This window comes from Oncorhynchus mykiss, chromosome 9, assembly GCF_057628025.1.
Source record: "Oncorhynchus mykiss isolate SJ-2025 chromosome 9, ASM5762802v1, whole genome shotgun sequence".
NCBI lineage: Eukaryota > Metazoa > Chordata > Actinopteri > Salmoniformes > Salmonidae > Oncorhynchus > Oncorhynchus mykiss.
Genome location: NC_143030.1, coordinates 55450896 through 55522652, shown reverse-complemented (window position 1 = coordinate 55522652; position 71757 = coordinate 55450896). Strand labels below are relative to the sequence as shown.

Sequence of the window (71757 nt, the reverse complement as noted above, 5' to 3'; positions counted from 1 at the left end):
TCCCTCAGTGCTCACAACAAGCAAACCCTGACAAAAGGTCCACTACTTATATTCGAGGTGAAAATGATGAATCAGACACCTTATCGATAGCAACAGCTCATGGTCCTACTGGAATCAGAAGTTTTTTTTGACTCAATTGAGGAACGTAGTATGCAACTCAATGGAGGAACGTAGGATGCAACTGGATCACCCCTGATGCTCACAGGCAATGTGTAATGAAAGAGATTTCTGAATGTTCTTCGTCCAGCATACACCCCTCAGACATGCTTTATCTACTAACTTGCTGGATGCAGAGCTCAACAGAGTTCAAGTGAAGGTCAGGAAAATCATAGAGAAAGCTGACTGTACAATCATCTCTGATGGGTGGTCAAATGTTTGTGGGCAAGGAATAATTAACTACATCATCTCCACCCCTCAACCAGTATTCTACAAGAGCACAGACACAAGGGACAACAGACACCCCGGTCTCTACATTGCACATCAGCTGAAGGCAGTCACCAATGACCTTGGACCACAAACAATTCTGCCAACATGAAGGCTGCTTGGTCTAACATGGAGGAGTCCTACCCTCACATCACATCCATTGGCTGTACTGCTCATGCATTATATCTGCTCCTCAGGGACATCATAGCACTGAAAACAATGGATACACTCTACAAGAGAGCCAAGGAAATGGTTAGGTATGTGAAGGGTCATCAAGTTATAGCAGAAATCTACCTCACCAAGCAAAGTGAGAAGAATAAGAGCACCACATTGAAGCTGCCCAGCAATACCCGTTGGGGTGGTGTTGTCATGTTTGGCAGTCTCCTGGAGGGGAAGGAGTCTCCAAGAAATGGCCATATCACACTGCCGATATGGACAGCCCCATCAAGAGGATCCTACTGGATGATGTATGTTGGACCCCAAGTATGCTGGCAAGATCATCCTGTCTGGTGCAGAGATCAACAAGGCCTATGGTGTCATCACCTCCCGGTCACGGCCGGTTACAACAGAGCCTGGGTGCAAACCCAGAGTCTCTGGTGGCGCAGCTGGCGCTGCAATACAGCACCCTTAACCACTGCGCCACCCGGGAGGCTGTTCAGCAATATTCTTGTGATGTCTGGTGTGAACCGTTCTCTTGAGGTCATGCTACTGCATCTCAATCGTGTTGAGGTCAGGACACTCCAGGTGAATTTTCTTCTGTTGAAGCCATTCTGTTGTTGATTTACTTCTGTGTTTTGGCTCAATGTCCTGTTGCATCACCCAACCTTCAATTGGCAGACAGATAGTCTTACATTCTTCTGCAAAAATTATTGATGAACTTGATAATTCATTTTTCTGTCAATGATAGCAAGCTGTCCAGGTCCTGAGGCAGCAAAGCAGACCCAAACCATGATGCTCCCTCCACCATACTTTACAGTTGGGATGAGGTTTTGATGTTGGTGTTCTGTGCCTTTTTTTCTCCACACAGAGTGTTGTCTGTTCCTTCCAAACAACTCAACTTTAATTTAATCTGTCCACAGAATATTTTGCCAGTAGCGCTGTGGAAAATTCAGGTGCTCTTTTGCAAATTTCAGATGTGCAGCAATGTTCTTTTTGGACAGCAGAGGTTTCTTCCGTGGTGTCCTCCCATGCACACCATTCTTGTTTAGTGTTTCACGTATCGTAGACACATCAACAGAGATGTTAGCATGTTCCAAAGATTTCTGTAAGTCTTTAGCTGACACTGTAGGATTCTTATTACCCTCATTGAGCATAATGTGCCATGCTCTTGCAGTCACAGGACAGCCAGTCCTAGGGAGAGTAGCAACAGTGCTGAACTTTCTCCATTTATAGACAATTTGTCTTACCATGGACTGATGAACATCAAGGCCTTTAGAGAGATACTTTTGTAACCCTTTCCAGCTTTATGCAAGTCAACAATTCTTAATCTTAGGTCTTCTGTAATCTCTTTTGTCCGAGGCATGGTTCACATCGTGCAATGCTTCTTGTGAATAGCAAACTCAAATTTTGTGAATGTTTTGTATAGGGCAGGTCAACTCTAACCAAAATCTCCAATCTCATCTCATTGATTGGAGTCCAGGTTAGCTGACTCCTGACTCCAATTAGCTTTTGGAGCAGTCATTAGCCTAGGGGTTTACATACTTTTTCCAACCTTCACTGTGAAATGTTACATTATATATTCAATATAGACGAGAAAAATACAATAATTTGTGTGTTATTCGTTTAAGCACACCGTGTTTGTCTATTGTTGTGACTTAGAGGTCAGATCAAAATGTATGACCAATTTATGCAGAAATCCAGGTCATTCCAAAGGGTTCACATACTTTTTCTTGCCACTGTAAATCTAGAGAATGCCAGACTTTTATGACAAAGTTTGATGACAATATTTGTCCACAAAGGACACGCCACCTTCACAAGGTGAGTGCAAAAATGTATTGTATGCTGCTGCATAAAATATGAATATGCAAGGGAGATATTTATACTGTAGCTAAGAGAGTGATACTAAGTGTATATGTTGTGTAGTAAGCTGTTAGAAGCCCATGTGCCTCACCCTAATAATTTGGTCTATTTTCAACAACGCGGTATTGTAAACACATCGTTCATGGCCGGTGTGTGCTTGTTTGCAGACCTTTTTGTACAGCTTTGACAGTGCTACTGATATTTGCTCCTCTTAATTGTGCCTACTGTTCTAACTTGGTGGTGCATATGTAGCCTATAACCTGTTTTAGAGAAATGTAATCATCAAATATTGTAAGAGCTTTCATTGTCTGTTTATATGACCCCTATTTTTTAACCTACAGTTCTGACTAGTTGTACAGGGAGTACACTGTAAAAACGGCCCATGTTCTGAATTCTGTCGCTGTACATTTCAAAAGTGCTGAACAAATAGTTATATTAACTACGTCCGTTGTCTTAACCTCTTGAGTGTAGGGGGCAGTATTTTGATATTTGGATGAAAAACGTACCTAAATGAAACTGCCTATTTCTCAGGCCCAGAATCTAGAATATGCATGTAATTGTCAGATTAGGATAGAAAACACTCTAAAGTTTTGAAAACTGTCAAAATATTGTCTGTGAGTATAACAGAACTGATATTGCAGGCGAAAAACTGAGGAAAATCCAACCAGAAAGTGCTGTTTTTCCTGAAACCTATTTGTTCCATTGCATGCCTTCCCTCCATTTAAAGGGATATCAACCAGATTCCTTTTCCTATGGCTTCCACATGGTGTGAACAGTCTTTAGACTTAGATTCGGGCTTTTATTCTGAAAAATGAGCGAGAACGATCACATCACATCAGTGGATGGCTGGGTGCCAGCAGTGTTTTGCATGCGCAAGCAGCTTGGAGCAGACATTTTATCTCTCACTCCTATTGAAAAAGGTTTAAATATTATCGATTATTTATTGTAAAAACAACCTGAGGATTGATTATAAAAAACGTTTGACATGTTTCTACGAACTTTACGGATACTATTTGGAATTTTTGTCTGTCCCGTCGTCACCTCTCGAGCCTGTGGATTTCTGAACATAACGCAAGGTATTTTGGATATACAGTGCCTTGCGAAAGTATTCGGCCCCCTTGAACTTTGCGACCTTTTGACACATTTTAGGCTTCAAACATAAAGATATAAAACTGTATTTTTTTGTGAAGAATCAACAACAAGTGGGACACAATCATGAAGTGGAACGACATTTATTGGATATTTCAAACTTTTCTAACAAATCAAAAACTGAAAAATTGGGCGTGCAAAATTATTCAGCCCCTTTACTTTCAGTGCAGCAAACTCTCTCCAGAAGTTCAGTGAGGATCTCTGAATGATCCAATGTTGACCTAAATGACTAATGATGATAAATACAATCCACCTGTGTGTAATCAAGTCTCCGTATAAATGCACCTGCACTGTGATAGTCTCAGAGGTCCGTTAAAAGCGCAGAGAGCATCATGAAGAACAAGGAACACACCAGGCAGGTCCGAAATACTGTTGTGAAGAAGTTTAAAGCCGGATTTGGATACAAAAAGATTTCCCAAGCTTTAAACATCCCAAGGAGCACTGTGTAAGCGATAATATTGAAATGGAAGGAGTATCAGACCACTGCAAATCTACCAAGACCTGGTCGTCCCTCTAAACTTTCAGCTCATACAAGGAGAAGACTGATCAGAGATGCAGCCAAGAGGCCCATGATCACTCTGGATGAACTGCAGAGATCTACAGCTGAGGTGGGAGACTCTGTCCATAGGACAACAATCAGTCGTATATTGCACAAATCTGGCCTTTATGGAAGAGTGGCAAGAAGAAAGCCATTTCTTAAAGATATCCATAAAAAGTGTTGTTTAAAGTTTGTCACAAGCCACCTGGGAGACACACCAAACATGTGGAAGAAGGTGCTCTGGTCACCAAAATTGAACTTTTTGGCAACAATGCAAAACGTTATGTTTGGCGTAAAAGCAACACAGCTGAACACACCACCCCCACTGTCAAACATGGTGGTGGCAGCATCATGGTTTGGGCCTGTTTTTCTTCAGCAGGGACAGGGAAGATGGTTAAAATTGATGGGAAGATGGATGGAGCCAAATACAGGACCATTCTGGAAGAAAACCTGATGGAGTCTGCAAAAGACCTGAGACTGGGATGGAGATTTGTCTTCCAACAAGACAATGATCAAAAACATAAAGCAAAATCTACAATGGACTGGTTCAAAAATAAACATATCCAGGTGTTAGAATGGCCAAGTCAAAGTCCAGACCTGAATCCAATCAAGAATCTGTGGAAAGAACTGAAAACTGCTGTTCACAAATGCTCTCCATCCAACCTCACTGAGCTCGAGCTGTTTTGCAAGGAGGAATGGGAAAAAATGTCAGTCTCTCGATGTGCAAAACTGATAGAGACATACCCCAAGCGACTTACAGCTGTAATCGCAGCAAAAGGTGGCGCTACAAAATATTAACTTAAGGGGGCTGAATAATTTTGCACGCCCAATTTTTCAGTTTTTGTTTTGTTAAAAAAGTTTGAAATATCCAATAAATGTCGTTCCACTTCATGATTGTGTCCCACTTGTTGTTGCTTCTTCACAAAAAAATACAGTTTTATATCTTTATGTTTGAAGCCTGAAATGTGGCAAAAGGTCGCAAAGTTCAAGGGGGCCGAATACTTTCGCAAGGCACTGTAAAAATAATCTTTATGGAACAAAAGGAACATTTTTTGTGTAACTGGGAGTCTCGTGAGTGCAAACATCTGAAGATCATCAAAGGTAAGCGATTCATTTTATTGCTTTTCTGACTTTCGTGACCAATCTACTTTGCTGCAAGCTCTTTGTAATGTTTTGTCTGCTGAGATAGATGTCCTTACATAAACACTTGGATAGCTTTCGCCAAAAAGCCTTTTTGAAATCTGACACGCCAGGTGGATTAACAACACGCTATGCTGTGTTTTGCTATATTGCACTTGTGATTTCATGAAAATTAAATATCTGAAGTATCCATTCTAACCACAAAATACTTCATGGGAGAGAGAGAGACGGGCGGGTGAACTTTCCAACAGAAAGACAGACGATTCCAACAGAGATCACGACGACATACTGAGCGTAAATATATATTGATTGCAATGCATTTCAATCAATATAATTATCAACTGTGTATGGACTTTTGTATTTCGCTCCCTTCTCAGTCCACACCCATTTCCCTTTGTCTACCAAGCCATCATATCGGCTTAGCCTACTAGGGAACCTCCCCTATCATTTCCTTGTAACCATATCTACTGTTTGTTTGTTATGCATTTATGTGATTATTTATTTAGTTAGTAAATAAATGATTAAGACAATTGATGTATTGATGATTCGTAGTGAAGGCTGAGTTCGTGCAGATAACCAACAATTTACGTTCGGAATGAGACTAACATGAGGTAAAGAATAATTAATTAGAAGACTAATTGATCAGATAATAAAATATCTGAAGAGTTATATTAGGAAAATTATAACTTTGTAATCTGAAGAATTTCCTTTGTGCCCCGACTTCCTAGTTAATTACATTTACATGATTAGTTTAATCACGTAATAATAATTACAGAGAATTGATTTGATAAAATAACAGTCTTCAATTTAATGATGCCAAAGACACAACAAGCGTAAAAGGGAACATTTGAAACAGGTCCTATAGGTTGCGCTATATTTAGAGTTATTTGGGAACTTTAGTTGTTAATGATACAAACCTTAGAATGTCATAGAAATCCAAACATATATGGGCTGCATGATGCAACTATAGGCTATTGAGAAAGTCACAAAAAAGCTTGCTGGCGTTCCTTGCCTCAGGCTGTTTATGTGTAACAGTATAACTTTAGACCGTCCCCTCGCCCATACCCGGGCGCAAACCAGGGACCCTCTGCACACATCAACAACAGTCACCCACGAAGCATCGTTACCCATCGCTCCACAAAAGCCGCGGCCCTTGCAGAGCAAGGGGAACCACTACTTCAAGGTCTCAGAGCAAGTGACGTTACCGATTGAAACGCTATTTAGCGCTCACCGCTAACTAAGCTAGCCGTTTCACATCGGTTACATATGGTTGTTTTTAATTAATCATTACCTTAGAAAGCACTGTCCATTTCATTGTTAGGTTTTGAAATAACATCCACCATGACCATGTTTTCCACTCAGTTTCAACCTGTTGTTGAACTTCTTTCTTCTTGATCAATCACAGTGAGGTACGTTTTAAAAGCACAATATTGTTTTGATGATACGTTTTTGATGTGTTTTTTGATTGCATTGATGTCAGAGTGGTTAGAAGGACAATAGAGCCCTGAGACAAGGCCATTAGCGAGTAGAATACTACCAACGAATGTCCTGAGTGCATAATAGGAGATTGCCATGACTCAACGGTCACATGGGATTTTACTACGGTCATGACTCTTGACTGCCGTTGTGGGGGTAATATGGTCACTGCAACAGCCCTAGAGGAGACAATGGCTTGTGCTTAAAACCTCTTTGGGCTAGGTGTCCCACTACGACAACATCCGGTGAAATTGCAGAGCGCGAAATTCAAAATACAAAAATCGTAATATTAAACATTCATGAAAATACAAGTGCCTTGCATTGTTTAAAAGCTTAACTTCTTGTCAGATTTCAAAAAGGCTTCACGGTGAAAGCATACCATGCAATTATTTGAGGACAGCGCCCCGCATACACCAGCATTAAAAACGTTTTTCAAACCAGCAGATGTCGTCACAAAAATCAGAAATAGCGATAAATAGCGATACCTTTGAAGATCTTCCTCTGTTTGCAATCCCAAGGTTCCTAGCTACACAACAAATGATTGTTTTGTTCGATAAAGTCCTTCTTTATATCCCCAAAAAATCTATATAGTTGGCGCGTTTGACTCAGTAATCCACCGTTCCACTCGTTCAACATGCAGACAAAGGAATCCCAAAAGTTACTGGTAAACTTCATCCAAACAAGTCAAACAACGTTTCTAATCAATCCTCAGGTAGCCTAATATGTAAATAAATGATACAAATTTAAGACGGAATGTAGTATGTTCAATACCGGAGATAAAAAAACGATGTGCGCAAACTCATTCACACAAGACTAGAGTCCTAATGAGGGACACCTTGAAAAACTACAACTACTTGCTCATTTTTCCAAAAACAACTGCAATCTGGGAGGAATTATTTTGAATATCCTTTAGACTAGCATTGAAATGGCCTGTGACCTCAAAAAAAATAAATCAGCATAGATTCTCCCTGGTTTTTGCCAGCCATATCAGTTCTGTTATACTTATAACGGATGTGAAACGGCTAGCTTAGTTAGCGGTGCGCGCTAAATAGCGTTTCAATCGGTGACGTCACTTGCTCTGAGACCTTGAAGTAGTGGTGGTTGCTCTGCAAGGGCCGCGGCTTTTGTGGAGCGATGGGTAACGATGCTTCGTGGGTGACTGTTGTTGATGTGTGCAGAGGGTCCCTGGTTCGCGCGAGGGGACGGTCTAAAGTTATACTGTTACATACTCACAGACATTATTTTAACAGTTTTAGAAACTCCTATCCAATGCTACCAATTATATGTATATCCTAGCTTCTGGGCCTGAGTAACAGGCAGTTTACTTTGGGCACATCAGTCATCCGAACTTCCGAATACTGCCCCCTAGCCCTAAACATTTATTTTATTTTATTCCAGGTTATCAGTTAACATTGTGTTACTTTCATCCCACCTGTATCTCCTGTAACCTTTCCTAGGCTAACAGACTAGCTAGCATAATCCTTGAAACCTATGCTCTCATTTAGTCACTAGATGCGTTAAGAAAATGACAGTGTGTTTGGAACCTTAAAAACGAAACACAACTAACTCTACAACCGAAAAACATTTTGGTCAATTGTTTTACCTACAGTTGAAGTCAGAAGTTTACATACCCTTAGGTTGGAGTCATTAAAACTCGTTTTTCAACCACTCCACAAGTTTCTTGTAAACAAACTATAGTTTTGGTATGTCGGTTAGGACATCTACTTTGTGCATGACACAAGTAATTTTTCCAACAATTGTTTTAAGAAATATTACTTCACTTACAACTCACTGTATCACAATTCCAGTGGGTCAGAAGTTTACATACACTAAGTTGATTGTGCCTTTAAACAGCTTGGAACATTCCAGAAAATGATGTCATGACTTTAGAAGCTTCTGATAGGCTAATTGACATCATTTGAGTCAATTGGAGGTGTACCTGTGGATGCATGTCAAGGCCTACCTTCAAACTCAGTGCATCTTTGCTTGACATCATGGGAAAATCAAATGAAATTAGCCAAGACCTCAGAAGAAAAATCGTAGACCTCCACAAGTCGGGTTCATCCTTGGGAGCAATTTCAAACTGTCTGAAGGTACCACATACATCTGTACAAACAATAGTACACAAGTATAAACACCATGGGACCACGCAGCCATCATTTCGCTCAGTACTTTGGTGCGAAAAGTGCAAATATATCCCAGAACAACAGCAAAAGGACCTTTTGAAGATGCTGGAGGAAACAGATACAAAAGTATATATATCCACAGTAAAACAGGTCTTATGTTGACATAATGGGTCGGCAGGGTAGCCTAGTGGTTAGTGTGTTGGACTAGTAACCGGAAGGTTGCAAGTTCAAATCCCCGAGCTGACAAGGTACAAATCTGGTGTTCTACCCCTGAACAGGCAGTTAACCCACTGTTCCTAGGCCGTCATTGAAAATAAGAATTTGTTCTTAACGGACTTGCCTAGTTAAATAAATAACCTGCTCAGCAGTGCTCCAAAACCACCATAAAAAAAGCCAGACTACAGTTTGCAACTGCACATGGGGACAAAGATTGTACTTTTTGGAGAAATGTCCTCTGGTCTGTTGAAACAAAAATTTGGCCATAATGACCAATGTTATGTTTGGAGGAAAAAGGGGGACACTTGCAAGCAGAAGAGCCCAACTGTGAAGCACGAGGTGGTAGCATCATGTTGTGGGGGTGCTTTGCTGCAGGAGGGACTGGTGCACTTCACAAAATAGATGGCATCATGAGTCATGAGGAAGGAAAATTATGTGGATATATTGAAGCGACATCAGTCAGGAAGTTAAAGCTTGGTCACAAATGGGTCTTCCAAATGGACAATAACCCCGAGCATACTTCCAAAATTGTGGCAAAATGGCTTAAGGACAACAAAGTCATGGTATTGGAGTGGCCATCACAAAGCCCTGACCTCAATCCCATAGGACATTTGTGGGCGGAACTGAAAAAGCATGTGTGATCAAGGAGGCCTACAAACCTGACTCAGTTACACAATCTCTGTCAGGAGGAATGGGCCAAAATTCACCAAACTTATTGTGGGAAGCTTGTGGAAGGCTACCCGAAAGGTTTGACCCAAGTTAAACAATGCAAAGGCAATGCTACCAAATACTAATTGAGTGTATGTAAACTTCTGACCCACTGGGAATGTGATGAAAGAAATACAAGCTGAAATAAATCATTCTCTTTACTATTATTCTGACATTTCACATTCTTAAAATAAAGTGGTTGTCAGTGATTAGGTGAACGGATAAGGCGGAGTCAGGCGCAGGACACATGTATGAGTAACAATCAGAGAATATACTCAAAAATTAAGCAATGTTCCAAACAAGGAAAAACACAAATATCCAGAGCACAAAATTACAAAACCACATGACAATCACGCACAAAACAGAAAGGGAAGCCAGAGGGTTAAATAAGGAACATTGATTATGGAATGGAAACCAGGTGTGTATAATGAAGACAAAACAAAACGAAAAGGAAACATGGATCAGTGGTGACTAGAAAGCCTGTGACATCGACCACCGAACGCAGACCGAACAAGGAGAGGGACCAACTTCGGCGGAAGTCGTGACAGTGGTGATCCTAACTGACCTAAAACAGGGAATTATTACTAGGATTAAATGTCATGAATTGTGAAAAACTGAGTTTAAATGTATTTGGCTAAGGTGTATGTAAACGACCCTGGGTTTATAAGCGCGGAAATCGACTCTGCCGCACGAGCATGCTTTTGCGGCACAGTCGATAGCGCGCTGGACTTTGGGCGAGAAGGTCGAGGGTTCGAGACCTGCTTGTTTCATTACAATATAAATAAATGTCAATTGAAAAAGGTAAAACGAAACGAAGTGCAGCTAGTTTGCAGTCTTTCCAGCTTCAGTTTAAAGTGATTGTGTTAGCTGTGTTGTTGGCTAGCACCTCTGAACAACAGTATCCTGACGAGTGTTGCACATTTTCTATGCCAGGCAAAATCGCGCCTCATTAGCTCATTGTTATGGATCCAAATACATGTCTCTAGAAAACAGCTTAAACAAATGCAAATGCAGCTATTTTGCTGCTATTCTGGCTGCAAAGTAGTGACTGTAAATTAGCCGTAGCTGGCTAGCTAGAAAGCAAGGCATAAGAACATTGCCAGCCAGTATGGCAATAGAACATTTAGAATGAATGACTGGGTCATGTCCATAGATACAGAACAAAAAGACTGAACGACTGGGTCGGATCTCTGGCAACCGAACCGATAGAACGAACGACCAGCCGGCTTGGGTAGCAACCCTAGATTTGTTTCAGGACTATATCTTGTGGAAGGATGAAATAGTGTGAATAAATTAATGAAAATAGTGTTTTTAATAAAAATATTTAAATCATTATTTGAATATGTTGGTAACCCGTTGTATAAAAGTGTTAATGCCCTCGAAGCCAGTGTTTGGAGGATATATTGGCATGGTTTTCCGACCCTAGACGACCCATGCCAATATATCCTCCAAACACCAGCTTCGAGGGCATTATCACTTAATTAACTCACTTAATTTACAGCATGGTAATGTCACCATGGAAGGCCAAATCTCCATCCCACCAAAACAGGCTGAAATGTCAGGTGGTCTTTTCAAACAGCTCTTACACAGAATAGCATTATCATCATGTTCACAATTTCACAGTATTATTCCAAACTCATAGTGTGGAAATATATATTAAACATAGAAAAATCACGTTTTTGACTACACTGGACCTTTAAAACTGCCGGCCCTGCTTGGACACAACTTGAGGAATTGTAGTCAAGCCTACAGGCTATCATATTTAGTCAAATCTCCCAAAATGTAGGCTATTATGCTACAACTGAATAAAGGTGAAGTTGTGTAACAATCCTGCTGACTTGCGATTTGTGATAGAATAAAGGTTTTGAGAGAAAAAAAACTGACCATGGGGGCCTATTAAAATCGTATTAACTAATAAAGCGAATACATCTTCCCTATAAAGCTAATACGTATTTTTCTTTATCCTCCTATAGGCTTTCGTATGAACACTAAAAACAAATCCAGTCTGCTACATCAACAGTCACTCCTCCCCTCTAACAAATGACCCAGGATATTCTCCAATGTGCTGAGCTATGGGGTCTGGGGGTCTACTCCTGGTAATTTACTCCAACTAGCTCAGATGTGTGAGCAAGGCAATAAATAACAATACTGTGGTCTGTGCTTGCCAATGTTCCTGCAGACGTCATCTGTAGCTGTCAGTTACTGAAAATCCACATGCATTTTTGATATATGGACACTACACTCTCAGACAAAAGGGTTCCAAAAGGATTCTTTGGCTGTCCTCATAGGAGAACCATTTTTTGGTTCCAGGTAGAACACTTTTGGGTTCAGTGTAGAACCCTCTGTCGAAAGGGTTCTACTTTCTGGTTGCAAAGTGCTTTTCAAAGGGTTCTCCTATGGGGACAACCAAAGAACCCTTTTAGGTTCTAGATAGCACTTTTTTTTCTAAGAGTGTCACTCATGACAAATCACTGCTCCTCACTCTGCACAAAACTAATGGCTAATCCTATTACCATTCAGTGGGATATATGGCTAGATTTACCATTACAGGCTTGTAAGCGTTCTTTCTCTTGCAAAGTTATTGTGAGAAAATAACTAATGGGCACAGTCAGAGCTGAGGTCGATTCTAGTAAGCTCCATTCAGTTGAATTGTTATGTTTTCTGTTCATAGTCTGTGGTTCATTTCACTTGTGTTCTGAGGTTAACCTCACCTCTGCACCATGTATTCCTTTAAAATGACCTTGGTTTTCAAGCATTTAGCATTAATATGATTTGTACAGTATTTCTCCACACATTAGTTCACATAAACAGCAATTGGCATATGCTGCATAGTCAAATGCATCCAGTTATTGAAAGCTAAGTAGGTGATGTATTGCACTGGATGTGAGCATAGTAAGCTTGTGTAATGGGTGCCCTCCTTGGATTTTGTGCGGAGTGTTTATGTACAAATATATGTAATATGCATAGACCTATGGAAAATCAATGCCAATCAGGCTCAATGGTTCTCCTTCGGAACATTAACACAACTTGGCTGTGCCTTGGTTTGACGTAGGCGTGATATTTTGTTGACAATTATGTTGAGTGGGAGCTAGGAAGTAGCCTAATCAGTTTGACCTCACACATTGTCAGAGGCAGCCGTCAACAGTTGCCGCTTGGAAAAAAAAGTCATACTTGTAAATTCCCCCTTTTCTTGGCTTCCTCTATGTCCAGTGATCTGAAAAGACTGGTTGGAGGAGAGCAATATAGTGGAGGGCATATCAAAGAGAAGAAAACATGGAGATAAAAGCATTTACAAACATTGTGACACACGTTCTCTCTTATAGATAATAGATAATGAAATAAAGTTATGTTTGAGCCTGGATCCACATGGGGGCAGTATCTACCACAGTGTTATTTTCACGTTCATGCATTCCTATTCACACTGGTCCAATCACAATTTAAAGTTTGAAGGTTTCAAACGTTTTCCTTGTTTATACAGTCACAGAGATTTATAATCTTGATAAACCATATTGGTTATATCAAGATTATATGAGGACCTCAATGGAAATTATTCAGTTTTTTAACCTTGATCATTTTTTATGTATTTAATGTCGTCTCTGGCTCAAGCAGCCTACTACTTTTCATTAACAGATGAATTCAAATCAATCAATCAACTAAGATTATCCCCCATACAAGGTGAAGCTCAAATGTTTTGCTGTGAGAATTAGCTGGATCTAATGTATAAAGGTGATCGGGTCCTCTCCTTGTTCGGGCGTCGCTCGGCGGTCGGCGTCGCCGGTCTTCTAGCCATCATCGATCCACTTTTCATTTTCCATGTGTTTTGTCTTGTTTTTCCTCACACCTGGTTTCAATTTCCTCAGTTACTTGTTATATATTTAATCCTCTGTTCCCCCCCATGTCTTTGTGTGGGATTGTTTATTGTAGTACTTGTGTACGTTCCCCGTGAACGCACAACGGGTTATTTTTGTGCCTATTTATCTTGTTGTTCTGGATGCTGTTGGTTTTGCATAATAAATCTCCAGTTATCAACCAGTTCTGCTCTCTTGCGCCTGACTTCTCTGCCGCACCCGCTACATTGGTGCTATTACGCACCCGCTACATTGGTGTTGATCAGTAATTGTTTTTGCCGTTGTCAAAATGTTATTTGTTTAGGCATGGATACAGTGCATTCGGAAAGTATTCAGACCCCTTGACTTTTTCCACATTTTGTTACGTTACAGTCTTATTCATCAATCTACACACAATACCCCATAATGACAAAGCAAAAACTGTTCTTTAGAAATTTTTGCAAATGTATTCAAATAAAAACTGAAAAATACATTTACATAAGTATTCAGACCCTGTATTCGGTACTTTGTTGAAGCACCTTTGGCAGAAATTCCAGCTTCGAGTCTTCTTGGGTATGACATTACAAGCTTGGCACACCCTTTATTTGGGGAGTTTCTCCCATTATTCTCTGCAGATCCTCTCAAGCTCTGTCAGGTTGGATGGGGAGCGTTGCTGCACAGCTATTTTCAAGTCTCTCCAGAGATGTTCCATCGATCTCAAGTCCAGGCTCTTGCTGGGCCACTCAAGGACATCCAGAGACTTGTCTCGAAGCCACTCCTGAGTTGTCTTGGCTGTGTGCTTAGGGTCATTGTCCTGTTGGAAGAACCTTCGCCCCAGTCTGAGGTCCTGATCTCTCTGGAGCAGGTTTTCATCAAGGATCTCTCTGTACTTTGCTCCGCTCATCTTCCCCTCGATCCTGACTAGTTTCCCAGTCCCTGCTGCTGAAAAACACAGCATGATGCCGCCACCACCATCCTTCACCGTAGGGATGGTGCCTGATTTCTTCCAGATGTGACGCTTGGCATTCAGTTCAAAGAGTTAAATCTTAGTTTCATCAGACCAGAAAATCTTGTTTCTCATGCTCTGAGAGACTCTTAGGTACCTTTTGGTAAACTCCAAGCTGGTGTCATGTGCCTTTTACTGAGAAGTGGATTTTATCTGGCCACTCTACCATAAAGGCCTGATTGGTGGAGTGCTGAAGAGATGGTTGTCCTTCTGAAAGGTACTCCCATCTACACAGAGGAACTTTGGAGCTCAGTCAGAGTGACCATTGAGTTCTTGGTCACCTCCCTGAACAAGGCCCTTCTCCCCTGATTGTTCAGTTTGGCCGGGCGGCCAGCTCTAGGAAGGGTCTTGGTGGTTCCAAACTTCTTCCATTTAAGAATGACAGGTGTGTCTTTCCAAATCATGTCCAACCAATTGAATTTACCACAGGTTGTAGAAACATCTCAAGGATGATCAATAGAAACAGGATGCACCTGAGCTCAATTTCGAGTCTCATAGCAAAGGGTCTGAATACGTATGTAAATAAGGTATTTCTATTTTTTATTTGTAGTACATTTGCAAACATTTCTAAAAACCTGTTTTCGCTTTGGCATCTAAACAATTTTAGAATAGGGCTGTAATGTAACAAAATGTTTAATACTGAATACGTTCCGAATGCACTGTATCTGCAAAGTATTTCTGTGGACTCACACATATGGGTAAACTGCCAAACTAATGGAAACACTTGAGTAAATGAAGTATATTAAAAGCAGGTGCTTCCACACAGGTGTGGTTCCTGAGCTAATTAAGAAATTAACATCCCATTATGCTTACGGTCATGTATAAAAATGCTGGGCAGGCCATTATTTTCGTTATTATTTTGGCTACCATGGCCCCTATATGATGACAATTCCCCCATCCATAGGGCACGAGTAGTCACTGAATGGTTTGATGAGCATGAAAACAATGTAAACAATATGCCATGGCCGTCTCAGTCACCAGATTTCAACCCAAATCAACACTTATGGGAGACTCTGGAGCGGTGCCTGAGACAGTGTTTTCCACCACCATCAATAACATGGAAGATTGGTGTCGTATCCCTCCGATAGAGTTCCAGATACTTGTAGAATCTATGCCAAGTTGGTTCTAGCTCTTGGTGGCCCAACACCCCATTAAGATGATTTATGTTTCTTTATTTTGGCAGTTACCTGTACATTGCATTTATTAAGGCTTACTTCTCATGTTAAACATAGTTTGAGAGCTCTTGCCAAGAAAGATGTCTGGTGCCTTGTAGTGCAGCTTGTTGCAATAGAGTATTGCCTGTTGGGTAAACTTGTGCAGAGGTCTTATTGTCATGCAGGAGCACTTTGAAGGTCTTGACTGTGGCTTCATCCCATTTGCTCTCCACAGATGGGAGTGAGTTGTAGGGGGTTCCAATGATGTGGCAGCCCTAAGGTCTCACTACCAGGTCAGGCTGCAGGGTCAAACCAAAGACTATCATTGACCTGTGAATTGTAAAGGGTGTAGGCAGATTGCTAGCCTATGATATGCTAGATCAAGTGCATAAGGTCACGTAAGGTCACGTACAGTACAGTGGTTGGATCAAGACAGCGAAATAAGGAAGTCACCTTCATATTTGTTGTTGATACATTTCCTTAAATTATATACTAAGAGTCACAGTTAAAGGGATTTTCCTGTACTTTTGTATACTTTTTCACCAGTAATGCTGAAAGTAGCGCCCACGAGCCAAAAATGGTCCTCGAAAATTGCGTACTACGCTACGTATGTGCAGACGTGCAACACATCTTTGCTCTCTATCACTCTGCTGTGGGTGCATCATGTGCAACTTGCTAGCTGTCACTCATATGGCGAGGGACAGAAGCTCATAGGTTAAACTCAAATTGCTAGGAGGCTGGCCCACATTGGGGAAAATGTAGGGAAAATGCCTCAGCACAGCTTCCAGAAAAACTGTTGCTTTCAAACTAGGGATTTCTTGTCTATTTGAGGTAAGACAGTAATTCTGCTCATAGACGGTTTAGTTATTAGGCAACAATGCATGCGCAACTATTGGGAAAAACAGACAGGGTTGGCTTAGATTGTTGATAACATGCAAGCTATATTTCGTCTCCAAAGTTTATTGAAAACATTAATACTTTGCACTGTTATGATCGTCGTAATGAGCGGACCAAGGCGCAGCGTGAGTATAGTTCCACATATTTTTTATCTCCGTGAAACAAACAAAACAATAAAGAAACATGAAGTCATGACATGCACACAGGCATCTAAACACAAACAATATCCCACAAAACACAGCTGGGGAAATGGCTACCTAAATATGATCCCAGTCAGAGGCAACGATAAACAGCTGCCTCTAATTGGGAACCACATTAGCACCAACATAGAAATAGACATACTAGAACATCCCCTAGTCACATCCTGACCTACTGCACCATAGAGAACCAAGGGCTCTCTATGGGCAGGGCGTGACATGCCCAATGAGCACTTGTCTCTCAAATACATGTTAAATGTTACAGTTGTTGTCAAATACATGTTACAATGTGTAGTCACAAGCTTGATGTAGACATTGTGTGCTATAAATATGGGACCTGTTGATGATTAACTTACAGGAGAGTGAGACCAAATCATGGACGCTGGACAGAGTGGAATCAAGTATAGCAAAAAGGCAGTTTATTAAGGTCAAAGATATCTTGTCCTAGCAGTTTAACGTGCACGGACCTGATTCATATAGCTCAAAGGGAGTTGGCTGAAAAAGGGACCTAAACAAAGGTTGTAGCAGATTATATACATAGGATAATGTAGGTGGAGTCTTGTCGTGGTGGTCTTCTGACTGGTCCCGAAGAGTTGGAGGCGGGCCTGCTCCAGCCAGAGCAGGAGCCCCAATGGTGCACAGCAGAGTCCTCTGCTCTTGGCACCCGACCAGTAGAGGGGGTGTGTGTGTGTCCAGGAGTCGTGAGATAAGGGGAACTGAAACTGGCAGTTTATGGCTGGGGGTAGGGTGCTTCCTGTTTGGACAGGGGTGCGTGCAATGACTTGAGTCAGGCGGCTTAATATGTGTGCTTGATATATGAGCTATGTATATGAATATGTGTATATATGACAGACCAAATACTTCACTTTTGACTGCACTTATAAGTGAATTTGTCCCAATACTTTTGGTACCCTAAAATGGGAGAACTATGTACAAAAGCTGTTATTTCTAAACGGTTCACCCAATACGGATGAAAAAAAAAAACTGAAATGAAAGCTGACAGTCCGCATTTTAATCTCATAGTCATTATATAAGTTCATATCCAAAGTGCAGAACCAAAACAACAAAAAATGTGTCACTGTCCCAATAATTTTGCATCTCACTGTAAATACCTGCTATGCTGATAAGGTAGCACTATTGACACTACAATAGATACCTGTTATGCTGATGCGGTAACATTATAAACGCTACCATATAAATATATTTAATGCTAATGAGGTAACATTATAAACGCTACCATATAAATAGATTTAATGCTAATTAGGTAACATTATAAACACTAAACTATAAATATTGGCTATACTGATGAGGTGATGTTATAGACACTACCTTATAAATAACTGCTATGCTGATGAGGTGACATTATAGACACTACCTTATAAATAACTGCTCTGCTGATGAGGTGACGTTATAGGCACTACCTTATAAATAACTGCTATGCTGATAAGGTATTATAACCACTACCTGATATGCTGATAAGTTATATGAGTTTACTAGATGAATGAAAAGAGATGATCATTCAGACCAGCCTTACTGATTGAACTTTCATAAACTACATTATACACTGTAAGCTTTTTCTCTCTGTTGTGTCAAATTTCCTCTGAGATGTATGTTTTAATTGTGACGAAGTCCCTGACAGACAAAAAAACTGGACAATAATACATTTGAAGTGGCTTGAAGACAGTCATAAGGCCTTTTTTCACTCTTTCGACCATATTATTCTCGTCTGATCTCGGAAGCTAATGCTGCGTTCGCAAGAGGAAGGTGGAAATTTACGATTTCTGAAGTTGTAAATACCAATTGGATGCATTCACGTGTTTTGAACTTGTTGAGAAACACTGATTGGGTAATGGCCAACAAGCTGTGTAAACCATGAACTAACTTAATGTAGCAGGGGAAATGGATGTTAGGTTAAAAATATTGTATCCCTGAAACCGGCAACACCCGCTTTCATCCACCGCCGCGAAGGGTGATCGTCTCCTGGCAACCAATTCCATGTGCAGCAAGACTTAAGAAGGGTTCCTCCTTAAATTGCCTCCTTAAATTTTTTGTTAAATTATTTTATTATATGTGAACAGCTTAGTTAATTTAGTGCATTGCAGACAGGAAAAGGTGGCCACATCACTTGGGAGGATGGTGGAGAGGGCCTCTACCACCTCCCCAGATGCCAGGATTGTATTGTACACCCTGCTCCGGAGGAGAGAGTTTCACCTGCCACTATCGAGGGAATAAATGCCAGCCTCCCTTGGGACTGTGCTAACTGGCCAAATGTGAAATTGACCCACCATCCCACCCTTAGTCTGGACTGTCTGTGTGATAATGTACACTTGTTCAAAGAGGGTGTACCCACCTTCGTCAGGATGTTTCTCTGGGTGGCCAGTCCACCTCACCCTACAGGAGCAGCAGACCAGCCACCAACTCCCTGAGACAAATCAGAGGCTCATTTAGACCTGCATCTGATGGCGCCTCACAGAGACTGGAGAACAGCCAGCAACACTGCCCCCCACATCACCAGTCATCACTTCTCTCCCAGGAACTGCATGCAGATACACTGAGCTATGCTCCAGCCAGTCACAGTGGCCCCACGCAGTTTGGAACATCGCCAGTGACACTGCCTTCCACACAACCCTCTTCAATTCATCCAACAACCTGCCTCCCATGTTACCAAACCAGGCAGGCATCAACTCAGTCCAGCTCTACACAAGACCGACCAATACCCTAGGGTTTGGCAAAACACTGTCGAGGGTAGTGCACCACATGATTCAGTCCACACCATGTATCATTCACATCATCAGTCCTCATATGCTGAGAATTAGGAGCTTTGCCAGCTACACTGCCCTCCGCACCACCCTCCTCAATTCCCCCACAACCTCCTTTCCAGGCTAGTTTTGGTTACCCTCCCTACTTCCATCCCCAGGACAGGTCTGGGACACTACTGCCCCCCATGGCGGCCCCAACCCTGCAACAAGAGCCACACCAAGGGCCTCATGTGCACACTCAGAATGGAGCATTGGCAGCCACTCCGGTCTCCTGCAACAGCTTCACTCCTGTGGTGGGAGCTTCATCCGGCCGGACTGATCTCTGCCAACACTGCTCACCCAGTTCCCGCACCAGCCCCTGCATCCAGCGACTTTAGGGAGGTCTGTCAGCTCAGTCTGCTCTGCTCTTACGTGGTTGGCCAGGGACCTTGGCAAAGGTCTCTGCTCTCACTCAACAAATAGCTACAGATGACTCTATGCCTGTTAGCTCTTATGGGAATGAGCTGAATACCCCCTCTGACTTTAAGTCACGTAGAAGGCTTGGGCTAATGCACCTAAATGTGCGAAGTATGATTCAAAAAAATTACACAATTTACATTTGGGTACAGGACTTGTGTCCTGACATTCTGGTTCTCTCAGAAACACGGTTAAATGGTTCTGTCTTTGATAAAGACATTGAAGTAAATGATTATAATGTATTTAGATTTGACATATTTCAGAAAGGGGGAGTTGTGGCCATATATGTCAAATCAATATTTTAAAATGTAAAATTTCATGGCGCCCTGTTCTTGAAATATTTAGATGTAGATGTGTCCATAAACCAGAATACTGCCAAGGCAGATGCTGTTGGTGCTACATCTAAGTGTTGAACACATTTTCTTTCCTCTGAGTTGGTCATTTTTTAGGATTTGAAATCTGGATTGGCTATCCCCAACCTCAATCAATTTAAGAGTAAATGCATTGATTTTAGTCTGACTCAATTGATCTCAAAACCCCCACAGCTAAATGGGAAAAACGCTGTTAACTCCTGATTGAATGAATTCTTACTAATAACCCCCATAAATATTTATCTAGTGAAGTATTTGCATATGATCTCAGTGATCATTGTCATGTAGTATGTGTTTGAGATACCAAACAGCTCAATTCTAATCCTTGTTTAATTAAGAAGACACATTTTTTAAAGTGTTCTCCTCAAGGGTTTTCACATTACATGTTCTACTCTGATTTAGCCATACATCTAGTCTCCTGTATTCCTGACCCTGAGTTGGCTCTAGAAAATGTATCCTCCATATTTATTCCTCTGGCAGATAAACATGCCTCTTTTAAACAATTCAGAGAAAATAAATCCACTGGGGTTGATATGCTTGATCCATTTTTGCTGCAGCTCTTGTTAGGGTTGCGTAAATTCGAATCTGGTATCAGGATAAATATAACAATGAGTCACCGATTTTATACTATGTATTTTTTATTAGCTAAGTAATAAATGGCAAATGCAACTTTTGTATATACAGGCTCACTGTAATACCACGCAGGGCAGAACAGAGAACTGACAAGATGTATGTAAACAGTATTCTTTATACTGTGATAGACATAGTTCCAACCCGTCTTTTGGCCTATCACAGTAGAGGCTGGGCGTGGTTTAAACTTGCCCAGCCTATTGCAGGCGCTCAGGCGGGTCCCCGCCTCTTGGCGCTTCTTGGAGTTCTCCCTCCGTCGATGTATAGATCCTTACTGTTCCGGTATCGCAGCCTAGTTGCTCAGTTCCTGCTATTGTGTTGTTCAGTATTTTTCCATCTCAGTTAAACCTCGTGATGACCACCCCTCCCTATCACAACTTTGTAAGATACAGCAAGATACAGCAAACACAAGGACAAAGCATCTGCTGGGCTGTTATTGACAGTTTTGCAACATGCAGGTCACACCATGTTACTCAGTTCTTGTCACACACAAACAGGCAAGTAGCAAGCAGTTGTTTAATCTCATAATGATGCTCCAGTGCACAAATGCAGACACCTCACACAACCAACATCAGATAATATTTAATCATATATATCTAATCTAATGGCAATAATGTAAAATACAGGATCCAACAATCCCCCCTTTTCACACCCCCAAGGGTGTGAACAAAAATTCAGCAATGAATCATATAACAGTTACAAAGTTTAAAATAGCTTCATGTCCTCCATTCGATCCCACTATGTACTAGATTGGCTACCAGCCACCTAGGAACTTAAAACCCTCATGTCATAAGAGAACAACAGCTCATTTAAAAACAGAATAAAAGAAAATGGTGTTAAATTTAAGTCCACCTTTTGACACCAGCTAGGGTGTCACTCATTATCCATTATTTCAGCAGTCCCAACATAGTAATATGTTAATAGCATTTCATGAAAATAACAAAAAGTTTATTATTAATAAAACATAATTATAATTATTATTTTTATTTATTTTTTACAGAAAAACAGAAAATAAAAATCAACCAAGAAAAAATTAAAATCAAGTGATATATGCTTTTGTCTCCCCCTTTTGACAAAAACAGGATAAGACTTTACTGTTTATTGACATGTAAGATGTAGGATAAAACTTTGGTCATGGAAAACAGAGTAAAGCAGAGCAAAGCATTATTATAAACCATCTGGTCCTCTCAGCTACTCCTATCCTGCACCAGGTGGGCACCATGCCACCCAGGGACTCCAAACCTTCACAACAGGGAGAACAAACATACTGGAAAGAACTTAACATAAAACAAAAATGTAAAACAAGGAACTGTGGTGGTGTAATATTTATTCTACTACCTCACCCACAGCATACCATGGATCATCCTCAGTCAGTCCCATCCTCCCCTGAAAGCATGATTCAGTATCAGCATCTCCAACTGGAGCATCAAGCAAAGGCATCATGCCTGAAGCCTTCACCACATCTGTAACAGACTTCTTAAAACACGGTATGATGCAAGCAGCACAACACATCAATAACAAAAATACAATAATTAGGGTCAGAAATCCAGTAACCACCATACTAGTGTACTTACCAAACCAGGCTCCCAACCAAGAGAACAGTCCAGACTCCTCCACCCCCGCCATGGTCCTCATCTCAGCAGATAGTGCATCAAGCCCACTAAGGGCCTTAGATATACTACCATCTGGACTGGTGTCATTAGGAATATACGTGCAACATTGTTCACTGAACATCTTGCAGACACCCCCCTGACTGGCAAGAAGCATATCCAAAGTAAGTATATTCTGTCTGGCAACCCTAGATGTGGCCTCAAGCTGTTCAGACATACCAGTGAGTGCATCACGGGAGTAATTCACAAAACGCTGTTGATTATAGTAGATATAATTAATCCATGCAGTCTGTCTTGCATCCACTATGGCTGGACCTATAATAGGTAGTAAGTGCCAGAGTCTATCATTCCTACCCAAGGTCTGAAACTCATGAGGAACCCCCACTGGCACTCCCAACAGGTTAGTGTGTATGTCAACTACATCCTCTGTCCATGGAGCACTACGTCTATGTCTCCCATGGGATGTAATGTTTTCAGGTCCCCTGGATACAGAACCCAACAGCTGTTCAGCAGTAACATCAACAATGGAATTATCAAACTGGTCAGACCACACGTACCTTGCCAGTCTCCTCTAAGAATGGGTCTCAGCACTCTTTTGGGTCCACAGATCCACCACACATCAGCCAGACCACTAGTTTGGTTTAGGCCTGTAACTGGCCAAGTGGAATTAATGGTTATGTTACTACTGCAATCAGCTTCAGGCAATCTCCCATAATCAATGCCATTACCTGTACCCGTGATGCAACTGTAATTGCCCCCATATGCCTTAACACCCCAAAGGGCCCGATGAGGAGGTACTGTAGGAAACACAAGGCTCAAAGAGGAACAGAGAGTTGAATTGGGCTGAACCTGGTAAAAACCTCTCAGAATACACAAACACCCCTCTCCTTCTCCTATAGCAGATGGATGTGTAGTCAGAACAGGTCTAGCATGACCAATGTTTCATGTAACTCATGCAAGTCCTTTCTTTTCAGGGTCTTAGCTGTATACCTCATATAAGGCAGACACAAATTGTCTCTACCATCAAAACCAGTCTCAGTGCCTAATTGATCAATAGCTGAATAGTCTCTAACGTTAATTACCTGAATGAGATTTGACACAGTGGTGGTAGGTGGCAGGTTCGGTCCAGGGGTGGTAGAGGAGTGTGTCTGGCTCTGGTTCGTCTGGGACCTCTGTGGTTTTGGCAGCATCTTAATAGAAAACAGGGTGTAAGTGCCTGCATCAGAGAGCTTAATAGTTTTGATGGTTAGTAGGATTTCATCACCTTTACAAAGTTCAACAGTGCTCCCAGGTTTCCCCCATATCATGGAAAACCTATCCACCTTTGTGGGATCCCCTATGCTATAAGGATACCCTCTTCTCCAATCCCAGAACTGTCCCAAATTGGTTATCATGTAATCCCCATACGGACACCCTCCCCCATTACACAGGTACACTGGCACTCCTGTACACAGGTGTTAAAACCAAACACAAATATCTCAATTTCTTCCCTGCCCTGTTGGCTCAAAATATGTCCCAAATAGTTAACATGAGTCTCCCATCATTAAACTTATCCTAGCTAATTTTCACACCACATTCATCAGAGAAAATATAATGACACTATAATGTAAGTTTCATTGCCTTTTTGTATTAAATTACCTTAATATCAGTATTACAAATTACCCTAGATTCTCCATCCAAATGGCTTTCCAATGAGGCTGATCAGACCACAAAGGAAAGTTACAATGGAGGTCATAAGTCATACCACCCCTCCAAAGAAGTGTTTCTTACTATATTAAACAACATTCCTTTATCAAAATATTTCACCTATTTAATTAAGACTCAGAAAATGAAAACTTCTAATATTTCATATGTGAGTGTACCCCTTTAAGATATATTGTCTCTGGGAACATGGAAATCCCCTTAAACCCAAAACATTTACTACAAAAACAAAACCTAATAATTATGATAATCCCCTCAAACTCAAATAATTTGTCTCAATGTTTCATGTCTTACATTCGTGTTTCTCCAAATTGTCTCCCCAAAATACTTCTTAAATACCCAGCCATTAGACACACACAACTGTGATAAACGTACACTGGCCCTTTAACATAAAATAAAATCAGCCTGCAATCCACTCTGCGGGCCTTTCATTGTTCCCCATAATGAAAACAGATTCTAATGTTAGTATACCTTAACCTCCTGTTTAATTTCTATGGTGTTATCTGAACAATCAAACCAAAATCAATAACCGGGAAGTACTTGTGTAAATTAATTAAAAGAACAAAATAAATCTACCTTATTTCTCAGCACTTGGTTAGAACACCCCTCCCGTCTTACGTTGACCACACCCTTCGCCCCGTCTCCCGTACGTACATCTTATCTATTACTCAGTGGCTCAATTAATGTTTAATGTAAGTATGTTCAGATGTTGATTATGTAATTCTACAATATTAGTATAGTTCAAACCTCATGATATGAATCTACACACATAATTTTACGTTAAGAGTTTAACACGTTTTCCAACAGTCATGCACACCCCCTTCATATTCTATGATATAACTCTGTGCAAACATCTCATCAGCAAGCCTGCGACTTTTTAAACATTCTCACCGGTACCAGCTCCAACTGAAATACCTAATGTACCACACTCTCTTGGTCCCCGAACTCATTCATACCGATATTAGTCCCCGACTGAATATCAAGCGTATTTCATGCACACGATTTGAGTCTCACAAATATTCATTTACGCCAGTAAGCTTCAACTTACACCATACACACACAAATCTTCAATCACCCCAGCAAGCAGACCAGTGGGAGACCCAACTTAAACTTGCCCAGCCTATTGCAGGCGCTCAGGCGGGTCCCCGCCTCTTGGCGCTTCTTGGAGTTCTCCCTCTGTCGATGTATAGATCCTTACTGTTCTGGTATCGCAGCCTAGTTAGAACAGTTGCTCAGTTCCTGCTATTGTGTTGTTCAGTATTTTTTCCATCTCAGTTAAACCTCGTGATGACCACCCCTCCCTATCACAACTTTGTAAGATACAGCAAGTCACACCATGTGCTCAATATTGTTACATACAAACACAAGGACAAAGCATCTGCTGGGCTGTTATCTACAGTTTTGCAACATGCAGGTCATGTTACTCAGTTCTTGTCACCTCACACAACCAACATCAGATAATATTTAATCATATATATCTAATGGCTATAATGTAAAATACAGGATCCAACACTCTCTGCCCCCCTGATTGCTGAATCATTAAACCATATTTTTTAAACCTGACACGTACTCCCCCTTCACAAAGGTGGTTACCGCTGTGACCTAACTAATTATCACCCTATTTCTAAACTTTCTTGCCTAGCTAAAATATTTGAATCCTTGATTAATTCTCAGCTAAAATCTTTCTTATCTTTGAAATGTATTCTAAATGTACATCAGTCAGGTTTTAGACTAGGTCATATCAGTATCTCTGCTGCATCCCTAGTTATAAGTTATGTGGATAAAAGGCAACATTGTGCTGTCCTCTTCATTAACCTGTCAAAGGCCTTCAATACTGTTGATTACTCACTGCTAATTCAGAAGCTTTCCTCAATTGGCCTAGACCAGTCCATATGGTCCTTCTAAACAACGCAATTTTTAGAAACTCCGTCCACTCTGCCACTTCATTAAAGCCGTTAGATGCAGTTTAACATAGCACACTGCACTTTATTACTGGCGACAGTTTTAGTGCTCATCCCTGCATTCTCTACCAGAAAGTTAGTTGGCCATGTATATCATGTATAAAGCTCTTTTACAAATACTCCCACTTTACCTAGCATCATTACTAAACATGAGTCTTATGAGTTACCACACTCGGTCTCAGGGATGGCCATCTCTGAAAATTCAAACCGAGTTAGGTAAATCAGGTTTAATTTATTTGTGGAACAATCTTAAAATGTTGTCTTAAATGTGATGTTTTGGTTCCTGTAGTGCTATTCAGAAATTGAATTGAGGACATTATACTGATGAATGCATGTATTTGTTTTTTATGACAGAGTTTTTCTACCTGCTTGTATTTTCTGTAATTATATTTTATTTTTTTACTTCAATGTCAACCAGTGCAATCTAATATTTTTATTAATAAACCAAGATAGACCAGAACACGTCGTTTCCAATGGAAGCAAATGAATCATAGTGTGCAGAAAACTCGGTGGGCAGAGCCAAGCACGAGCTAGTGAGATCCTATTGGCTCGTTATAGCATTTATTTTAAAATGTTCGTTAGCGAACCCTAGTTCTGTGAAGTGCGCGTGTGCACTCCTTCTAAACAACGCAATTTTTAGAAACTCTGTCCACTCTGTTTGTTACAGGTTGTAGTTTTGGAAACAGAAAACTGTATGGATACCAAATGTTTCATAGATGAGAAAATTAGCAGAATGTCGCCCAAAATCCATCTCTCACAACCGGCCCCTGGGCTTTCTCTCATCACCATATATGGTACTGAGTGGAAACGCCAAGCGGATGCTTCACATTCACATCTCGTTGTTCTAGCTGTAGTAAATTGGCTCTTTGGCTAGCTTTTGCCACTATGTCAATGAGCGTTAGCATTCTAGCTAACAAATGCTGCATCCAAAATAGTTATTTAAGCAAAGATTAAAACCAAATATAGTCTTAGCGACTGTTATTAAAGCAACAATTAAAACGTAATTAAATGCGTAGGATAACCTTAAAAAGTTTGTTTGTTTATAAGTAATAAAAACGTAAATCTAGGCTATGTTGAATGGGCGCCGATGATGATGATGGCTTTCTTATGGTGTATTCACGACAACTGAGAACTTGGGGAAAACGAGGTAAACTGACGTCAGAAATCTTAAAGTCGTAAAATCGGAGCTCTAGAAAGAGGCCCAAGTTCCCGACTTGGATTCCCGAGTTAGAGGACCGTTGAAAACTAATTTTCCCAGTCGGAGCTTGTTTTCTCCTAGTTCCCAATTGTCTTGAACGCACTGAATATGGAGGTTTCCTAGCTTCCAGTTGGTTTGAAGGCTGCATTAGTAGCGCTTCCAAAAGACCAGCGCGTCTGTGCGTGACGTCAGTGTGTCGTGTACTGACTTAAAAGGGGGGTCTACCAGTGCTGTACGCTTTTTCTCTCTTCCTATGATTTGGGAAATATGTAAATAAATGTTCTAAGATTGTGTGTAATTCATTGGAATTCATGAGTATAAATACAGCTTTTTCATTCACGAGGTTGCCATGACAACATGTGTTGTCAAACCAGGTAGACTAACTAGCTACTCCTTTCTGGTATCAATGGTCAAACTACTCGACAGCTAGCTAACGTTAATGCTGCTAGCTAAACATTTAGCTAATTAACCTTTTAGCTGACCCCGGTAAACAGATTTGGCGAATGCTACCACGAAAACATGTCAAAGAATAAGGTGGGAAAGCCCTTCAAATGAAAATGTATGCATGCTCTGTTTAGCCAACTTTAGCAACGTTAACGTTACTGTTAGCGCATTTTGACCTGTGGTTCTGATACTGGTGAAGCTGAAGGCTCTGGTTCTTCTAGGCAGCCGATAGTGGGCTCTAGAGCAGATCTAGCGCCGATAATCAGCTGCCTTTGTGTCCGACTCAAAGGCAGATATATTTAGCTTTGTCTCTGTTGTGAACTTTAGCGAAGATAATCAACTAACGTTCAATGTCTAGCTAGCTAACTTATTAGCTTGTTCAGGCAATTGTGAATGGCTAGCTATCTTAAATCATTAATTGTTTCACCAGACTCCTGGATACAAGGGTCCTTATGGTTATCAAAAAAGAAGAGAGGGGTGAGTTGTTCTGCAAATATGGTTGTTATTAACCAGCTAACGTTAGCTACTTAACGTTACTCACTAGCATGATTGGAAACATCTGACAGTACATAGACAATTTTACATTCATTTTGACACCCAGCTAGTTAATTGATGATAGCCAGGCTAATGCTATTAGCTGTGTGTGTGTGTTTTGTTTATTTGCATTTTACTAGCTATATTGTGTGTACACACTTTAAGAAGAAAAGGTTTTACATGGAACCAAAATAGGGTTCTTCAAAGTGTTCTCCTATGGGGACAGCCGAAGAACCCATTTAGGTTCTAGATATAACTTGTTTTTCTTAGTGTAGACGGACTTACTTACATGACAAGAAGTAAAATGCATATGATATGTGATCACAGTAATGGCAAATGTGATTTTATCTGGTGTGATGTTGGATGGCTGATGTTTGTGACATAGCCTGGCAATGGAAGATACTAACAAACCACTTGTTGACTCCATAGGGATGGAAGAAGTTGTGTACGTTACAAATGTGGCCTAACAAATACCATTCAGGATGTCTTGCGACAAAGACCAGGCTGGATGGAGGTCAAAGAGTGAGTTGTGTAGGCTAGACCTAATGATGTAGCCACAATGTGTATATGTGCGTGCGTGCGTGCATCCACTACATTGAATTGTGATTAGGCTTTGTAGCATATCCAGAGTGTGTGTGGGCATTTTAAATAGCGTATTGTATCCTGAGTGACTTAGCCTACATTACAAGACGTCAAATGCCCATGTTTTTTTTTGTGTATATATCTGTGAGCGCAGTGATGGAGAATGGGATTTTAACTGGTGTGATGTTGGGTGGCTGAGGGAGAATTTCGACCACTCCTACATGGAAGAACACGTGAGGATATGCCATTTCCGCAATCATTATGAGGTCAGTCAGTACCATTATAGATTAGTCAGTAACACTTAATGTGGGGCCCCCTTATCTATGTATTCATAAAGCCTTTACAACACTAGCCTACAAAAGACATTAGGCTATAACAGCCGTCATATGTATGCTTGTTAGATGACAGGCAAATCTGTTGTCACGTGCAGAAGTTGTGCCTGACTAGCCTCATTAACTAGCCTCATAGAATATTTTGCCGGTGTCCATAAGGTTCATGTTTATCACTGCCTATTATGTCTAAGCTGTTATGAAGGCTTTTATGATGCACAAGGATCATACAGTAGTCTTACCATGTATTGTAAAAATAGCTGTTAGCATATATGGACAGCAGGTGTGATTTGAACATATTTTCCCATGTGGCGCTCTTATTTATAGTCATGTATTATAAGGGCAATCTGCAGTTCAAACAACAGAGGTCACCCCACACTGTTTTGGTAAACAGCTGAGGAATGGGGCTGGAGAAGGGCAACCACTCTCAAATTCATAGTTAGATAGACTTATGGATGAAGGGACTGACCATCCATCTCTGAGATCAAAAATATTATTAGTTTAAGTAAGATCATAAGGCATTTCTTAAAGAGTCAATGTGTATATAGGCTATCATTAATTTAAGAGTCAAAAAATGGATGTACCAATCACAGATTGCCCCTCATAACGTATCACTTATGTTTGTACTGTATCATAATCTTCATTTGTTTTATCATGCAGCTGACGCGCAAGAACCTAATGGTGAAAAACCTGAAGAGGTACCGCAAAACCCTTGAGAGGGAAGCTGGCCGCATTGAAGCGTCCAAATGTGACTTTTTCCCCCGGACCTTTGAACTACCCAGTGAATACCACCTCTTTGTGGAAGAGTTCAAACGGAGCCCGGGCAGCACCTGGATCATGAAACCAGTGAGAGGACCTGCAGATTTGTTTTTTTGTTTAATATAGGCCTGTCGAACCTTTATTTAATCCCTTCCCATCAAAGATGCAAAAACATATATTTTCCAAGGGAGATGTGGCAAACAAGGCAGCTCCAGTTTAAAAGAAACACAGAACAATCATACAACCAGAACATACCTGTGCACTAAATCTATAAGTCTACAAATACATTATTTTCAACAGTGAACGAGACAATTCACACAAGCTTAGTTTAGCATTAGGTTGCCCTCAGTAATAAGAAGAGTAGACAAAACAAAACTATTGCTTTTACATTATGCACTAACATAATACATTTGTATCTTTATACTATAGTTATGAAGTTCAACTCCCTCTATCAATCTTTGTTCAGGTTGCAAGATCTCAGGGGAAGGGCATTTTCCTATTTCAAAAACTGAAAGACATCATGGACTGGAAAAAGGTAACACCATGCGGTAATATAATAAATTGAAACATGACATTATATGATTGTTGTGCAATGTAGATGTCTTATGGATTTGTTTCCCTTAACTTTTACATGGTTTATGTTCATGTTTGTAAAAAATGTGTAAAAAATATAAAAAAAAGACAGACAGACAAACAAACACACACTGACACTGTATGTTTGGGTTTGTACAGGATGGGAGTCGCTCAGAGGAGCAGAGAGATGAGACTCAAGTGGAGAGCTACGTTGCACAGCGCTACATAGAAAATCCCTATCTTATCAGTGGTGCATTAAACTTAAGTTTGATAATAGGTCTAAGTTTGGAATAAATTATTACACAATAGATTATTTTGATATTTCTGCATTGCTCTTCTCTAATGTTCTCTTTTTATGACCTTTCCTTAAATAGGGAGAAAATTTGACTTGAGGGTTTATGTATTGGTTACATCAGTAAGTTTCGGTCTTCTCAATCACTAAATGAATCAAAACCATTTTGGTAGATCATTGGATTAAAGCACTTCACTCATATGGGCTTGACACATCAGCTGATGAAGTAAGCAACACATGCTGTAAAATATGTCAATTTAACACTGTTAACTAGAATTCATTCGTGTGCGTCTTAGTATATCCCACTGAAGGCATGGTTATATCGAGATGGTTTTGCCCGATTCTCCAGCACCCGATTCTCTCTCACCAGCATTGATGACCAGTGTATCCTTCTCCTTACCTCATTACAGCCTTGTATGTGAGCTGAGTTATTGTCTAAGAACAGTTATCTGCACACAGTAGTCAACTGTTCTGCAGCCAAATAATAATAATTGTATTTTCCTTAGAAACAAACTCCCAACGGTCGGCTCTATTTCATCTCGACTCAATTCAGGATTAAATCCGGAATCCTAATAATAAATTGTCTGTAACAATTTGAGTCTTTTGAATTGCCTGGAATTTAAATACATTTGACCCAAATTCTGTTCTACTATTTCTCCATCATCTCTTTCTCCAGTGCCAGTCTGTTTGTGCCATCATGCCAACTCCTTGTCACTCGTTATCCTGTCATATAGTGCATTCCAAAAGTATTCAGACTCTTGACCTTTTCCACATTTTGTTACCTTACAGCCTTATTCTAAAATGGATTAAATATTTTTTTCCCCTCATGAATCTACACACAATATCCCATAATGACAAAGCAGAAACAGTTTTTTAAGAAATTGTTTGGCTTGGCAATGACAGCAATGGAGTTGGCAGGAGTACAAGCAGATCTGGGACTAGGCAAATAGAACGTCTCCTTAATGCTTCTTCTAAGATGTCCATCTCACCAATGTGGCAGTGCAAAAAACAGCACCAGATTATGATCCTGAAAAGGTGTGTAGAATTCCTTCAAAAGTCACAATGTTGTGGGGTAATCTAATCCGAATGTTTAGTAAGACCACTGCTAAACACAATTTAAGAATAAATGACTTTGCTATGAATCTCTCCCTCTATTCTCCCTTCCGTGTGTGTAGGGCTGTAAGTGGCAGATGCAGCAGCTTCGGCGATACCTGACTGCGAGGCATGGCACAGAGACCATAGAGGCTCTGTTTAAGGACGTTGACAACATATTTGTCCGTAGCCTGCAGAGTGTGCAGAAAGTAATCATCAACGACAAACACTGCTTTGAGCTCTATGGCTATGACATCCTACTGGATCAGGACCTCAAACCGTGAGACACACGCACACCTCCATCCTCATTCCCCACCGACTGACTGTATTTCTAATGCAAAACCTTAGCCAGTCTGAGCCCAGTATGTAACCACTGAATTGCTTTATAAATCTGACGTTTATGTAGGAAGGAACCTCATGAAGCTGGTTGAGGGAATGCAAAGAGTGTGCAAAGCTGTCATCAAGGCAAAGGGTGGCTCCATTGAAGAATCTCAAATAGAAAAATATTTTCATTTGTTCAACACTTTTTTGGTTACTACATGATTCCATATGTGTTATTTCACAGTTTTGATGTCTTCACTATTATTGTACAATGTAGAAAATAGTAAAAATAAAGAACCCCTTGAATGAAAGGGAGAGGGGGATACCTAGTCAGTTGTACAACTTAATACCTTCAACTGAAATATGTCTTCCGCATTTAACCCAACCCCTCTGAATCAGAGAGGTACGGTGGGGTGCCTTAATCGACATCCATGTTTTGAGTAGATGTATCCAAACTTTTGATTGGTACTGTATATATACACAGTATATATACAGTGCATTTGGAAAGTTTTCAGGCCCCTTAACTTTTTCCAAATTTTGTTACGTTACAGCCTTATTCTAAAATTGATTAAATTGTTTGTTTTTCTTATCAATCTACACACAAGACCCCATAATGACAAAACAAAAAACATTTGCAGATGTATTAAAAATAAAAACTGATGTAACATTTACATAAGTATTCAGACACTTTACTCAGTACTTTGGCAGCGATTACAGCCTTGAGTCTTCTTGGGTATGTATGACGCTATAAGCTTGGCACACCTGTATTTTAGTTTTTCCCATTGTTCTCTGGAGATCCTCAAGCTCTGTCAGGTTGGATGGGGAGCGTCGCAGCATAGTTATTTTCAGGTCTCCAGAGATGTTCGATTGGGTTCAAGTCCGGGCTCTGGCTGGGCCACTCAAGGACATTGAGACTTGTTCCAAAGCCACTCTTGCGTTGTCTTGGCGCTGTGCTTAGGGTCGATGTCCTGTTGGAAGGTGAACCTTCACCCCAGTCTGAGGTCCTGAGCTCTCTGGAGCAGGTTTTCATCAAGGATCTCTCTGTACTTTGCTCCGTTCATCTTTCCCTCAGTCCTGACTAGTCTCCCAGTCCCTGCCACTGAAAAACATCCTCAGAGCATGATGCTGCTACCACCATGCTTTTCCATAGGTACCAGGTTTCCTCCAAGACGTGACGCTTGACATTCAGGCCAAAGAGTTCAATCTTTGTATCATCAGATCAGAGAATCTTGTTTCTCATGGTCTGAGAGTCCTGTAGGTGCCTTTTGACGAACTTCAAGCGAGCTGTCATGTGCTTTTTACTGATGAGTGGCTTTCGTTTGGCCATCCTACCATAAAGGCCTGATTGGTGGAGTGCTGAAGAGATGGTTGTCCTTCTGGAAGATTCTCCCAGCTCTACAGAGGAACTCTGGAGCTCTGTCACAGTAACCATCGGGTTCTTGGTCACCTCTCTGACCAAGTCCCTTCTCCCCCGATTGCTCAGTTTGGCCGGGCGGCCAGCTCTCGGTCGAGTCCTGGTGGTTCCAAACTTTTTCAGTTTAATAATGATGGACATTTTTTGGTACCCTTCCCCAGATCTGTACCTCGACACAATCCTGTCTCGGAGCTCTACAGACAATTCCTTCGACCTCGTGGCTTAGTTTTTGTTCTGACATGCACTTTCAACTGTGGGACCTTAAATAGTCAGGTGTGTGCCTTTCCAAATCATGTCCAATCAATTGAATTTACCATAGGTGGACTCCAATCCAGTTGTAGAAACATCTCAAGGATGATCAATGGAAATTGTTTGTGCTAATAAATTAGTCAACTAGACAAGATGATCATGCGCAGCACTCACCTCAACTTAGCTAACATTTCCACAGCCTAATTGTAGCCTTAACAATATCCAAATGGAGATATTGGTTGATTTATCAAGACCCCACGCTTGTCTCAAAACAGCACAAAACAGTGCTGAAATAGTTCACCACACGCGGGTAGGCTATTGCTTCAATCAATTGGATGACTTTGTTAGTTTTAGCAAGTTTTAGCAAGCAACAATTTGATGCCATCAATTGTATTAGCCTACTTTATTCCAATATTTTTGTCGTTCAGGTATATTTAGTCCCACAGTAATTCTTTATGGATCCATCCAGTTGTGGTTAAGAGAGCAGTGCATGTGGTTAGCTATGCGAAGAGATGGGTGAGACATGCCTCGCAAAGTTTAGAACTGCCGGGATGATAGTAATAGCGGGCGCTGCCTAGCAACCATCAAGAGTTTAAGAGCGTAGGCAGAACTTTACTGCAATCATGACTAGGTCGGTTGGAAGAAATATAAGTATAGGCTTTGTCACCGACAATACCTTTCATATATAAAGAAAAGTTGGCGGGATGCTAAAGTTGGCAGGAAAATGTCATGGTTTGAAAGGTGTATAGTGTATAAGGTTCAGGGCAGGGTACTGGGCGGAGGCCAGCTAGTGGCGACTGTTTACAATAGAAGCTGTTTATCAGTCTCTTGGTCCCAGCTTCAATGCACCTGTACGGTCTCCGCCTTCTAGATGGTAGCGGGGTGAACAGGCCGTGGCTCGTGTGACTGAGGTCCTTGATGGTCTTCTTGGCCTTCCTATGACACCGGTGCTGTAGATGTCCTGGAGGGCAGACAGTGTGCCCCCGATGATGCGTTGGGCTTACCACACCACCTTCTGGAGAGCCCTGCGGTTGCGGACAGTGCAATTGCCGTACTAGGTGGAGATACAGCCTGACAGGATGCTCTCAATTGTGCATCTGTAGAAGTCTGTGAGGGTCTTAGGGGCCAAGCCACATTTCTTCAGCCTCTTGAGGTTGAAGAAGCACTGTTGTGCCTTCTTTACCATGCTGTCTGTGTGAAGGGACCATTTCAGGTTGTCAGTGATGTGCACGCTGAGGAACTTGAAGCTTTTGACCCTCTCCACTGTGCCCCATCGATGTGGATAGGGGCGTGCTCTCTCTGCTTTCTCCTGTAGTCCACGATCAGCTCCTTCGTTTTGTTGAGGGGGAGGTTATTTTCTTGGCACCACTCCGCCAGAGCTCCAACGTCCTCCCTGTAGGCCGACTCGTCATTGTTGGTAATCAGGTCTACCACTGTTGTCGTCAGCAAACTTGATGATTCAGTTGGAGACCTGCATGGCCAAGCAGTCATGGATGAACAGGGAGTACAGGAGGAGGCTGAGCACGCACTTCTGCGGGGAGGTGTTGCCTAACTTACCTACCTTCACCACTTGAGGTCGACCCATCAGGAAGTCCAGGACCCAGTTGCACAGGGAGGGGTTCAGACCCAGGGCCCTGAGCTTAGTGATGCGCTTGGAGGGCACTATGGTGTTGAAGGCTGAGCTGTAGTCAATGAACAGCATTCTGACATAGGTATTTAGGGGAAGTCTGCAGTACAATGGCGATTGCGTCATCCGTGGATCTGTTGGTGTGTCCACAATGTAAAGTGGTAGCTAGGTCTGTCACAATTCTTGGATCATCTTAATGTTAGATCATTGCCGTCATCCTTAATCTCCTTTAGGCCAATTCAGAATTATAAGCGGACGCAACTCTTCACTTAATCTTTCATTGATGTCAATGGGAGACTGGTGCGAACATTCAAGTCGGATTGCAATTCCTAATTTGTGTCTCTCCACAGGTGGCTGATAGAGGTGAACGCCTCTCCCTCTCTCACCGCCAGCAGCCAAGAGGACTACGAGATGAAGTGTTGTCTGCTGGAGGATACCTTACACATTGTGGATATGGAGGGCAGGTAGGGAGTGGGGAAAGGATACTCAACCCAGGGCCAATATGCCTACTGGTTTCCTTCTTTGCTTTTGATTTAGCCACTGATTTAGACCTCGGAAATCAAGATTCTCAGGCCAATTGGTGACATTATTTGGGTTTTAAAGTAACTCTCCAAGGAAAATATAGTTTTTAAAAGCTAATTCTGTGAACTCATAGCCAAATAATGTTGTTGACTCACAAGTCCTTAATTTGTGGCCAAAACATAAATTATAGAATAACCACTGTAATACCCCTCCTCAAACCTGTATCTGAAACAGACTGTTTCAAAAAGTTGACCTCTCACACTTTGGCCGATATGTCTAATTGGCTGAACTGGCAAATCAACTGTTCAGACAGCCCCCTAGTGATAGATCTGAATATCTCTGGATTAGGGTAGACGTCATTTGGGAAACCAGTAGGCATGAATTTGAGTTTTCCCTTTTAAAAGGGAAACCACACTACAGGTTCAACTCAGAATGTTTACTCTGTATTAACATAAACCGCGTTACACCTGACATACCCTATAAGCTCCAGTGCAGACTGCAATTGTCACTAGATATTGACCTAGCCTCAAAATATACAGTATCAACATTCTGAGTGACCCGCAGTGTGGTTGCCTTTAGTGATGGAATTGGATCCAAATATTGGCTTGCTCCTTTCCTATCTTCGTTACTTTCCACTGATGAGAAGACTTGATTTGTAGTCTCCCTGTGCAGATGGATTACCTCCCACATGAACAATGTTCCAACATACATGTCTGCACCGATACAAACGTCCAGTTGGTATAGTCGGAAATGGACAGGAAAGCAGGAAATCCAGCTTTCTTACTTCACCGCCTTTTCCGATTGTACACTGGTATAAATATCCCCACCGGACAGCTAGCTAGATGGAGCTGGCAGAGAATATTTTCAATGTGTATTTTCCAAGTTAGTAGTTTGCATGATCCATGACAGCGAATGTTAGTGTTACAAGCTTTCCACCACTGACTGGCTGTGGCTATAATTAGCCTAGCTATCTGCGTTCACGTTGGGTCCACCTCTTTCATGTTTCCGGGGTGATAGTATATCAAGGGCACAATTCCCACCTGCATTTTAAGCTGAGCCTACCCAAATGTATGATTTGTTGGGAGAGTTGTCTGTCTGAAGAGCACCGTCCCTGAAAGATTTTCTTCTCCCCTTTCGAAGTTGCCAAGAAAATCCCCTATTGTTCCCAGACATAAGGTAACAGCACTTCCAGAGACTACGTAATAGGGGAAAGTGATTTTATGTTATTTTTCCTATCATCTATATTCTCTCTTTGGTTGTTCTCCTTAGATTGACTGGCAGAGAGAAGAGGGTTGGTGGCTATGACCTTATGTGGAACGATGGACCCGTCTACAGAGAAGATGTCAACCTAGAGACACTGGGCAGTGCCTGTTTCACTGCAAACACACACCTCGGTAAGTCTGGCTTAAACTGTTACTCTCAGTCACCACACTTGGGTTCAAGTTCATCTCATGTCAGTCAAACAAAAAAGCCTCATAGAAAATGATTGTCTCTTAAACATGAATTTTTACACTTCAATACATTTGCTTCTCACCTTAGAGAGAGCATAATATCAGGTTGTGTTTTGACAACTGTTTTCTCCACAACAGGCTGTGTAAACGACAGAAAGAAGCAACTCCGTCAGCTTCTAAAACCATTTCCAAGCAAGAAGAGGATATGACACACTACCCAAAAAGATTTTCCAATTGAAATCAACAAGCCTACATATCACCACAGTTTCCATCAATATTTCATAAATATGTATTTTCTTACAACCTCACTCAGATGGTGAGGTCACACTCACACAATGACATCACTCGATGATTCAGTGCAAAGCATATTTATTTATATGCCTTACAAACAACTGCATTCAACATTGAGAAAATATGCACCACTTTCTGTGTGCGTGTGAATGTTTACGACAACTCTACTCCCTGATCTATGGCTTAGATACTTTACATTAATATTGAATAAATAAAGTGCAATTTAACACAGTACGACTATTACATGTATGTAGCGTTTCAATTAATAAATTCCACATAAAGTACAATACATTGATAGACGTTCTAATGTAAACAAATTGAATAACTGTTAAATTATGCAAAACAATATACATTCAGCTTTTTTGCTTAACATTTTTCCTACCCAAAAATGTAAACATAAATGTCAATGACAAATGCGAATCAAAATGTGATTAACACAATATCTATCATAAATAGAACTATGGTGTACAAAATTTGGAAAAATACGCATTTACATTCGTAGCAAACATTAGACTGTCTCTCTTGAACAAAAAAAAGAGCTTAGCCCTATGCAAATTATACTTGTAATAGACAATGTCAATTAAAGTCTATTCAAACAAGAGAAAGCCCTTACACAAGTATACCTTGAATAGAGTATATCATTCATATTGAACCAATAAACCATCATTCCAACAATATCTCAGTGTGTCTCTCCCCGTATTCAACCATTAAACTCTTAGACACAGAAACAAATGAGGCACCAAAGAAAGATACACGATGGTCAAGCAACAAAGGAAAAACAAACGGTGAGAGAATAAAGGAACAAATACATTCCAACACCAGAAACAGCTCCACTAGACCGGTGATGATGGCTATTTTGAGTGAACCTCAGGCTCTGTGGATCAGCCTACTTGCTGACTAAATAATTAATGGTTGACTAATAATAGGCCTATATGTTGTCTACTTTTCAACATCAATAACCTGTACTGACAAAACTGGCTGTACAGTGCAAAGTGCCTTGAGCCCAAAGTCTTCAGTTTGCCTAAAAGCCTTAATTGATTACAGTCTGAAATAAACATGTCTGGAAAAAAAATATTTACTCCACACATTAGATCATAGTATCAGATATCATGGTCCAAGCTCCATGTAAAGGCTTGCGTGTATTGGCCAAACCAAAATTGTTACAGTGCAAGATTGTTACAGTACAACATGTTGGCAATGTTTTTATTCTTTGACCTATTAAAGTATCACTTAAAATCAAGTCTACATGAAATAGATGATTATATATTTTTTATTTGACCTTTTGAAAGTTGCAAACAGCTAGCGTAGTGATTTAAACAGCAGTAAAACAGTTACAGAGCCTTCAGAAAGTATTCACACCCCTTGACATTTTCCACATTTTGTTGTGTTACAGCCTGAATTTCAAATGGATTAAATTAAGATTTTGTATCACTGGCAGAGCCTGTTTCACTGTGGAATTATGTTTTTAGAACATTTTTACAAATTAATTACGGATGAAAAGCTTGAGTTAATAATTATTCCAGCCTTTTGTTATGGCAAGCCTAAATAAGTTCAGGAATCTCAAACAAAGATTCAACCACAAAGACCAGGGATGTTTTCCAATGCCTTGCTAAGGGCACCTATTGGTAGATACAAATAAAAAAAAAAACAGACATTGAATATCCTTTTGAGCATGGTGAAGTTATTAATTACAATTTGGATGGTGTATCAATACAGTGTAGTCACAATGTAGTCATTTCAAAGATACAGGCGTCCTTCCTAACTCAGTTGCCAGAGAGAAAGGGAACTACTCAGGGACTTCACAATGGGGCCAATGGTGACTTTAAAACAGTTAGAGTTTAATGGCTGTGATAGGAGAAAACTGAGGATGGATCAACGACATTGTAGTTACTTCACAATATTAACCTAAATGACAGAGTGAAAAGACGGAAACCTGAACAGAATACAAATATTGCAAAACATGCATCCTGTTTGCAACAAGGCACTAAAGTACTATTGCAAAAAAAAAATGTGTCAAAGAAATTAACTTTATATCCTTAATACAAAGCGTTATGTTTGGGGCAAATCCAACACATCACTGAATACCACTCTATATTTTCAAGCATGATGGTGGTGGTTTCATCATGTTATGGGTATGCTTGTCATCGACAATGAAGTTCTTTTTAGGATAAAAAGAAACAGAATATAGATAAGCACAGGCAAAATCCAAAAGGAAAACCTGGTTCAGTCTGCTTTCCAACAGACACCGGGAGACAAATTCACCTTTCAGTATGACAATAACCTAAAAGTTGCTTACCAAGATGACATTGAATGTTCCCAAGTGGCCTAGTTACAGTTTTTACTTATAATCGGCTTGAAAATCTAGGGCAAGACATGAAAATGGCTGTCTAGCACTGATCAACAACCAACTTCACAGAGATTTAAAAAAATAAATAATAATAATAATAATGTGCAAATATTTTACAGTCCAGATGTGCAAAGCTCTTAGAGACTTACCCAGAAAGACTCAAAGCTGTAAATTGCTGCCAAAGGTGATTCTAACATGTATTTTTATTTATTTAACTAGGCAAGTCAGTTAAGAACACATTTTTATTTACAATGATGGGGGACTGCAGTGACGCCCCTTGCACTGAGATGCAGTGCCTTAGACCGCTGTGCCACTTGGGAGCCCCATTGACTCAAGAGTGTGAATACTTACATAAATGAGATGTTTCTGTATTTAACTTTCAATACATTTGCAAACATTTCGAAAAACATGTTTCCACTTTGTCATTATGGGGCATTTTATGTAGATCGGTGAGAGAAAAAATATATTTCATCCATTTTGAATTCAGGCTGTAACACGACAAAAAGTAAAAGGTTATGAATACTTTCTGAAGGCACTGTATATTATATAGAACTTTATCAAGCATAACTTTAAGTTCCTGTACTGAGCCAGGAAATGTGGTTACTTGGCAATAAAGTGAACATTCTTTGCTTTTCCATTCGCTTTGGCAGACAACGGTGCCTTGAAGAGAGAGAGTGGCTCTTTTACTGTTCTTTTAACCCCACTTTTAGATGCCTGACTTCCTGTTTCTGTCCTCTGACAGTCTTTCTCGACCCTCTTGATCGTGTTAGCCTCTCGTTTACTTCCAGAGTGTGTGTGTTTCTCTACACCCGCCTTAGCCGTACTAGACTCCTTCCTCACCTCGGCTTCCGAATTGGCTCTGGCGCGGCCTTTCTTCACACTGGCCTGACCTTTACCGTTAGTGCCTGGCTCCTGGGCGGGTTTACGGATGTTGCCAACCGCCTGCATGTGTCTGACGTGGCTTCTTCCTGCCGAGGGGCTACCTGGAGTCTGTCCTCCTCCACTGCTGCCTGTAGCCCTACCCTCAGAGGAAGTGACCCGGCTCTCACTGCTGCTCCTCTTCGGGGGAACCCCGGGCCTGGCTCGGCGCTCCAGCAGGGGACTGAGGCGCGAGTGGCGCTGGTAGGCATAGGAGGAGCAGCTCCCGTTGCACAGAGGGTAGCGGATGTGACAATGGGGGCAGACTGGGAGGCAGGAGAGCTGCTGTGCTGCCAGCGAGGGGGGGTTGTGAGGGGCAAGCGGGAAGGCACGCTGACACTGCCGCAGGCCTTTGGGGGAGCTGAGGCGGCTGGGTGGCGCCGTGTGGGGCCGAGGTGTGTTCGTGGTGGTGGCAGAGGGGAAGCCCAGGGCCCTAGGACGGCCCCCCGCAGGTCGGCAGGCCTCCGCCTGCACAGTCTGGATCTGGAGCCACTCCAACTGCAGCAGCCTCTCCAGGTACTTCTCCAGGGGCCCCACAGGTTTGGGGCGAGGTGCGCCTCGGCCCTCCGTGTGGAGGAACACAGCCAGCTGGCGTAGGCTCCAGGTATTGAAGGGAGGAGGCAGGAAGTCAGGGTAGTTGTAGCTGACGCTGTCGTTGTCGCTCGTGGCCCCGTGTGGTCCTGGGAAGGCTGGGGGGAAGTCGCTGGAGTTGATCACTTCAGCGCGGAGGTTGAGATGGGGTGGGGTGCAGGGGGTACAGGGGGAGGGGAGTACAGGCAGTCTCTCTGAGTCTGACAGGTCACTGGCGCTGTCCGAGTCGACTTCCTTCTGCTCAAACTGTCTGAGGGACTCCAGGGTGGGGACTTGTGTGTGTGTGTGAAGCCGCATTGGCCCCTGGCGCAGCCCAGGTATAGGGGAGAGGGGCAGAGAGAGAGCTTTCCGACTTCGGCCCAGTACCCCATGGTTCTGATCTAACTCACCGCAACATGGGGACGTTCGCTGAACCTCTCGCTTCTCTTGCCTCTGTGTGGAGTGTGTGTGTGGTTTAGACTTCAAGCCTCCTTCTTGAGGGCTGTGGAGAGTTAGTGTTATTAAGGATTTGACTGGACTGAGTCATTTTAAGAAAGGGTTCCCCTATAAACTTACCTTGCCAGTTTGCTAGTGTTTCGAGTAGTGCCAGATTTGACTCTGCTTCCCTTTGAATGAATGCCCTGAGGAGAAAATGTACCATATAAGTTATTTGCCAAACACTAGTCTGGTTATTAATGGTAATTGTGCACATGACAAGACCTCATGATCTGCAAGATGATTTCACCACCAGTCACTCACCCTCTGGATTGTCGACACAGTGTCCTTATCCTGACCTGGAAGGGCATTCTTGAGTTGAGCTCCTGCCTTCTTCACCTTGTTAGCTTTCTTTGAACTGTTGAAACAAGAGAGTGGAGTGAGGAGACAGGAGAGAGCTTGTAATTATCTATTTGCACTATACGCAATTTGGAGTGTTCCTGCATGTGGGCATTCCTGAATTTGCAGAAACCCCTCTTTATACTTCTATTGGTCACTTTTTAAGCTACGACTCCGGTATACAGGCAGGAGGCGGTGGCGCGCCAGTACAGTAGGTGGCAGTAATGCACCATAACGTTGGATGCCAACCGCCAATAAACCCCACAGAAGAAGAAGTGCCTGTCGGCCATTGCTATCCTGCAGTTATGTTAACAATGGCTAGGGCAGGTGTTCGACAAATGTTAGCGAAGGACACTGGATGCTAGGTAGCTAACTAGGACACAGGCGGTACATAGGAAGCAGGATATGTAGGTAGCTAGGGCACTGTTTTCCGCAGTTCTATTAACCACGGTGAGGGCAGGTGTTCAGCAGGCGTTAGAGAAGGAGTTAATCCATTTGAATTCAATCACTTTTTGACACCCCCCCCCCCCCCCTTTTGATTTGAACAAAACCTTCCATACATATTTGTCCATTGTAGAAGTGCTCAGAAAGTGACTTTTTTGGCCTGAATGCTAAAACATTCAAGACATAAAAGGTGCTCAAAGTTGACCTATTTTGCATACCATACCATCACTGATAAAGATAAACAGTTGAGATTGATATAATTTAAAAACTTACAAAACAGGGCTGTCAAACTGTTTTATAATTATTTTTGATTAAAAAAAAGTGTTTTTTTTTCCTTCATCGTCAATGATCTAAAACTCTGATTTTTTTCATATTCGTATATGTTGAAACTAGACCCTATTTTACTTAATCTGAGGTTTTCGGTTGTGCCTGCCATCAATTAAGGTACAACATGCTCTTGAATAAAGGTTGGGTGTCGTGTTTTTGCTGATAAATGTAGTAAATAGAATCAAATTGAAATTTCGACTTTCAAATAGTATGACAAAGATAGTTATAGGTCCACACATAGAAGAATGTTGATTTGAATGGGAATTTCTTGTTTTAAATTATACTCAATCCTCCATAAGAAACTATTGAAATCATAGAAATAAAGATAATAGAAAATACATGACCGCTGGATCCTTGTGGTAGTAGTTAGAAGTTACAATTTCAATTCAATTGAAATGGTGTACCAGCTAAATTACAGTGGTCTGAAAGGAACAGGTCCATTATATGAATTATAATTATATGATTTAAATGACACCCATCCTGTATTCAAGAGCATGTTGTGTCTCAACCGATTGGGGATTGGGGACACAACAGAAAAATCTAAGAGGAAGACTCTAAGCTACAACATATGCGGTTCTGAAAAACTTGGCATTTACGAGTTTTTAGATAATTTATGTTAAAAGGTTAAGGTCCTTTGATGTAGATTCAGTGTATACAAACAGTGTAATTCCTTGCTCTGCTGAATTGCTGATTACTGCCACGGTGTACTTCCTGTGTTTTTATATAATGTATTTTACGCACCAGTGCATAATCTGTCTTTTTATGCCTCGATCATACCAACAGTGTCTGCATTTTGGTACACCAGAAGTGCATTTATTTCCAATGGAACGATGTGTTTGCCCCTGCAGCGTTACGTTGCAGTGCGTTCTGTGTGAAGAATGCGTCAAACAGTGTGCGTAGCTGGCTTGACAGAAATGGTAGCAGAAGGTGAATGTTTAACTTTTGTTGCACACATCCACATTTTGCTGCATACTATTTTGCGCAACAACAGTATCTGTGTGATCAAGGCGTCCCGCACTCAACTCTAACGCTTCGATTTCGCAAAATAGTACGCAGCATCCTCTGGATATGTATGCAACAAAAGTTCAACATTCACCTTCTGCTACTATTTCTGTCAAGCCGTCTACACATACAGTTTGACGCATACGTTCGATTAATCCAACATATGCACCACACCGAACGCACTGCAACTGCCTCTGCAATGCTGTAAACGCAACGTTTCATTGGAAATGAATGTAATTATGGTGTACCAAAATGCAATGATGTTGTCGGTGTGTTCAACGCGTTAATGCTTTGCAGTTGTGCATCCTGATGTACTATGCTGACTGCTCCCTTGTGTACTCTTTTGTACATACATTCTGTTTAAAGTTCAATAAAGTTTATTGCAACGTGCTGGCCACCTACTCCTCTTCTATCTTTTACATTTAAAGGTACAATTTTTTGGGAATGTTTATTGAATTTATTTATGAAATTATAACATTTTGATCATCCTGTTTGTAAGCTCTTAAATGATATCAACCATTTACTGTATATTTTCCAGTGATGAAGACATGGATGTCTCTTGGTATGGTGGGGTATGGAAAATGGGTTAACTTCGAGCACCTCTATCTCCTGAATGATTTGGCACTGAGGTCCAAAGAGTAGCTTACTGACCATTTCTTCCATGGGCAAACATGTATACAACGTTTTGTTTAAATCAAAAGTGAAGCTGTCAAAAAGTGATTGAATTCATATGGATTTACCCAAAGGACAAATGGTGCTAGCTAGGACTCTGGCGGTACACAGCAGGCAGGATAGGTAGCTAGCTAGAACACCAGTAGACAGTGTCCTTTGCCCCGGAAAAACTCAAATAATACTTTTATTTCCCATTTGACCCAGATTTTGATAACGTAGATAATCAGGGGAAATACAGAATATCAAAAGTGTCACACAAGCATGAAGATATCTTGCTCTTTGGGAGGGGGCATGCCTGCAGATGCAGGAATGCCCACATGCAGAAACGATTGCAGGCCGCAATCACACACTATTGGGAAATTGTGGGGAATACATGAATTATCAACCCAAGAAGTGCTAGCTAGCTATTTTACTCCTGAGGTGCTGACCTGTTGCACCCTCTACCCCCCCCCCCCCCCCCCTATTTATATTTCTATGGGCACAAGCACTGTTCATGACACAAACTGTTCACACACCTCTTGTTGGCATAGAGAACTTTGCAGGTTTAAAGCTTATGTCCTGCAATTCTACACATTTTGTCATGAAGTGCAGATTAAAAAAAATACTTTTAAAACCAATTTTCTTGCAATTCTATACATTTTACCACGCCTAATGTATATTCATATGAAATTTGAGTGGCTCGAACATTACTACAGTTTTGGAAACCACTGCTCTATATAACCACTGTGTTATTATTATTTGACCCTGCTGGTCATCTATGGACGTTTGAATATCTTGAACGATCTGGCCTTAATGGCCATGTACCCTTATAATATTAACCCGTACAGCCAGAAGAGGAATTGCCACCTCTCAGAGCCTGGTTCCTCTCTAGGTTTCTTCCTGGCCAGTGCTTCTACATCTGCATTGCTTGCTCTTTGGGGTTGTAGGATGGGTTTCTGTATAAACACTTTGTGACAACTACTGATGTAAAAAGGGCTTTATAATACATTTGATTGATTACCTCGTAATCGGTTCGTTGTTTTCAGAATTCTTCGTACGTATCTTCTCTTTGGAAACAACGCGTTTCAATGCCGTGGAGGCAGTGCGTTCCTGCATAATGGGGCCCATGATCCTGGAGCTCAAGGACAGCTGCTTTCAGTCCAATGCAACGGAATAACGTCCTACTGTAGCTATAGATGCCAACCTAAATCCCATATGAGGTACTCCATGTTGAGGGTAAAATCGTCCATATTATCGAAAGTGATGCAGTGCATAATGCGCATATCAGGAGTCTATTCCCGTGCGAAAACAAATACTGTAATAATATTCCAGTTTTCTCAAGGGTTTACTGCCGTGTCGTGTACGGCAGCTAACGTGAGCCCCCGATCAATAAAACAACTGTATCCTAAATTCGTTTCCGCTATCACTGTGTCGAATAGGCTTGTTTACTTGCTGCGGTCCCTGTCTGGCACAGTTCCGTAGCCCACTTCTGGGATGCGTTCAGTTCGTTAAACGATTTGCTACGTTGCATGACGTACACGTTTCCCTAAAACGGTGCGCACCGTTCTTCAACATTATTTTAAGTGTGTTTGCTCCCGTTTGACAGGTGTGATCAATATGTGTCTGCCCATTTCAAATCGCAAAATTCGTGCAGCACACAATCGTCCCCTATGCCACCATAGCCTATTCACAACATTCAACTGGTCGTTCAGAACAGGACCGTTTCTAACACAACGCTTAGTTCTGCTGAATGCGGCCCTGTTGTGTTAGCAGAGAAGAGCATTATGGGAATTGATGTCATTACAACTGATCCTTTAAGGACACACATGCTGTATTGTTTTCTCTATTTAATCCTTAACCATACAGATGTTTAAATATGTTTCAGGTTCAGTAGGTGCCTTTTTGTTAACTTAAATTCACACTAAAACGCTGACAAATATTACTATCATGAGCTCAACCACTGCATTTCCCATAAGACAACCTGATAAAATCAGGTATGTCGTTGGCATGGCAAAATTTAAGTATGTGGGCGCATCTTCGATGATCTACACATTGTGAGTTTCGCATCCGGGATAGGCCTACTGTGTGTTGGCTACATGAGTATTTACCCACATGTTGTGCGAATCAGTCCGCGTAATCACACGCACGCGAATGGCCAACTACGAAATATGTAGGCTGCTAGTAAATGGAGGATCAGTCTTCGGGTTCAACCTACAAAATATAGCCTACTTGACAATCATCACATACTTCGTACAAATGGTGAGCTGTTGTGATTTGTTCATTCGTTTTTATTGAATGAGCCAACCATTTCAAGGGATCAACATAAGAATATAATATTTATTTCCTGACTCGAGAGGATACGCCATAGACTGTACAAAGATAAGCCAAGTCTTCCTTTCTGTCTGAAAGTGAAGTCGCACTACAAAGACCGAGGCTGTGTTCGAGAGCAACAAAACCGTGATGTATCGTGGGTAGAGTGTGACTGACTGACTGATCTACAAATAATAATGAGTCGTTATGGTGTAAGGTGATTTGTAGATTTTAAGTCTGATTTAATAAACAAATACGATAGCAAAGATTTTTATAACGAAACCAAGACAGACCACAGCCTCTCGTTTCCAATAGAAACAAATGAGTCATAATGGGCAGAACAAGCAAGGAGGTGGGCAGAGTCAGCGAGATCCTATTTGCCTGTTCTAGCAGACGTCTGCATATTTCCGTTAGGGAACGCACAATCTGTGAAGCGCGCGTGTGCAATAACGCATTTCGCCTTTTCACACCCACTAAGCAACGCGATTTAAAACATTTTTTGCAAATGTTAAAATCTAAAATACTTCATCCACTTTGTTTAAAACAGATTATAGTATTGTGAACTGAAAGCTGTATTGTTTCATCGATGAGAAATCAATCTCCTTCCATCTTCTCCCACTGCTGGCGACTAGGCTTCCTCTCACTTCCATATTTGGTAGTGAGTGGAAATTCCAAGCGCATCCGGTGAAATATCTTTCTCATTGTTCTATCTATGACAATAGTCAGTTCGATAGGGGTAAAGGGTACATTTCCAAAACATCAGACTCTTACCATTGTTAACCCAGGGATATGCAGTCTGAAAGAAGTCTGCCTAAAAAATATGCAAGACTCTACAAGCCAGAATGTAGGATAAAATGATATCTACCATTGTCAGTGCTGTTGGTTCTTTTGACAGTAGGAGAAGGAGAAAGTGTTATTTACCTGACTTTTTGCTGCTCTTCTGTCACTTGTATTTTCAATCTCCTGATGCAATGCGCGTGATGAGCAATATGTAAACAATAGCCTAATGTAACCGAATGTAGTCAACCGAAGCACGTTTCCTTGCAATAAACTGGAAGTGTTTGTCAAATTTGCCAGCTGATTGCATGGGACAATGTTCAGTCTGTGGTTTGGTTAGGCTCGGCCATATTGTAGTAAGTGTTTGTCTCATGCGAAAAAACGATATACAAGATAGCATACTGAAGGTTGGGTTGATAAGGCTTCCCTGTGGATATTTTGTCTCAGATTAACCAAGTGGGGAGAGGCTGCCCGTTGTCACAGTTCCAAGATCATTCAGAAGCGTCCAGTTAACTTTACGCCAATGAATCTTAAAACTGAACTTTGATCCGCATTAAGTAGTATTGATATCCTTCGCCACTGTCGTCTTACAACAGATATTTAGATCCAGTCATGACCAGGGGTGTAGTGCTGCCGGACAACACTGGGCCAATTGTGAGCTACCCCATGGGACTCACTGTCATGGCGGGTTGTGACACCGTCTGGGATCGAACTGGGATCTGTAGTGATGCCTTGCCTAAGACCGCTGCGCTACTTGGGAGGCCCCTGTAGTAAGGATTTATGTTTACTACTTGGTCAATTGATTTACAACTTGGTCAATTGATTATGATACCGTGTATAAGCTACACAAAATGCTTACTCGCAATAAAGCTATCCTCATAAACAGTGCCATGATAGTAAGCTATTTGTATTTACATTAGCCTATAGCCTACAAATAGCTGTACCATGTAGTCGTAGGACTATTAGGCTATAAGCCTACTGCAAATTATTGTTGTTTGTTCCTGAACTGGGCGAATGGCAGAGCTATCCTTCAGCACCACAAGTTGGTTCAACTTCTTTAACGTCATTGCGCGATTCTGGCGCTGTCCTTTCAGGACCACAAAGGGCGCTACAATCGCTTAAAATGACATCTCATCAAGATCTGTTGCCTACTCAATAGTCATACTCATCACTTCTTATTATTACAAATAGAAAAGTAGCACTTCTCACAATGGTGCTTGTTTTGTAAAGTTAAATCAAAGCTGAATCAATCTCTTGCAAGATCACAATGATTAATTTGCATTTTACATAACAGAACCGAATATAATAGCATAATAGCACAGTTACACCCAAAAAATTATTTCAAATTATATTTTAGGATGGTTAGCTGAAGTTGACCATACAGTGCATTTGGAAAGTATTTAAACCCTTTGACTTTTTCCACATTTTGTTACATTACAGCCTAAAATTGATTTTAAAATGGATTACTTTTATGTTTTATCCTCATCAATCTACACACAATAATACCCCATAATGACAAAGCAAAAACAGAATAATTATTTTGTGTGCAAATGTATTCAAAATAAATACGTTGTTTACATAAGTATTCAGACCCTTTGCTATGAGACTTGAAATTGAGCTCAGGTGCATCCTCTATTCATTGATCCTCCTTGAGATGTTTCAACAACTTGATTGGAGTCCACCTGTTGTAAATTAAATTGATTGGACATGATTTGGAAAGGCACACACCTGTCTATATAAGGTCCCACTGTTGAAAGTGCATGTCAGAGCAAAAACCAAGCCATGAGGTCAAAGGAATTGTCCGTAGAGTGCTGAGACAGGATTGTGTCGAGGGCGTTGGTCAGGGAGATGACCAAGAACTCAATGGTCACTCTGACAGAGCTCCAGAGTTCCTCTGTGGAGATGGGAGAACCTTCCAGAAGGACAACCATCTCTGCAGCACTCCGCCAATCAGGCCTTTATGGTAGAGGGGCCAGACGGAATCCCCTCTTCAGTAAAAGTCACATGACAGCCCACTTGGAGTTTGCCAAAACAAGATTCTTTGGTCTAATGAAACCAAGATTGAACTCTTTGGTCTGAATGCCAAGCATCACGTCTGGAGGAAACCTGGCACCATCCCTACGGTGAAGCGTGATGGCAGCATCAGGACCTCAGACTGGGGCGAAGGACCTCAGACTTGGGCGAAGGTTCACCTTCCAACAAGAAAACAACCCTAAGCACACAGCCAAAACAACGCAGGAGTGGCTTTGGGACAAGTCTCTGAATGTCCTTGAGTGGCCCAGCCAGAGCCCGGACTTAAAGCCAGTCGAGTATCTCTGGAGAGACCTGGAAATAGCTGTGCAGTGATGCTCACCATCCAACCTGACAGAACTTGAGAGGATCTGCAGAGAAGAAAATCCCCAAATACGATCCCCAAATACAGGTGTGTCAAGCTTGTAGCGTCATACCCAAGAAGACTTGAGGCTGTAATCACTGCCAAAGGAGCTTCGACAAAGGACTGAGTAAAGGGTCTGAATTCTTATGTAAATGTGATATTTCAGACTTTTATTTTTATTACATGAGGGAAAAATGTAAAAAAATAAAATGTAAACGGTTTATTTTCATTATATGGTATTGTGTGTAGATTGAATCCATTTTAGAATAAGGCTGTAACGTGGAAAAAATGAAGGGGTCTGAATACTTTCTGAATACTTTCTGAATGCACTGTACATGCACTATTGGGCAGTATATATGCTTTGATTGAAACAAAGTACAAGAAAGGCTAATAGTTTGTTAACACCATCTGCTCTAATTTGCTCACGAAACAGTAATTGAAGAGGATCTAAATGCATATTCCAATTTAAACTGATTTAAGATCAATCAAATTAATGGCATGGAGATGCAGTTAGGACATTCCACCTTTAAAATGTAAATAATTATAATTCATGATTAAGAGTGATGATGGCCTATTTTGAAATTTGGTAGCCTATGCCTAACTTGGTGTTTGAGGGTATTAAAAATAGAAACATTTATTGAGACAATATGTGTGGGCATAGGCAGATGTTGCATTTGGAGGATGCGTTTTATGCATATTCTTAAATGGTGGACTATTCAATTGGCTACATCTGCTGTACAAACTTTGAGGAAATGATGACATCATTGCACAAGACCATTGGCCATGACTATTCAACTAAACAATAGATAATCCATCCACCTGACAGGTGTGGTGTATCAAGAAGCTGATTAAACAGTATAATCATTACACAGGTGCACCTTGTGCCGGGGACAATATGCCACATTTCTCAAATTTTGAGGAAGCTTGCAATTGGCATGCTGACTGCAGGAATGTCCACGAGAGCTGTTGCTAGATAACTGAATCATACTTTCTCTATGATAAGCCGCCTCCAACATCATTTTAGAGAATTTGGCAGTACGTCCAAACGGTCTCACGACCGTAGACCACGTGTAACCTCACCAGCCCAGGACCTCCACATCCGGCTTCTTCACCTGCGGGATTGCCTGAGCAGGGTGGAGGGGAGGGGTGCTGAGGAGTATTTCTGTCTGATATAAAGCCCTTTTTTGTGTGGAAAAACTCATTCTGATTGTTGCGTTTTATATTTTTGTTCAGTGTAGTTTAGCTGGGGAAAACGGTCAAAACTACTCGGGCCTAGTGCGCATGTGTGCCGCAGTAGGCTAATTCAGGGGACAGATTGTAGTTTTTATGCTCTGATATCAGGAGCTGGCAGTGAAACGTTTGATTAAACAATTCAGACTGAAGCTAATAAATCAGATTACTTACATTTTAAGGAGAGTGAATCGATATACAATCACCTAAACAGCTGTAACTGTCAATAGTAAAACAAAGCTTAAAACTTTGAGTGAACCCAGAATACAGAAAATGAATAGGGAAGTTGCTTTTCTCCTCCTCACCACTCTATGGCTGCCAGTCCACCCATTATGACATCATTGACTTGACTGGGGAAGTCCATTCTGTTCATTCTATTTCAGTGCTGAATCACCCTCCCCCACACAGGAATTTTGGGGACTGTATGTATGCTATATAAAGTCACATGTTTTGTAGCCCAGACTAGTCACACCATGAATTGTTTGTTTTACACTGGCTCTTTTTTGTGCATGTTATACAATATGTATTTGGACAGTGAAGCTAATATTTTGTCTGGATGGGTCGATGCTACCATTTTGGATTTGAGATCAAATGATGAAAATGAGGCGGCAGTGCAGGATGTCACCTTCTCTTTCAGCGTATTTTCAAGCATCTGTTTTGCCATTTAGAAATAAAAGCACTTTAGGTAGGCCCATCTAGTCCACCCATTTTAATAGTTAAAGGGATAGTGTGAAATGTTGACAATTAAGCCCTTTTTTTCTACTTACCTATAGTCAGGTGAACTCATGGATAGGTCTACCATTTTAAAGTCTGCATGCAGTTTTAGGGAAGTTGAAGGTAGTTTTGCGAGCCATTGCTAACAAGCGTTAGCGCAATGACTGGAAGTCTCTGGAAGCATATAGCCAAACATGTTTATAACTAACCTTTCTGGAATATATTTGCGTATTTTTGTTAGGGAACACCTATTCTGTGAAGTGCCCGTGTGCAATAACTCAATTCGCCCTTGCACTCCTAAACAACATTTTTCCAAACTTTGGCAAAGGGTAAAGTCTACAAAACATAGTCCACTCTGTTTATTACAGGTTTTAGTTTTGGAAACAGAACTGTGTTGAGATTAAATGTTTCATCTAGGAGAAAATGTGCAGATGGGCAAATGATAAATCAATATCATGTTTGCAATTTCTTTAGCTAAATGGGTATATATTGCTTTGTCATTTTCATGATTGAGAATGCATAATGCCTGCCAATTTGAAAAATAAAAAGCTAGCAAAGTGTGTGATATTTGTGCCGCGTTCACATGCTCGTCGGAATAAGAAACTCAAGACATTTCCGACTTGATAACTGGTTATACACGTGTCGCATTCAACCAGTTAGCAAGTTGGATATTTCCGAGTTTCCTATTTCTGACTAGCACGTTGACGCGACACCAGATTATCATGGTACTATCCAGTACAATACTGACATATAGAGCCAACATGTTTCACTGTTCAAAAGCATATGGTGAAGAATGTAGATAAAACAGGATACATTTTTATTTATTAAATTATTTATTAAAAAATTATTTATTAAATTAAATGTGTTTTTACATTGCAAAACTCACCAGATTTGAGATTATGCACCCATAACTTTTTCCTTCACTTTTTTTATAAGGTGTGAAGGACCTCTTTAATTTAACATCATGGATTGGACTATTGGGAAGGAGAGAATTCCCTCATGTAATAGTGAACTGCCTAAGGCCTCAAAGAATGCCTCCGGAACCAACCTCACTATCAATCTGAATGAAATGCTCAGATCAAAAGTTGACGTGGAAAGGAAGCGTGTTCCAATCCGCCCACCCAACCCAAGAGCCCCTGCACCCAGGGAACTGGAGTTTAGTCGAGGCCTTTCGTGTGAGCCCATGCCCAAACCCATTATCCGAAGACGTGCACGATCTCTGTCCTCCTCCACAGAGTGGAAGAGGCACACTCGTAATGTTGGGGTGCGTTTTGTAGACTGTCTGGGCCTGGACCTAGAGGATGTTAAGGTTTTCAAAACCGGAGAGGATCCCTTTGTGCCACAACATGTCTCCTTCAGGCTTTTGATGGGTGCAGAGCTGGCTGGGGGGAAGAACTTGGAAATCTCGCTGCCGTATCTGAAGCCGGTGTTCCCTCAGCAACCCGGTGATCGACCTGAATTCTTCAGCCGCCTGCGCCAGCAGAGAGTCTGTCTGGAGAGGGTTTTGTGCTTTGACCTGGGCATCATCGGGATCACTCAGGTCCTCAACCTCCATTTTGAGAAAGAGGTGAGCGTGCGCTATTCTTTCACAGGATGGAGGTGCAGCTCAGAAACCAAGGCCTCCTGGGTATCCACCACCTGCAAGTCCTGGGATGGAACGCAGGAGCAGCTCAATTGTGACACCTTTCGTTTCCACTTGCCCGTTCCTCCCTTCCTGCTACCTGGAGCTGCTTTGGAATTTGCTGTCCGATACAAAGTGTCCGGGAAAGAGCACTGGGACAACAACGAGGGGCAAAACTATAAGTTGGTCTGCCATAGCTACAAGCTGACTGTGCCCAAGGAGTGTGAGCATAGCATGGTGCACTTTATTTGAGCTCATTCAGCAAGGAGCATTTACTGGTTGCTCTCATAAGTTCCAATTCATAATTTGGCCATAAGGTCAAAACCATCAGACCTGAGAGGCAGCAGTAGTGTTCAGAAAAAGACAGATCTGGTATATATGAATAACATGTTATTGGAGCACTCAGCTAATAGAGAACCACGTCATGGTTGTCTGTGACTGTGGTGGAAGCCATGTTTATTATTCATTCATACACATTTATTTTAACAGAGCACCCCTATTAGTATTGGAGTGCATGTTTTCAAATGCAAATGCACTTTATTATATACAGTGCCTTCGGAAAGTATTCAGACACCTTGACTTTTTCCACATGTTGTTACATTACAGCCTTATTCTAAAATGGACATAAATCTGCACTCAATGCCCCATAATGACAAAGCAAAAACAGGTTTTTATCAATTTGAGCTGGCCTCCCAGCCAAACTGAGAAATCATGGGAGAAGGGCCTTGGTCAGGGAGGTGTCCAAGAACCCAATGGTCACTCTGATAGAGCTCCGGAGTTCCTCTGTGGCACTCTACCAAGCAGGCCTTTATGGTAGAGTGGTCAGACGGAAGCTACTCCTAGGTAAAGACGCGTGACAGCCCACATGGAGTTTTCCAAAAGGCACCTAAAGACTCTCAGACCACGAGAAGCAAGATTCTCTGGTCTGATGAAACCAAGATTGAACTCTTTGGCCTGAATGCGAAGTGTCACGTTTGGAGGAAACCTGGCACCATCCCTACTGTGAAGCGTGGTGGTGGCGGCATCATGCTGTGGCAAAGTTTTTCAGACGCAGGGACTGGGAGACTAGTCAGGATTTAGGCAAAGATGAACGAAGCAAAGTACAGAGAGATCCTTGATGAAAACCTGCTCCAGAGCACACAGAACCTCAGACTGGGGCGACGGTTCACAACAGGACAATTACCCTAAGCACACAGCCAAGACAACGCAGGAGTGGCTTTGGGAAAAGTCTCAATGTCCTTGAGTGGCCTAGCGAGAGCCCGGACTTGAACCAGATCTAACATCTCTGGAGAGACCTCAAAATAGCTGTGCAGGGACACTCCCCATCCAACCTGACAGAGCTTGAGAGGATCTGCAGAGAAGAATAGGAGAAACTCCCCAAATACAGGTGTGCCAATCACTGCCAAACGTGCTTCAACAAAGGACTGAGTAAAGGGTCTGAATACTTATGTAAATGTGATATTTCAGTTCTTCAAACTAGTTTTTGCCTTGTCATTATGGGGTATTGTGTGTAGATTGATGAGGGGAAAAAAACAATTGAATATATTTTAGAATAAGGCTGTAACAAAATGTGGAAAAGTCAAGGGGTCTGAATACTTTCCGAAGGCACTGTATACAGCACTTGTTCAGATAAGCCTGACACAAGAGTACACATTTCACTGTGGCAATGTGCCTCTGGATGTTCTAAAATCATTTGGACTTACTCTGACTCTGGTCCTCGGAACTAGCCATGCTTGCCAGGTGGAACACATGTAACTGGTAGAGATTAATTTATATTAATTTAATGTATTAATTTCTCTTCAAGAGAAGATCAGCCAAGCATTTAAACTATGCAACCAAGCAGCTTTTAGTTCAAATATTACTCATGATATAAATTGAAAATATTTAGCTACTAACAAAAGAAATACACTGTTTTAACTGGTAGTACTTAGAAAAGTTAAAACTATTGTTTCTTGTTCTTTTTACATTAAAGCACAGTTGATGATAGAAACCTCTGTTGTGAATTATTTGCCTTTGTTGCTTACAAAACAACACTAAAGCTGTCTTTACACTGCAGCTAAAATGGACCCAATTCAACAACAAAATAATTATCCTGTGACACAGTTCAATCTTCTTTAGAATGGTGTAAACATAGTACAGCTGGCGACCGAAGTCAGCATGCATGCACCTGGCCCGCCACAAGGAATCGCTAGAGCATGATGGGACGAGGACATTCTGGCCGGCCAAACCCAAACCCTTAAACCGCTGCGCCACTCGGGAGGCCCATGGTGAAGTTCTAAATTACACTTTGGATGGTGTATCAATACAAGTCACTACATAAATACAGTTGCCAGAGAAGAAGGAAACCGCTCAGGGATTTCACAATGAGGCCAACGGTGATTTTAAAACAATAATGGCTGTGATAGAGAAATGAGGCTGAATCAACATTGTAGTTAATCCACAATACTAACTTAATTGACAGAATGAAAAGGAAGCCTGTACAGAATAAAAAATATTCCTAAACATGCATCCTGTTTGCAACAGGGCACTAAAGTAATACTGCAAAAAATGTGGCAAAGCAATTCATTTTTGGTCCTGAATACAAAGTCTTATGTTTGGGGCAAATCCAATACAACACATTACTGAGTACCGCTGTCCATATTTTCAAGCATAGTGGTTGCTGCATCGTGTAATGGTTATACTTGTAATCGTTAAAGGACTGTGGAGTTTTTCAGGATAAAAAAGAAATGTAATGGAGCTAACCACAGGCAAAATCCTAGAGGATCCTAAAACACAAGGCCAAATCTACACTGTAATTGCTTTCCAAGAAGTCAGTGAATGTTACTGAGTGGCTGAGCTACAGTTTTGACTAAAATCTACTTGAAAATCTATGGTAAAATTTGAAAATGGCTGTCTAACAATGATCACCAACCAATTTGACAGAGCTGGAAGACTTTTTCAAAGAATAATGTACAATCCAGGTGTGCAAAGCTGACAGCTGTAAAGCTGACAGCTGTAATCGCTGCCAAATATGATTCCAACATGTATTGACTCAGGGGTGTGAATACTACTTCGATAAATTTGCTAAACATTCAAAAAACATGTTTTCACTGTCATTATGGGGTATTGTGCGTAGATGGGTGACAAGATAATATATTTAATCAATTTTGAATTCAGGCTTTAACATAACAAAATGTGGAGGAAGTCAAGGGGTATGAATACTATCTGAAGACACTGTAGTTGATCATTGGCGTTAGTCTGCTGGACAATATAAGTACGCGAATGAGAGCTGTCTCAGTATGGCCTTATAAATAAAAATGTACCAATGACTTAGTCTCCGAAGAGCTATGGAAGGCCAGTTAACTAGTGTGATTACAAGTCCACTTGCTGAAGGGTATTCCACATGTGTAATTACTCATGATCTACTTCATGTTTTTGCAAACTTATGTTTTGTAATTACACATTTCAAAGTCACCTGTGAATTATCATGTTAATAACTCCAAACAAAGTGTGACATTGTTACATGTAACAAGGGAAAGTATAACAAAAAACCCAGCTAGCTATGTTGTTGATATGTGTATCCTAATAGACTAGGGTAACAACCCTTAAACAAGGCACACCTTGCCTTGTTATAACCTGTCCCAAAGGATACATTGAATCAAATGTTATGTTACTACGATGCTGTTGCAAAGGATACACTTGTAATTATAATGTCAAATCAAATTCTATTTGTCACATACACATGGTTAGCAGATGTTAATGTGAGTGTAGTGAAATGCTTGTGCTTGTAGTTCCGACAATGCAGTAATAACCAACGAGTAATCTAACCTAACAATTCCATAACAACTACCTTATACACACAAGTGTAAAGGGATGAAGAATATGTACATAAAAATATATGATGAGTGATGGTACAGAACGGCATAGGCAAGATGCAGTAGATGGTATAGAGTACAGTATATACATATGAGATGAGTAATGTAGGGTATGTAAACATTTAAAAGTGGCATTATTTACAGTGGCTAGTGATACATTATAATGTATCTACCCAGGATCAAGCAATTTGATGCAAAGTGAAACACGTATTTTTAATTGCTATGTATTTACAATGTAACAGCATTTGCAGACAGTAGGCTAACCAAGAGAAATAAGGACACAGGAAACATTAGTATAACCATGGAAAGAAGGTGTACCCAAACGTACAATTCCCAAGGGAGAGGACATGTTCCCTGAGCAGGGAGTATCGGCCAGGAGGTCTGGACCTAGTCTGTGGAGCAACAGTGGGACAGTGGACTCTCTTAAGGGTCGGCATGCCATTAAATCTAAAGAGGAAACCGATACCTTTGCATCCTGAATGAAGGATCTACGAAGTGGTGTGGGGGGACACAAATGTATTAGGGGTGGCGTCAATTCGGAATTTCTGAAATTAATCCATTAATTGAATTTGAATTGGCCACACCCCAAAGGAAACATAATCAATTATTATAGACAACACACATGTAATTATTTAAAATTGTTTTAGGAGAATGAGTTTTAAAAATGACATGTTTCAACCATATGCTACATGGCATTGGTAGCCATACATGATGTCAAAATAAACATTTGTATCGTGATGTGTAGAATAAATAAACCATTTGAATTTCATTTAATTAAATTATACTTCCTTTAATTCAAATTCAATTCAAATTCTGCTTTCTGTTGGGTGTGGCCAATTCAAATTCAATAATTGAATTGCATTTAAAGAGCAATTCGCAACTCAATTCAGAACTGACCTCAACCATGGAGTGTATCAGCAGCTGGGCAGATTATGTTTGGACGTCAGAGGACAAACGTCATCAGGAACAATAGCGCCCTCTGGCGGAATTTGGCCTGAGTCCAATGTGTAATGAGAGTTTTTTTTGCTTTGCAATAAATTAAGGCCTAGGTTCCTGAAAATCAAGATGTATTTTAGTACCAGTTTAACTGATTGTGCTACAGTGAAGAGTTTACAGATACTTTCTAAAAAGTCCAACTGGAAACATTAAGACATCATGTGTATTCAGACAATGTTTCCCTCTAATGGCTAAAATGTCCAAACATCACAGAAAGATGATTTTGTAATAGTATTCACATTTACATCGGCAGTATTGGATGGCACAATAACAACAATATCAACATGCCTAAAATGTGGACAGTTCTCACTCAGGACAGTTGGAATTCTACACTGCAGTTAAAAGTTTGAAATTACTGTGTCTAACAGCAGATTATAGATTACAATAGAGAGTGTAATAATATTCACATTAGTAATGAGTATATATTTTGATTTCAGATGGAATAGGCACAGTAATTAAGCCCAATTTGTTTTTATTTTTGTTCCGAAGCATGATTTTTGTCCTCAGGGTAAATGCATCTTCCTCTGTTTTGCAGCTCTGCTATGAAAGGCATGCATAATGTGGGATAGACTGTTCTTCTGGCCGAGAGGATTGTTTGAGTTCTTTGTGCCAGATGGATTGGATAGATGAGATTCAATGGATAACCCTGTGCCCATAGAAGGATAGTGCAGGTTGGTGTTGCAGAGACAAAAGCCAGGTTACATAATGTAAATATAGGGCCTGTGGTGTTCCTTTCACAGGCTTAGACAACCTGCAAGTCAACCGGTGCACATGGCTTTCTCCTTGATCAAATTGTAAACAGTGCTACCAAACTTAATGTACCAGATGCAGAGATATGTACTGTTCACTGTATGTTCTACTGAGTAGTTCCTCTTGACAGTAAGCTGTTACACATGGCTTGTTTTCTTGAAGCTGATGCGTTGAGTAACTGTGAGAGGCAGTTTTCATCTTTGCTTTCTCCATCCACTTTTCTCTTTGTACTGTTAGTGTGTGGGTGGAGTGGACAAGGTTGCTTCAGGAAAAAAGTGTGATTTTCAATGAATGCTCATAGAGGACAGTGGTGACGAAGGTACAGAGAGAAGAACTGTGAAGAACGCTAACAGTCAGGATTATTCTCCGCCACTGCAATCAACAGGTAAACTGGCATCCTATTATTTTTCGCCACATATAACCAAACAGCACACTTGTTTTATGTTATATAGACTTTACAGGTAGATTAAAGTTGATTTGAATAGTCATGTCCTATTTAGACTAGGAGGTTAGATTTGACCAAGTCATTCTGCCGTGCTATGTGGAGTTAATACAATAGGTTATAAACACATGAATGTTATAGGCTTGAACGCTATCAAAATATATATTTAAAATGCGCCTGAGGCTGTAAAGTTGAATTGTGCATTTAACATTTTGGTTACACTGTTGGAAAAATATAATAGTGAAGTCCTACAGACATATTTGGCATGGAACATGACCATTCGATGGAAAGTGACGGAAACTTCAGAAACCTTCAAAGCAGTATAAAGATTATTCAGATTACTTCCAGACCTATTTTATGATGGCTATTTAATTTGAACACCGTTTAAAAGTAAGATTTGGCAAGTTACACACTATAAATAATATAAATAAAGGCTACTCTTAACCTAATACTAAAGATGTGCAGACCCTAGAGTATTTTTTTTGCTAAATAACTAACCAGTGTAATTGGATTGGGTGAATAACCCTATTGCTTTTCCTTTGAATGGTGAATTAGTTATTTCTGCTCAAATACAGGAGACATTACGTTTTTCTATTTTCCCCATTGCATATAGCCTATTGAAGATGCCTCTGGGGAAGGAATTCAGGAAGAAAGCAGAGGACATCACAGCAGTGTATGATCTGAGAGAGAAGCTAGGAGAGTGAGTGTCTGTTATATTTTTGCCACATAGGATTAGATCTACATGCCGTTTCCACACAGATATAAGGCTCTTTACTTGGTGTGAGAGCCATACAATTCTGTGAGAGCCATTACCTTGATGCCTTGATGCTTACTGAAATCCTGGCACATTCTTCCCATTATGAAGTATTACAATTCTCTAGCAGAGGCCCCCGGAGTTGTCAGAGGGGGAAGCCATCCCAATTCATCGGGTGACTGAATAATTATCATCCCAAAATAAAGCAATGAGAACGAAAGCCTGTATGAATGGTTACTAATATGATGTGGGTGTGTTTCAGGGGATCATTCTCTGAGGTGCGCGTGGCTCAGCACCGCCGCACCCTGAAACTTGTAGCAGTCAAGTGTATCCGCAAGAGGGCGCTAAAGGGCAAAGAAGCCATGTTGGAGAATGAGATAGCAGTGCTACGCAGGTTAGTGTCACATCTGCACTTTTAGCTAATACAAAATAGACAAGAAATCAATGGTTCAGAGTGTATCCATTGTTTCCCCTTCAGAATCAACCATCCCAACATTGTGGCATTGGAGGAGACCTTCGAGACATCTACAAAGCTTTATCTGGTTATGACTCTGTGGGTGGTGGGATTTTAATTTAGATACCCTGAAATGATCTAATCCAAGATGAATTGTTGATTATTTTGTTGCTTATATTTTACAATGCAATTGATGGCTTGTTACCACAGTGTTACAGGAGGCGAGTTGCTGGACCGTATTCTGGAGAAGGGGAGTTACACTGAGAGGGATGCCAGCCGTGTCATACAACAGCTTCTGGAGGCAGTCCAATACCTCCACCAGCTGGGCATCGTGCACAGGGACCTGAAGGTACAACTGTCCACTAGCTGTTAGAAAAACACTTAACCTCACTATAAACAGCATCGTAAGATTACTGTTATATGTCCCCCAGGTATATCAACATAAAAGAGAATAGAATGTATCTGAGAGTTCACAGGTTAAGGTAGATGGTCAATGTGCTCCATATAATTGGGATCAACACTCTCATGTGATTTTCTTATTGTTTGGTACAAGTGTTCAAGTGATTGATAGATACAGCTTAATTGTCAATTATTTTAGGCCTTCTATTATTATCATTCCAGCCTGAGAACCTACTGTATCAGACTCCGTCGGAAGATTCCAAGATTGTCATCAGTGACTTTGGCCTGTCCAAGATGGAGGAGCAGGGGATGCTCACCACAGCATGTGGAACCCCTGCGTATGTGGGTGAGGATCCCCAAATACATAGATCACTTCTGAACCCTCATCATGTAGAATTAAAGCAGTTTGAGCCTCATACATTAACCTTCTATTTCATTTTGTGTGCAGCACCAGAGCTTCTGCAGCAGAAATCATATGGCAAAGAAGTGGATCTATGGGCTCTGGGGGTGATCACCTATATACTGTGAGTGTATGGTAATGGTTCATTCCTCACAGTTGACTTAATACAGACAAGTGAAAAGTTATGTTGTGCTAAAAGGATTTCTTTTTTACGTTGCAGACTCTGTGGCTACCCTCCGTTTTATGACGAGAGTGAGTCACATATGTACCGGCAGATCATGAAGGCTGAATATGAGTTTGACTCCCCGTATTGGGATGAAATCTCTAATTCAGGTAAAGTATGACCTTGGTCTATGAGAGATCCTTTTAGCTAGCCTGTATTAGTTCATCACATCACATCTCACACCTATTTGTCATGCAACGTTATCACTGTCTCGGCAATAATGACTTATTTTTCTTTCTTTCAACGTGCTTTTAATTGAACTTTCTTTGGTCTTGAAATTGTATGTCCTCCTGAATGCTGCTTCTCTCTCCACATTTTTCCGTTCAGCAAAAGATTTCATTCCGCACATGTTGCAGAAAGAACCAGAGGAGAGGTACAATTGTGAGCAGGCCTTGAAGCATCTTTGGTGAGTTTAAAAAAAGATTAGTAGCTTTGTGTGTATTCTTTTCTATAACATGTTTAGTAAACATTCTCAGTACTATCAGTGTGCATGTATTTGGTCAGTTGAAGTAAAGAATGAGATGTTCTATACAACACAATGAATGGGTACTTTGATAATTAGGGATATTTTCAAGTTTTTCTATACTTCTATAGCCTATCGTAATGTTCATGGCTGTTGAGTTTTAAACATAGATCACTTTAATCCAAACAGATAATAGATTCTTTCTGCTCAAAATATAATACTTTTCTTGATCTATATTGATTGCATATCACTTTATGTTCCCTCTAGAATTTCGATGAAAAGCCTCCGTAGGTCTGTCACTATATCACATGTAGTATACGGTACACATAGCATCCCACTGGGTACAGATGTCAGTTCAATGTCTAGTTTTGATTTACATTTGGTTGAGGTGTGGTTGTCAGCTAACGTGAAATCAACAAAACATCACCATGTCATTGGATTTAGGTTAAAAGTTGGTTACTTTTTTCAAATCCAATCAGTTTTCCATGCTGATTCAACGTCATAACATAGAATTTTGGTTGTTGAAATGATGTGGAAACAACTTTGATTCAACCCGTTTTTGCATAGCGGGCTAATGACTCCAAAGTTATATGATAATGGTATTGATGGCTTGTTGATTGGTGCTGTGTGTGTTGTTGAATCAGGATATCAGGAGGAGCCGCTCTGGAGAAGAACATTCATGGATCAGTCAGTAAGCAGATCCAGAAGAACTTTGCTAAGAGCCAGTGGAAGGTAAGATTAGTCCTGCCTGGGCACTGTTTAAAATGTCCAAATCATCTTCCACAATACAATATCTCCCATAAAACTAGAATCTAGATATATACAGTTACATTGACTATGTAAATCAATTATTCTGTGTGCAGGAATGCACTACACTCTTAGAAATAAGGGTGCAGCTAGGGTACAATATTGTTCCCTAGGGAACAACAATATCAAAATACACAATGTGCCTTCAGAGGTACACATAATGATCTCACATGGTACCTCATGGTACATTTTAGGGTACATATGTGGATAAAGAGTCTGGTGGTACATTTTTGTACCCAATATTTTGAATATAAATCTACACTAATTATATTCTCGTTCTCCAAAAGAAGGGGTACGACGTGAAGATACATTTCTGTTTCCCAGGATACTAACAGCTTTGTCGCTGGGTTGGTACCCTAAAAGACCACATTTGTACCATAATCATTATCATATTTGCCAGCATAGTCTACTGCAGTAGATAATTTTTGAATAGTTTGTAATATCTTTGTTTTTGCATATACATTCATTGATTGATTAATCTTAAGCTACATAAAGATAAATAACATACATTTTTCAAAACAAATCCAATCAGTTAGTTAGATTTTTTGCACCTGTTAATGAAATGTTTGTTCCAGTTTAAATGGTGTAAGTAGTCTCCACACAATGTTTTTGATTTTATTTCACCTTCATTTAACAAGTTTTCATTTACAACTGCGACCTGGCCAAGATAAAGCAAAGCAGTGTGACAAAATCAACAACACAGGGTTACACATGGGATAAACAAACGTACAGCCAATAATACAAGATGAAAATGTTCCTAACTCTGGCAGTCATAAAGAATGCATGTTGCGGGTGAATAAAAATTCCAGCTGTTGGATATCCAAAATCTGTCTGGATTATAATAGGAATTCTATATCACTTTGCAAGCCAGCATAATGTGACTTGTAGGTAGGATTGCAAAATTCTGGTAACGTTCCCAAATTTCGCAGGTTTTCCAGAAATCACAGTTGGAAAATTCATGGAAAACAGAGGGAATAAGCAAGAAATTATTCAACCAGGATTTCTAGTTAGCGGAATATTGCAACCCTGCTTGCAGGCCTGGTGTGGCCTGTAAACCATGAGTTTTCTAATGAGATATGTAACGTATTGTCATAAAGAGATTAATTTAAATGATAACATGGTGAAAGCCACGGGACTGAAAATGAACAAATTCAACAACCATTTCACTAACAAATACAGTCATGGGTGGTAACGCTACAATTTCCTCAACAAAGCAAGCCACACTGGGAAATTATATTGAATACGTGGCTCTGCCTGTTCTTTCAGTTAGTTCTTTTTGAGTGGAAGTGTTGTACCAGTTTAAGTAGTCTATGGTAGAGGTACGTTTTTGTCAATCACTAGGAACATATGACTATGTCACTGTGGTACACTGTGGTATAATGGCAAAAAGTATATTTTCTAAAAGCACACTTTTATACCTGTGGACTATATGTTTTCAGAGGGCATTCAATGCCACAATGGTGGTGCGGCACCTCAGTAAGAAGAATCTAGTAGTAGAGGAGGAGTCTAAGGAAAAGGCAGAGACCAAGGATACACTTTAAGGTGAGGGATGAAATAATAATGGCACCGGAGAAGAAGGCCAACCTTTTACATGTCCCCAACCGATTGTGTTTTTTGGTTGGTTTATTTGCGTTTTTTGTAACTTATGTTTTTACTTATTTTGTACATAATGTTGCCGCTACCGCCTCTTATGACCGAAAATAACTTCTGGTAATTAGGACTGCGATTACTCACCACGGACTGGCAGAATCCTTTTTTTCCTTTAAAGATTCTGATGTGCCTGATGAGAACGATATATTGCTTTCTCGGGAACAGGCCCAGATCCCTGTGATTTGCGTGAAGAGGAGGTGGAGAGAAAGGGGCCAGAGGTCGAGCTGCCTTCTGATAATTCGTAGGCGATCGAATAAACCTCCACTTCCTTCCATTCTGCTAGCAAACGTGCAATCTTTGGAGAATAAAATAGATGACCTACGCGCAAGATTAAACTACCAACGGGACATTAAAAACTGTAATATCTTATGCTTCACGGAGTCGTGGCTGAACAATGACACTATCAACACGCAGCTGGCTGGTTATACGCTGTACCGGCAGGATAGAACAGCGGCGTCTGGTAAGACAAGGGGCGGCGGGCTATGTATTTTTGTATAACAGTTGGTTCACGATATCTAAGGAAGTCTCGAGCTATTGCTCGCTTGAGGTAGAGTATCTCATGATAAGCTGTAGACCACACTATCTACCTAGACAGTTTTCATCAGTATTTTTCGTAGCTGTTTACATACCACCACAGTCAGAGTCTGGCACTAAGATAACATTGAATGAGCTGTTTTCCGCCATAAGCAAACAAGAAAACGCTCACCCAGAGGCAGCGCTCCTAGTAGCCGGGGACTTTAATGCAGGGAAACTTAAATCCGTTTTACCAAATTTCTATCAGCATGTTAAATGTGCAACCAGAGGAAAAAAAACTTTACTCCACACACAGAGACACATACAAAGCTCTCCCTCGGCCTTCATTTGGCAAATCTGACCATAATTCTATCCTCCTGATTCCTGCTTACAAGCAAAAATTAAAGCAGGAAGCACCAGTAACTAGATCAATAAAAATGTGGTCAGATAAAGCAGATGCTGCTACAGGACTGTTTTGCTAACACAGACTGGAATATGTTCAGGGATTCCTCCGAATGCATTGAGGAGTACACCACATCAGTCATTGGCTTAATCAATAAGCGCATTGATGACGTCGTCCCCACAGTGACTGTACGTACATACCCCAACCAGAAGCCATGGATTACAGGCAACATCCGCACTGAGCTAAAGGCTAGAGCTGCCGCTTTCAAGGAGCGCGACTCTAACCCGGAAGCTTATAAGAACTCCCGCTATGCCCTCAGACGAACCATCAAACAGGTAAAGTGTCAATACAGGACTAAGATTGAGTCGTACTACACCGGCTCTGATGCTCGTTGGATGTGGCAGGGCTTGCAAACCATTACAGACTACAAAGGGAAGCACAGCTGAGAGCTGCCCAGTGACACGAGCCTACCAGACGAGCTAAACTACTTCTATGCTCGCTTCGAGGCAAATGGCACTAAAAGATGCATGAGAGCACCAGCTGTTCCCGGAAGACTGTGTGATCACGCTTTCTGGAGCTTAAACAGGTCAACATTCACAAGACCACAGGGCCAGATGGATTACCAGGACGTGTACTGCGAGCATGCGCTGACCAACTGGCAAGTGTCTTCACTGATATTTTCAACCTCTCCCTGTCCGAGTCTGTAATGCCAACATGTTTTAAGCAGACCACTATAGTGTCTGTGCCCAAGAACACTAAGGAAATCTGCCTAAATGACTAACCCGCAGCACACTAGTTTGTAGCCATGAAGTGCTTTGAAAGGCTGGTCATGGCTCACATCAACACCATTCCAGAAACTCTAGACCCACTCCAATTTGCATACAGCCCCAACAGATCCACAGATGATGCAATCTCTATTGCACTCCACACTGTCCTTTCCCAACTGAACAAAAGGAACACCTATGTGAGAATGCTATTCATTGACTACAGCTCAGCGTTCAACACCAAAGAGCCCTCAAAGCTCATCAATACCCTGGGACTAAACACCTCCCTCTGCAACTGGATGCTGGACTTCCTGATGGGCCGCCCCCAGGTGGTAAGGGTAGGTAACAACACATCTGCCACGCTGATACTCAACACTGGGGCCCCTCAGGGGTGTGTGCTTGTTCCCCTCCTGTACTCCCTGTTCACTCATGACTGCACAGCCATGCATGACTCCAACACCATCATTACATTTGCTGATGACACAACAGTGGTACAGTAGGCCTGATCACCAACAATGATGATAAAGTCTATAGGGAGGAGGTCAGAGACCTGGCCGTGTGGTGCAAGGACAACAACCTCTCCCTCAACGTGATCAAGACAAAGAAGACTATTGTGGACTACAGGAAAAAGGGGACTGAGCCGCCTCCATTCTCATCGACGAGGCTGCAGTGGAGCATGTTGAGAGTTTCAAGTTCCTTGCTGTCCACATCACCAACAAACTAACATGGTCCAAGCACACCAAGACAGTCGTGAAGAGGGCACGACAAAACCTATTCCCCCTCAGGAGACTGAACAGATTTTGCATGGGTCTTCAGATCCTCAAAAGGTTCTACAGCTGCATCGCTGCCTGGTATGGCAACTACTCGGCCTCCGACCGCAAGGCACTACAGAGGGTTGTGCGAACGGCCCAGTACATCACTGGGGCCAAGCTCCCTGCCATCCAGGACCTCTATACCAGGCGGTGTCAGAGGAAGGCCCTAAAAATTGTCAAAGACTCCAGCCACCCTAGTCATTGAATGTTCTCTCTGCTACAGCACGGCGGTACCGGAGCGCCAAGTCTAGGTCCAGGAGGCTTCTAAACAGCTTCTACCCCCAAGCCATAACACTCCTGAACACCTAATCAAATGGCTACCCAGACTATTTGCATTGCCCCCCCTACCCCTCTTTTACACTGCTGTTACTTTCTGTTGTTATCATCTATACATAGTCACTTTAATAACTTTACCCACATGTGCATATTACCTCAATTAACCGGTGCCCTCGCATATTGACTCTGTACCTGTACCCCCCTGTATATACTGTAGTCTCACTATTGTTATTTTACTGCTGCTCTTTAATTACTTGTTTAATTACTTATTTTAACTGCATTGTTGGTTAAGGGCTTATAAGTAAGCATTTCACTGTAAGGTTTGCACCTGTTGTTTTCGGCACATGTGACTAATTTGATTGGCATAAATAGCTCAGTATCACAATCCCGCAGCTAACAGACAATGGTCACAGTAGCTACAGTAACCTGTATTTCTTTTCTCTTGGTTTAGGTTGTGACCTTTAATCCATGGATAGAAGAGAATTTGCCCAGAAGAATCCTGTGACAGACCAGTCAGAGTGGTCATTTCGGCTCTCAAGCGTCTCTGTATGCGATAAAAAACAAATACAGTGTGAAACTTTCTTTCTGCCAGCAGAGAGCACTCTTAATCAAGCTTAAGTTCTAATTTTTGTTGTCTGTCATCTAAACATTGCTCCGACTCTGGTTGGTCCCCATACACTTCAGCAATAAGACTAATTTGACTCATCAAGTATAATTTTGTTGATAAATCCATATAGGCTTAGTATCTGTTGACCATGCATGGATGTAAACATGTTTTCTTGAGTCTCTATAGACCCTTGTATTCTTCAACAATAAAAATGTTAGAAAACACTGTATTGTTTACTCCTAGTTTGATCTATGATCATCCTCTTGTTGAGGATGAGTTTCATTAGCATTCTTGATTGTCTTGGGAAGAATAAGACCAAATGAAATTGACTAAATCTGCAGCATTGAAAATGACGAACTCCAAATTAAAGGTTCAATGTAGCAGTTTTTATCTCAATAGCAAATCATTTCTGATTAACAATTCAGTACCTTACTGTGATTGTTTCAATTAAAATGGTCAAAAATAAACAAAAATAGTTTCTTAGCAAAGAGCAATTTCTCTGTCTGGGAGTGGTCTAAGTGGGGAGGGGAAAACTGAAAACTAGCTATTATTGGCAGAGAAGTTTGGAATTCTCGCTCTTATTGGTCTATTAACAAATTTACCACCTGGTGATGTCACCAGGCAGGCCAAACAGCTTACACTAAAAGGGCATTATCATACTTTTCACAATTGCACAGTATTATTCCAACCTCATAGTGTGGAAATGCATATAAAATATGTTTTTTTGACTGCACTGGGCCTTTAAAGCAACAATGTGGGATAGGGGCAGAATACATATTGCCTTTGACAGGAGAAACAAACCATGCTTACCCTAAACTAATGAGACAGCTCCTAGAAAGCACTCCGCTGTATGTGTGTGAGAGAGAGGCAGCCATATTTGTCCTAGTGACCTAAGAACCCATAATATCTTACATTTGGGTCAGAATGCATCAGAGTGCTCTTGAACATGGAGCAGTTCTCTTTTCATTAGAACAATGCCTGGAAAGAGTTTTAAAGGGGAATTTCACCCTGGCTCTGCCACAGAATATAGTCATTACTATACTAACAACATTAAGTTTTTATCATAAACGTCACAATTATCCAAATCACAAGCTAAAACTAGCACATTTTCATTTCACTGCTAGAATGGTGAAGTTGCAAATACCTGTGTATTCGTCTGCTCATAGCGAACCACAAAGTCCGGCATTCAAAGCGAATGCTGAAACCGCTCACTAGGTAGAGGGGCCATGCCCACAAACTTGAATAATGACGTTGTTTACTTCGAACAACCAGCACACAGAAATCCCAGAACTTTTCTAGGCAAGATTGTTTTGAAAACATTTGTTTTTCAGTGTTTGTCATCATGCTCATGTTGTGTTCTGTGCCTGGCTGTGCTAATTACAAACAAGTGTGAAAATCTTTCACCATTTTACCTACTAGAGATTCCCCCCGATTCTGTCAGTGGCTTGCGACTATCAAGAATGATGCGGTGACCAAAGATAATCTGAGGGAATTTCAGGCTGAACTAATTGGGAATCCATTTCGATGACAGCTGAGAAGTGATGTGATGCCATCTATTTTTTACCCTTCACAACAAAACAGAAGCTTCTCAATTAGAGGTAACCTAACGTTAGCTAGCCTCTTAGACTGATCCAATGAACCATTGCATATATGTTCAAAATGTTGTGTCAAGACTGCCCAAAAGTGCATAATTCTCCTCCAACAATAGCAAGGGTATTCTTTCACTGTAATAGCTACTGTTAATTGGACAGTACAGTTAGATTAACAAGAATTTAAGCTTTCTGCCCATATCAGATATGTCTATGTCCTGGGAAATGTTCATGTTACTTACAACCTCTTGCTAATGACATTAGCCTACGTTAGATTCACCATCCCGTGGGACGGGGGACGGGGGGGGGGGGGGGGGCACCGATCCTGTAGAGGTTAACTTGCTAGCCTAGTTGGGTAAGTTAGCTAGCTAACATTACAGCCCTGTACAGCTAAATCATGTATCTATCGTTTAGGATACACACTGTCAATCAGTTTCGCCTATGCCATGGCAGTCACTGCTAGACTGGTAGCTACCTTCAGCAGAGTAAACAAGTTTGTTAGCTAACGTCAGTCAAAGATAGAACATGTTACCAAATAAAGAGCATCTCAATTTGGTGGCCATCTACTCCACCCTTGTCTAGAAAACACTCCCTTAGTAAAAATAGAATTGTCGATATAGCTAACTAACCCTCTGTTTGTGAATGTGTATAAGTCGTCTATGGTTGGTTAGTTGGTTCTCAGCCAGATAGCAATCTTGCTGCCAATTTCGTGATGCTAGTTAGCTTACAGCAAGCTGACAATGTTGAAATGTCCATGTAAGGTATGCTTAGCTAGCCAGTCTACTAGAGATCAATACCATTAGTGGGGTGGTTAAATTGTGTATTTCTTTATACAGAATCAGATTCCACCAACATGCGCTTGCCACCCCTAGCTCTGCACAAGGTGAAGGCAAGTTGGACAAAATATTACAAGCTAAGATAGCTCAATTGAAAGGAAGCATGGTATAAACATTAATTGGGTAGTGTTTGTTTGGTTTGTGTTTGCGTTATAGGGTTACAGGTGGTTAGAGGTAGCCTGAGGACCACAGAGTACCTTCCAGACCATGTAATCAATTTAGACTATCCCTCTTCCCTTTTTATCTTTTATTTTTGTAAAACTCAGGTTATCTGGAGTCATTCCACAGTGCCCTGCTGAAAAATACCCCAAAGCGGGGATATTTTGGATACACAAGCATGAGGGAGCGGACACACCTTTCAGTTATGGAGTACAACAAGATTGTGGGACAGAAACCAGCAAGAGACACTGAATGGTCTAAAATCAAGACTACAACAGTAATGACACAACCACCTCGTTATTCTCTCTGCAGATTCTCAATACCCAATACAAAGACGTTAACTTTAGTCATATCCCAGATTACCTATTTGCTTATGGTCTTGCCTACACCAAGAGACCTGTTTTAAAACATTATATGAGCAAAACATATTCCATTTTATTTTATT

The 71757-nt window shown here is 41.1% G+C and overlaps 4 protein-coding genes and 1 long non-coding RNA gene across 9 annotated transcripts; 3 read left to right on the top strand and 2 right to left on the bottom strand.

The window, feature by feature from the left end:
• Positions 1-21082: 21082 nt before the first annotated feature.
• LOC118966068 (uncharacterized) lies at positions 21083-25655 on the bottom strand. Its single transcript, XR_016483317.1, has 3 exons — positions 25452-25655; positions 22431-23892; positions 21083-22334 (listed from the first exon to the last, which is right to left on the bottom strand). It is a non-coding gene; the product is annotated as an uncharacterized LOC118966068 (long non-coding RNA).
• A 1594-nt stretch (positions 25656-27249) lies between these two features.
• On the top strand, positions 27250-38273 carry ttll9 (tubulin tyrosine ligase-like family, member 9). Of its 2 annotated transcripts, none has more exons than XM_021616080.3 (14): positions 27250-28096; positions 28437-28483; positions 28970-29062; positions 29277-29388; positions 30112-30297; positions 30677-30745; positions 30943-31033; positions 31158-31198; positions 31372-31459; positions 32052-32110; positions 32251-32447; positions 36129-36242; positions 37570-37694; positions 37890-38273. In XM_021616080.3, exons 1-14 carry the CDS (start codon positions 28082-28084, stop codon positions 37958-37960), a joined length of 1308 nt encoding a protein of 435 aa, XP_021471755.2. In that variant the 5' UTR covers positions 27250-28081; the 3' UTR covers positions 37961-38273. The 2 variants fall into 2 exon arrangements, with proteins under 2 accessions (XP_021471755.2, XP_021471756.1); XM_021616081.3 differs by having other exon boundaries at positions 27750-27936.
• fam217ba (family with sequence similarity 217 member Ba) lies at positions 38104-46819 on the bottom strand. The gene is made up of 4 exons (XM_021616079.3): positions 46157-46819; positions 42637-42730; positions 42454-42518; positions 38104-42379 (listed from the first exon to the last, which is right to left on the bottom strand). The coding sequence occupies exons 1-4, from the start codon at positions 46261-46263 to the stop codon at positions 40990-40992; spliced, it is 1656 nt and encodes a 551-aa protein (XP_021471754.2). The 5' UTR covers positions 46264-46819; the 3' UTR covers positions 38104-40989.
• A 297-nt stretch (positions 46820-47116) lies between these two features.
• Positions 47117-68954, top strand: LOC110532306 (pregnancy up-regulated nonubiquitous CaM kinase). Of its 4 annotated transcripts, XM_036988240.2 has the most exons (14): positions 47265-47394; positions 59547-59682; positions 59999-60146; positions 60817-60903; positions 61220-61351; positions 61436-61510; positions 61622-61760; positions 62033-62156; positions 62259-62334; positions 62431-62543; positions 62761-62839; positions 63541-63628; positions 65143-65245; positions 68573-68954. In XM_036988240.2, exons 4-13 carry the CDS (start codon positions 60827-60829, stop codon positions 65242-65244), a joined length of 1005 nt encoding a protein of 334 aa, XP_036844135.1. In that variant the 5' UTR covers positions 47265-47394; positions 59547-59682; positions 59999-60146; positions 60817-60826; the 3' UTR covers position 65245; positions 68573-68954. The 4 variants fall into 4 exon arrangements, with proteins under 4 accessions (XP_090040680.1, XP_036844135.1, XP_021471749.2 ...); XM_090184554.1 differs by lacking the exon at positions 65143-65245 and having other exon boundaries at positions 47117-47394; XM_021616074.3 differs by lacking the exon at positions 59547-59682 and having other exon boundaries at positions 47274-47394.
• ppp1r3da (protein phosphatase 1, regulatory subunit 3Da) lies at positions 47262-56151 on the top strand. Its single transcript, XM_021616077.3, has 2 exons — positions 47262-47394; positions 53477-56151. The coding sequence occupies exon 2, from the start codon at positions 53505-53507 to the stop codon at positions 54411-54413; it is 909 nt and encodes a 302-aa protein (XP_021471752.3). The 5' UTR covers positions 47262-47394; positions 53477-53504; the 3' UTR covers positions 54414-56151.
• Positions 68955-71757: the final 2803 nt, after the last annotated feature.

Bases quoted from the DNA above. Each gene is read 5' to 3' on its own strand.
- ttll9 (XM_021616080.3), top strand. The intron at 30,298-30,676 runs GTGAGAGGACCT...ATCTTTGTTCAG, and splicing joins GCACCTGGATCATGAAACCA to GTTGCAAGATCTCAGGGGAA. The intron at 37,695-37,889 runs GTAAGTCTGGCT...TCTCCACAACAG, and splicing joins CACTGCAAACACACACCTCG to GCTGTGTAAACGACAGAAAG.
- fam217ba (XM_021616079.3), bottom strand. From the start codon at position 46,263: ATGGGCCCCATTATGCAGGAACGCACTGCCTCCACGGCATTGAAACGC. The intron at 42,519-42,636 runs GTGAGTGACTGG...TTTTCTCCTCAG, and splicing joins CTGTGTCGACAATCCAGAGG to GGCATTCATTCAAAGGGAAG. The intron at 42,380-42,453 runs GTAAGTTTATAG...AACTCTCCACAG, and splicing joins AACACTAGCAAACTGGCAAG to CCCTCAAGAAGGAGGCTTGA.
- ppp1r3da (XM_021616077.3), top strand. From the start codon at position 53,505: ATGGATTGGACTATTGGGAAGGAGAGAATTCCCTCATGTAATAGTGAA.
- LOC110532306 (XM_036988240.2), top strand. From the start codon at position 60,827: ATGCCTCTGGGGAAGGAATTCAGGAAGAAAGCAGAGGACATCACAGCA. The intron at 61,352-61,435 runs GTTAGTGTCACA...TTTCCCCTTCAG, and splicing joins GAGATAGCAGTGCTACGCAG to AATCAACCATCCCAACATTG. The intron at 62,840-63,540 runs GTGAGTTTAAAA...TTGTTGAATCAG, and splicing joins CAGGCCTTGAAGCATCTTTG to GATATCAGGAGGAGCCGCTC.